Raw genomic sequence first — 72089 nt, 5'->3', positions numbered from 1 at the left:
TCATGTCACCACCTGCTCTCCTGTCAGCATTCTAACTTACAAACACAAACTGTAGGTTTAGCCATCATGTTCTTTCATAAACAGCCTGATTGGAAAGAAAACATTGCCACTGAGATGTCACAACAAGCACTTTTATTATTATTATTTAGTATTTATTATTGCTGTTATTATTACAGTGCACACACACATGGTTATTCAATTATTGCAATTTTTTTTTGTTTTTGTTTTTGGGCCCCTTGATGTCCCGGGCCCCGGGGCTTCAGCCCCGGTAAGCCCGTTGGTAAAATCGGCCCTGGCAGGACTCTGTGCTTATTCACATCCAGTGCAGGACTCTGTGTTTATTCACATCCAGTGCAGGACTCTGTGCTTATTCACATCCAGTGCAGGACTCTGTGCTTATTCACATCCAGTGCAGGACTCTGTGCCTATTCACATCCCATAAGTTCAGCCATCCATCTGACTCCCACTTTCCTGGCAGAATCAGATGCTTCACTGCGGCCTGAAATGGCTTTGCTGCATATGATGAGTTCATATCCAAACAGCGCATATCCATTTTGGAAAAGAAAACTAACTGCCTGAGATGAATCATTTGTCTCAACCCAGTTGCCATTGGCCGTTGGCATTTTACATGTCTCAAGATATAGGCCTATGTACAGTATCAAGGTCAGCAAAATACATTTTTAAAACGTGGCATTTTACGTCTACAATCTCAACATACATTTTAAACCAAAAACCTGTTAATTAGAAAACCTCGCTGCTTTGGTTATGTTTGGTTATGGTGTGGTCAGTAAAACAACGTTGGTTATATTTAGGCAACAAAACAACTTGGTTAGGTTTAGGCAACAAAGCAACTTGGTTAGGTTTAGGCAACAAAGCAACTTGGTTAGGTTTAGGTAACAAAGCAACTTGCACGACGTGCCTCGCTCGGGGGTCGAACATGACATCTTCGAGGTTTGAGGGACAGTTTGAGGGCGAATGGAGTTACGAGACTTAGTCACAAGATGGTTTTAATGCTTTTCCACTGGTTTCATAAAACCCACAGACAGACGTGAAGGCTGACCAATGGCATTGATTTATGACAAAAAATAAAAATGTGAAAGTGCTATCATGATTGCAATGGAGTTACCCTGCAATAAACCTCCTAACTGGTGGAGCGGTGGACATGGCCCAAAGCAAACAGCTGAATATTCCTGAAGCCAGCAGCCAAGAGAAGTTCAACAAGGTGTTATTTGTTACAGCGTCTTATCCGCTTTCTCTGGAGCACGCCGTTAGCCGTTAGCCGTTAGCCCTTAGCCCTCTGGCCAGTGTGTGGCTGCATTCATCCATCACAGGGCAGGTAGGGTGATAAAAAGGCTTAGCTCTAACCCACAGCAAGGGGCCAGCCGCCACGCATCAGCTGTCCTGTCAAACTGCAAGACTTATTGTACACGCTGGGGTTAAAGGTCACAGGGACCAGCAAACTCACAAGGTGTCAGTCCCCACACACACACACACACACACACACACACACACACACACACACACACACACACACACACACACAAACAGAGCTCAGTAGCCCAACGTTAAGAAACCAACTGCAATCCATCTACTCAACCATTAAATAAATGACTCAATTGGTTGAACATGTCATGTTTACAGCAAAGGCAGTGCAAAAAAATCTCTTAAGTCATTTTACAAGCCTTAAAATCTTAACGATCTTAAAATGAGTGAGGGGGGAAACATGACATGCCAATGGTGTTAGAATACGCTCGTATTTCTCGAATCACCTCCCTTTAGGCGGGACATCCGGGACGTCCCCCTATCATCGCTCATTCTTTTCCCTGAGTTTCCCTTTCTGTTTTGACCAAGTTTACACAGCTCCAATTACACAAGTTTGGCGGAAGCATTCGGGGAAAAAAATATATATATATATATATATATATATATATATATATATATATATATGATGGTACCAGTTGATGGAGGAGGTGAGGATGGACTCGACGATGGATTTCTTCAGCATGCCACAGGAAGTACATCAATACTCAATCAATTACTCAATATGTGTGAATTATCTGTCATGGGGGGAATTCCAATTCTGAAAAAGTTAGGCCACTGCGGAAGTGCCAAAAACTGCAATTCCTCGAATGGCCACTTGGGGCTGGCTGCAAAAAGGAGTCATTCCCCATAGTCCCCCATGTTCAAATGCCAGACTTTACAGCAGAAATAAACATGTTTACAGCCTAGTTGAGAAAACAGTTTTAGTCTCGTACAGGGGATGATTCTTTATATAACTAGTCTGTTCATACAGTCTACGGCTGCCAAAAGCAGTCCAATTGTAGAGACTTCTCACCTGATTTATGACCTCAATCAATTATGGTCTCAATCTCTAGTTTAAAGTCTATGGTGTTAATTTTCTTAATTATGGTCCCATTTAGAATAAAATAGACAATGAAGCAAACTATGTTTTGGGGCGTGATTGACAGGTTGCCTGTCCAGTGATCGCACAGCTCGCCAATCACGGACCAATAGCAGGCGGCGCTGCAGCTCTCTGGGAAAGCCCTGGTCTCACGCGAGCAGCACGAGACCAAGATGGCAGAAATAAGACTTCAAAACACAAAGACGTCACACTCACTACATCCACCATGTTATTTTACTATAGCAAGTTCAAAACTAATACGTCTATATGGCACTTTGTTTCAGAAAAGCGGCATGCAAATAGCTCGGTATCGTTTGTTTCCAGGGTATTATCTGTCCATTGTTGTTGCTTTCTACCTTAAAGAGGTATCACAACTTCAGACGAGAGCAGATCTTCCTGAAGTCTAATATGGTATTAAAAAAAAAAAAAAAATCTGTTTGGGCCGCCGACCTCCGCTGTGAAGCCAGACAGAGAGAGAGAGCTCTGTTCCTCCGCTGTGAAGCCAGACAGAGAGAGAGCTCTGTTGCACATGTGGTTTTCGGTGTTCTGCTTTTGAACACTGACAGTTAACAGGGAGAAAGTGGGAGGTAGGTAGGCGCTCAGGGACAAACAAAGCAAAGTCAAGCCTGCCTTTCAGTGCACAGAGCAGAAGGCAAACAGTCAAAGGGTGAGGGTGTGGGGGGGGGGGGGGGGGGGGTGAAACACAGTTCACATGGTGCTCAGGATATTTATAAAGCCCACCAGGCATCATGTCAGGAGGAGAAATCTCCTTCCCAGATGGACCGTCTCCGCCAGATTTATTTATTACTGGAGCTTCCTCGTAGCGTACGCAACAGTGTCGCCAGCAGCACCAGTGAACTCAGTGGCTGGGCGGCGTGTGCCTTGCTCAAGGTGCATCAGATGTGGGTCAGAGAGAGGGCAACCCTCCTCCCCGGGCGGCGCTCTCGTCTGAGGGGAAAGGAGCAGATCTAAACAAGGTTACGCACCCTCTTAAACACGCCTGCACTGCGCCCACCGTGACAAAGTGAGACATCAGATGGGCAGCTCACACAGACTCTTCGCCGTATTACTAAAACCGCAAAAAGGCCGATAAGACTGACAGGAGTGGAAACAGGTGAAATATCGAGTGGTATTTTCTTGGCGTATGTAAAAAGGCTGATAGTTGAGATGCTCTCTGGCACCGGGGAGCTCTCCATCTATCAAAAGGCAATACATAAACAAAAGGCCCCCGGAGCACTGCAGTCTGCATGCGGGTCACGTGATCAGAGCACACAGCCTGCATGCAAGTCACGTGATCAGAGTTGGCGGCCTCTGTGAACTACACCTGAACTTAGCTAAATGGAAACAGACCAAACACAGAGAGAGAGAGAGAGAGAGAGAGAGAGAGAGAGAGAGAGAGAGAGAGAGTGCGTCACGATGAAAGCATCCCTCCGGAGAGCCGTTACTGCGTGTTTTGAGGAGAGGATGTGGGTTATCAAGCCGCGCAGGAGAGCTGAATAGCACTTTCCGAAAACGAGCCACTCAGCATGTGGCTGGAGATCGAAGTCTGAGCAAAAAAAAGATCACACTCCAAACCTCACATCGCCAGAGTACAATTCTCACCTCATTGTTAGCTTTTAATAAAGTAGCTGCACTTTTGACACTGAACCTCCCACAGAGATAGCTCCTTCGTTACAGTCGGGATTACCTAGTTTCCGTACTTCAGCTGCAGAGACTGGAACAGCTGTGACAGCTCTCATGACCTGCATCCAGCACGGAGGAGGAAGAAGCAGAGGTCAAAGGAAAAGTGGAGCCACTTCTGCCAATGGATGAGTGAACATCAAACGTAGCAAACAATTGCGGTTTAATTCCCAGGATCCTGAATAGTTCAATGAACACGAACAAATCGCTCGCAAAGCTAGAAAGCAGACACACAATTCCAATCTGTTATGCCAATAAAACGCTAAACTTGGAGCATGCTCCACTGACAATACATTGACTTTCCACACGCAGAATGGTTGAACGTTTATATACCCAACTGAGCCTCGTTTCATTCTAGATCAGACACAGAAAATGCTTTTCCCAGTCAGGGTGTCCTCAAGGGTTCAATTCAATCACTTCATTCAATCAATTGTATCTAGGCTTCGCTCAAGGCTTGTCTTAGTCATCTTATGTCTGGCTTTGAGAGAGACCTTTTCATGGCCAAAGCAAGTCTGACTAACGTGTGAATTCTGTTTTCCGATGCATTTTTTCCCCGTTTGACGCTGTGTGAAAGAGCTGACATAAGACATTTTTTGGCATACTCAAATCTGTAAGGTAAAAGTCCAGGTAACAGAGAGGGTGAGGGTGGCAAAAAAACACAGCAGCCACGCAGGTCCTCCTACACATAACACACCACTACACCTGTAGTGTGCACGTTTCACCTGCAGTGTGCACGTTTCACCTGCAGTGTGCACGTTTCACCTGCAGTGTGCACGTTTCACTTGCAGTGTGCACGTTTCACCTGCAGTGTGCACCTTTCACCTTTAGTGTGCACGTTTCACTTGCAGTGTGCACGTTTCACCTTTAGTGTGCACGTTTCACCTGCAGTGTGCACCTTTCACCTTTAGTGTGCACGTTTCACTTGCAGTGTGCACGTTTCACCTGCAGTGTGCACGTTTCACCTGTAGCGTGCACATTTCACCTGCAGTGTGCAGGTTTCACCTGCAGTGTGCACGTTTCACCTGCAGCGTGCACGTTTCACCTGCAGCGTGCACGTTTCACCTGCAGCGTGTGCACGTTTCACCTGCAGCGTGCACATTTCACCTGCAGCGTGCACGTTTCACCTGCAGCGTGCACGTTTCACCTGCAGCGTGCACGTTTCACCTGCAGTGTGCACGTTTCACCTGCAGTGTGCACGTTTCACCTGCAGTGTGCACGTTTCACCTGTAGCGTGCACATTTCACCTGCAGCGTGCACGTTTCACCTGCAGTGTGCACGTTTCACCTGCAGTGTGCACGTTTCACCTGCAGTGTGCACGTTTCACCTGCAGCATGCACGTTTCACCTGCAGCGTGCACGTTTCACCTGCAGCGTGCACGTTTCACCTGCAGCGTGTGCACGTTTCACCTGCAGCGTGCACATTTCACCTGCAGCGTGTGCACGTTTGCGCGTTGATGTGCGCGTGCACGTGTGTGGTGAGTGCTGTGTACACTCCTGTGAGACAGAGAAGGAGAGACATGAGAGATGTAGAGGGGCTCAGGGCAATAGACAGTGTGTTGAGTTTCTGCCCTGCACACAGAAGCCAGGAAGAGTAATTGCCTGCTCAACACCTCTGAGGTGAAAGGTTAGCTGTGAAGGCAGGGGGGGTTAACAGAGTCTGCAGTAATTAGCCTGCAAAAGGACAAATGATTCTCCCACCAGATCGCTATAAGCATGTCAGATTTGGGCCCCCAAAGACCTTACAAGATCAGATCATGTCCTCCTGAAGGTCCTGATGATACGATAGAGCGCTCATCTAATGAGGGTGGGAAAGCAATGGGGATTGGAAAACGACGCACGGCTTCTTAGACTATATTTATATCTGCTGTTTCAGAGCGCGTGATTTACATAAGACGTTATCTAACCCACATAGACAAGTGACTCCATCTCTTCAGGCAGCAAAAGCAGTTCAAACAGTTTCAGCGTTCTCTTAACTCACACCGTCAAGTCAAACTAATCTAGATGGGGCTATTTCAATTGGAGGGAATTATACACACAGCAATGTGCTGTGCAATATAGCTGCTCTCATGAGATATGGGTCTGCTCCATTGTAAAGCATTTCATCAAAATGATGAAAACTACACAAGTGACCCGGTTCCAATTTTCACGCCGACCCAAAAGTGAGAGAGCGGCAATTTTTGCACGATTCCTCGATGAGGCCGTTCTACTGTATTATGGCACATGAGCAGGCTGAACTGTTAGCTCTCTGGCTCAATTAGGCCCGGTCTCAAATGACGGCTAGAACTGCTGCACCCCTCTGCCACTGCTCTGCTGCCGGGCTTTGGATGAGCCAGACTGGACTGAGATTGAACCGAGCCGAGGAATTCCAACATCTGGCTTGTATCTGCAGCTTACGGTCATTTGGATGCAGTTGATGGTTTCCAGTAGATCCACAAAGAGCGGATTGTTCTGGGGTTTGGGCCTTGTCTGCCTCGGACTCACAGGGCGCGGTGCTCTGGCGCCTGCCTGCCACAGCTGGGCCTGTCTGTCAAAGCCTGGTGTGACACACAAGACGGACTTCTCCCCAGCCTGAGAACAAGCAGGAGAGGGATGATGAGGGGGGGGGTGGTGGTGGTGGTGGTCACCACATGACCGGAGGGCTCCTCTGAAACTCGAGAACATTACATTAGCTTAATCGCCAGGTTAATTATATGAGAGAGGGGTTTGAGCTGGGAAATGCCGCTTCTTTTCACAGGATTTCGCTGTATTCGGCTAAGCTTCCACCACATGTGAAATCACTATGCACACCTCTTGATGACAAACACTTGCCTCAGTCAGTGGGCTAAACCGCACTCTGGTTGCCTCTCCTCCTCCCCCACCAAGGTCCCACACTGCACACTGCAACTTTGACAATTGGGTTCAACACCGGGTCAAGCTCTGGGTTTGACAATGGGCCAACCAGTCTTCAATGGGAGTAAAGCAGACAGCCTCCCCACAAAGAGCTCAGTCACACAGAGGGGACTCTGGCTTCATGGCCTCTCCTATTTAAACCATACTGACTGGAGAGAAAGAAAATGTTTCTCACAGGCGCTACGACGTCCCTGCTCTCATTGCCGGTTATGGACACTATCGGTTCCCATCTCGGCGGTTCACTGAATGCGTTCACCTCGAGAGGCAATGCCCTTTTACTTTCTCTATGCGTGTTTATTTTGCATGTCTCCCCGAGATATACACTCTGTACGCACTGATATGAAAACAATATGGCATGTTTGCATAGTGTGTGAGACTCTGGCTGTTGGCTCATACAGTATGTGCGGATACCCGCACACTCCAACGCTACGCCAACGCTATAACGAAACTGATTGTATTTTAAACATCCTGTACATTTGGCAAGTGCATCTGTGTTTGTCTGTTGTTGCGTTTGATCTGTTGTTTGTGTATCTGTGTGCGTGCGGTGCGTGTGTGTAACACGACACGCGTGTGCGTGAGTTTCTCCGTGCTGCTGCTGTGTGTGTGTGTAACACGACACGCGTGTGCGTGAGTTTCTCTGTGATGCTGTGTGTGTGTGTGTGTGTGTGTGTGTGTGCGGTCGGTGCGTGTGTGTAACACGACACGCGTGTGCGTGAGTTTCTCTGTGCTGCTGTGTGTGTGTGTGTGTGTGTGTGTGCTGGCTGTACGGTTGGCGAGTGTTGACTGAGGGACATGGATCTTGCACATTGAGTGTGTGAACTCTGGCTGAACCCCTGGGTGTACTGTTTCAGGCACGCTCTGACAACCTCGCCCCAATGACCCGGCTCGCGACTGCACAGTTCACGGGGAGGTCCTCTCCTCACGCACAGCACCCCCCCAATGCTCCCCTCACCCCCTCCTCCCACGCCACCCCCCCCCTGCACCCTCCTTCACCTCTCTATACTCTACCCTCCCTCTCCTCTGGGCTTTTCTCTCTCTCTCTCTCTCTCTCTCTCTCTCTCTCTCTCTCTCTCTCTCTCTCTCTCTCTCTCTCTCTCTCTCTCTCTCTCTCTCTCTCTCTCTCTCTCTCTCTCTCTCTCTCTCTCTCTCTCTCTCTCTCTCTCTCTCTCTCTCTCTCTCTCTCTCGACAGAGACTGTCTGCTGGCATCTTGGAAGACGGCTCCTATACAGACGCCTCAATGCAGACGAGCTGTAGATTTCACACGCAGTGGTGTAATGTAACAAAGTAATGATACTTAATTACAGCACTTAAGTATTTTTTTGTATCTGTACTTTACTCGAGTATTGATATTTCTGTCAACTTTCACTTTTACTTGCCCATATTTCCTGAATAAAGTGTATACTTTTACTCTAAGACATTTCCCCTAAGTGTCTTTGTAGCGTGTTACTAATAAAATCTGAAGAAATGTGGTAGCCTGCAAGCGAGCAGGTTTGGTGAATCAGAGCCTCTTTCTGCAGCGTGTCGGTGGACTGGCTGGAGTTCCTGCACGGTTCCAGCGCGGTGGGCTCCATCCAGGGGCGGAGCAACCCTATCAGCCCAGGGGGGGCAAAGCTCTTAGGGGGCCCCATCCCCAATTTTTTTTTTTTTTCCAATTAAGGCCGGCGGCAAAGAAAAATTTGCCTTTTTTGCATGTTTGAATCTGTTTTAGCCATATTTAGTGGAATAGCTCATTTTAAACACACCAATGTTATTGTCTATTGATTGAATTGCTCTCACACTCAGGCCTGGCCTGTTTTTGATGGGGCGCACCCTCTGCCCCGGTGTACGCTCCGCTACTGGCTCCACCCCGAACCCTAAGTCCTAACCCCTAACTCCAACCCTAACCCCTAACCCCAACCCCTAAATCCTAACCCCTAACCCTAAGTACTAACCCCAAACCTAACCCCTAACCCTAAATCCTAACCCCAACCCTAACCCATAACCCTAACCCCCAACCCCAACCCTAAATCCTAACCCCAACCCTAACCCATAACCCTAACCCCTAAGCCTAAGTCCTAACCCCAACCCTAACCCATAATCCTAACCCCTAACCCCAACCCTAACCCATAACCCTAACCCCTAACCCCAACCCTAACCCATAATCCTAACCCCTAACCCCAACCCTAACCCATAACCCTAACCCATAACCCTATCCCCTAACCCCAACCCCTAACCCTACCAGGCTGTCAGCATTGCGGGCTGTCGGCACTGCGGGTGGTCGCCATAGTGAGCGGAGCGGACCCCCTAGAAAAGCCTACCCATGTAGGCACTAGGCAGCCATCTTGCCTGCTCAGAATTCTTTCCCGGCAATGAAGATTGATTGACAGCTGTCATGTCCTGATTGGTTGGAATGGGGTAGAAATTTGATAGTACCTGACATGTTATGAATGAACTCTTGATAAATGAACTTTTGATGGGGGGAAAAGTGAAAAACAAAAGAAATTCAATGTTTTTTTACAGTGTTAAATAGGTGCACTGTATAACCAGGGATGTAATCTAAAATAGATTGTTTTTCCCCCCAGCTTGACTTTAAGAGTTTTTCTAATGACTCACTTCTACCAAAGTCATTTTCTGATAACATATCTCTACTTTTACTCAAGTGTATAGCTTTCAGGTATTCACACAGATTGGTAGGCTACAGTAAAAGTAAGAAAGCAAAGTGCTAAGAACAAATCGTGTGTCTTTTTAGTGCTTACGACTGTTATCATTGGTTGATGTAGGCCATGTGGGGGAGTGGTTTCATGCCCCAGGGTATCTGAATAGAGACACATTAGATAGATCCGAAATGGAGGGTGTTTTAAATGCTAGATTTTAATTCATCATTAAATAGCTTTATATTTTACGGTTGTGCTGCATGTGCCTTTACGGCACTTGGTGAAGTTTCCTTTGTTTGTGCTTTTACAAAAGTTTCATGTGGCATTTTATTCTAAGCAATTTGTGTTCAATTCATTCCAAATGAGAAAAGACAGAAAATGTCCTCATTAAAAATGTCCTCATCAGAATGACCAACTTTTAGTTGAGTTTAAGAAGGTAAGAAGAAGGATTGTTTGCTGTGTGTGTGTGTGTGTGTGTGTGTGTGTGTGTGTGTGTGTGTGTGTGTGTGTGTGTGTGTGTGTGTGTTTTCACTTTAGAGGAGGATTCTGTCACTCCTTACATTTTAGGCGAAACATTCTGTCCTAATATTCTTATCACATTGACTCGTACTGCCGTTGCAGCAAGTCATTTTCCACTCTTCTGTGCAGGGAGCAGACAGCCAGATTAAATGTGGCAAAATGCAGGATATTGCAGAACTGTTGAGAGTACTTTTCCCTTAGCTTAGCTATGGAAGATTTTCCAGGCATGATGCACTATTATAGGCTGGCTCCAGACCTTTGAAGCCACGCCCTCTCCACAGTTGTGAATTTGGCTCTTCTTGGTCTGGACTCGCCATGTGCAAACGCCTTTTCTCCGCTTGAAAATCCATTGACGGACGCTGATTGGCTAACGCTGTTGTCAGTCATCATGCACAACAGAAACAGCTGTGGCCAAAGCCAACGTGTCCTATAATGTGGATTCTAGGTTGATGTTGCCGCACGGACCGGTTTATGTGACGGACATGTAACTTCCTGGTCAGACGTAAAGTAAAGAGTTAAGCACGTTACTGATATTTTACTCTCCGTCTCATCATTATTATGTGATTAGAGGCATAAAGATTACACAACATAACGTAGCCAGCTTCTCCCCGTTTAAGCAGCCAACTTTGGCCGACTTTGTACTTTTCGTTTGAACGAACGTCTTATTTAAACGACAAGTACAAAGTCGGCCGACTTTGGCTGCTTAACGTGGAGAAGCTGGCTAGCATTAGCTAGCTATGTTAGCTTGTGCTTGTTGCGACTAGCAAGACCACTGAGCTAAATAAATAGACCAAGACTGCTGTGGCTGCCCTGCCAATGGGTTAGGGAAGACCGAAGCCGCGCCCCCTCATAGAAATGCTCTGAAGTGAGCCTAATCAACATGGACACTTACCCAATCAATGTGATTGTAGACATTTGGGTGAATTGCCTGCTCAATGTACTACTTTGACTAACGAACATTCTCATCGAATCTAATGAACATGTGAGAATGTCAACAAAATCATAATTAATTAGTCCCTTGTGGCTGCTTGCGGTAACAAACTGAAATGCTGGGTGAGAGAGAGAGAGCTTGAGCAGTGATTAGGGCAAGCGAGCAGTAATGGGCTGTTATTCAGATTCTCACAGGAGAGAACAGGAGTCGTGATGTTGAAGCTCTGGATAAGATTACAGTGTTTTTCCCTCCGTCCATGAGTCATAGGCAATTTCAACATAGCCCTCAGTGGTTTGGGTCATATAGCCGAGGAAATACGATGATTCAGTATTTGTTTCACTATTGTGCACGTAGTGACCTACGGCTTGTGAACTGTCGGTGCACCAGCGCTGTCGTTTTAAGTGACAGCTACAATTGAGGAGAGGGGAGAAATTTAGCAACCCAATCGCCAGAATAAAACGTCGACATTACACGCGTGAAAAGCAGAATACCTTTTACAATATCAATACAATATCAACGACAATTTGAAACCAAACACCGGTTCATTTGAAAACCTTGTTGCCTTTCCAATGTTAAATGCAACAACTTTGCTTATGTTTAGGCAAGATGGCTTCTCGTCCCTGGCGCCACAATGGTGGAACGAGCTCCCCCCTAAAAAGAGACAAAAAAACTCACCTTTTCAGGCTACACCTGGGCCCTTCTTGAACTAACATCTTTCTCCCTCTTCTAAAAATAAATAAAAATAAGATCCAACTAATGTTACTCAAACTACTTTCTAGTGCTACTCTATTCCTTCAAAAAGTCTTAGCTGTCATAGACTGCATGTGTTGCATCGTTGATTTCTCTATGGTCGACAGACAAAATTGTGATATTGTAAGTCGCTTTGGATAAAAGCGTCTGCTAAATGATGTAATGTAATGTAACGTAATTAAAGCTTGGTTAGGCAACAAAGCAACTTGGTTAGGTTTCGGCAACCAAAGCAACTTCGGGTTATGGTTTGGGTTGGGGTTAAAACCAAAAGTAAAAACACAGCGTGCGTCGCTTGGGAGTCGAACTTGCGCTCTCTCGCTTGTAAGATGGGGACTCCGACCGCACCCCTGCACCCTTAGCGTTTGTTCACACCAGGCACTTAACAGAAGCAGAGCACAAGCTAAAGCCACGCTGAAGCTGAGCTCACGCTGAACCGGTCACACAAGAAGCACTCTCTTTTCCTCAGCGCCTCGCTCGGCGCGCCTTGACCCCGCCCACAACTTCCATTGACTTCATGCCTGGCAGCTTCACGCTTGGAAAAGACAACTGAATCCTGGACGATTGCTTCGGCGCAGCACCGCGGGAAGTAGGGGTGCTGCAGGTGCTGCAGCACCCCCTACATTTTTCCCCCCAATTTTTTTTTTTTTTTTTTTTTTTTTTTTTTTTTTACAAATGTAATTAAAAATATTTTGCAGTGCACTGTTCCTTTCTTGTTTAAGAATGTTTCGGGAAATGAAAATGTAGCCTATTTAAATAGAATTATCAACAATAACAATCAAGGAAGTTACATGCTTGTAGGCTAGAGAAGAAGAAGAAGCGCGCATGCACGCACATGTTGTGTTGAACCAACCAACAACCAATACGAATTGTTTAATCTGGCAATAAAGAAATGTGAACTTGACATGCTATTTTAATAGCCTACTCAAAAATGCACCTCCCACTATACAGCAAAGAGAGGAGTCAATGTTTCTTGATATATGCCATTCAGATCAGAATAATTAGTCTAGTCATTAAGTTTGCTGATAATATTTCTATCATGTTAAGTCTGTGTCATGTTAACTGGTGTATTCAGAGCAAATAGGGAGATATAGAGCATTATCATCATGCTATATATCTCCCTCTTTGCTCTGAATGAGTGAGAAAAGGAGAAAATACTGAATAATTACATCACAACAGTATCCTAATGTTAATTTAAAATGAGATATTCCTCTACATATGGCAAAAAAATAAAAATAAAAACGTCCAATTTTTTTTTTGAGTCTTTGAGTCCCTCCCTCCCAGCACCCCCTGCTTAAAATGACTTCCAGCGGCCCTGCTTCGGCGCGGCTTGAGCGTGGCACGCGCGCATGTGAACGGCCTCGCCTGTTAACAAGGACGCCGAAATGAAACTTGTGGCTTCAGCGTAGCTTCAGTGTTGCTTGAGCGTCGCTTCGGTGTATGGTGTGAACGCCCTGTATAGGCACCAGCGACATACTGCAACATGAGACAGACGCTAGAATCTGAGGTGTATAACGTTAATGTTCACGTATCTAGAAACGTGATATTATGCAACGTGTTTTGGTTCAGACATTTCATAATGTTACATATCTGAGGATTCCAAAAACATACAATGCTGACATTTTATCCTGATGAATAAGCTGCAATTTAGAGGTAACATTGGAATTATGGGTAACACTTTAGATTAGGGCCGTGCTCTCAACCTTTTTGAGCCGCGACCCTGAAAAAGACTTTAGGTTGGGGTTTAGAGCCCCAATCTAAAGTGTTACCATAGTTACTGTAATATGCGTGCCCCAATCTAAAGTGTTACCATAGTTACTGTGCCCCAATCTAAAGTGTTACCATAGTTACTGTAATATGCGTGCCCCAATCTAAAGTGTTACCATAGTTACTGTAATATGCGTGCCCCAATCTAAAGTGTTACCATAGTTACTGTAATATGCATGCCCCAATCTAAAGTGTTACCATAGTTACTGTAATATGCGTGCCCCAATCTAAAGTGTTACCATAGTTACTGTAATATGCGTGCCCCAATCTAAAGTGTTACCATAGTTACTGTAATATGCGTGCCCCAATCTAAAGTGTTACCATAGTTACTGTAATATGCGTGCCCCAATCTAAATTGTTACCATAGTTACTGTAATATGCGTGCCCCAATCTAAAGTGTTACCATAGTTACTGTAATATGCGTGCCCCAATCTAAAGTGTTACCATAGTTACTGTAATATGCGTGCCCCAATCTAAAGTGTTACCAAAACAGGCTATTGTCTCAACATGCATGGTTTCCGGACTGAAAGCAGACTGTCAGGCTGGCGTCTGTCTTGTGTGTTTTCTTGGCCACCTAACGTGATCGCTGATAAACAAACACTTCATAAATCTCAAAGGTCTTCCGTCTGGATCAATATGTGTCTTGTGCTGCTGTGTCATAGGCCTTCAAACCTCCACCAGTCATCTCATTAACTCCCTGCCAACCTCTCGCTAACCCCCGCTGCAGCCTTCACTCCTGACATCACGGGAGGGACCACTTAACCACTCAAAGGACCCATGCTGAGCTGTCTGTGCAAACTGCCTGATTAGTTGGCCACCCCTGACATGCGGTTGGCTCTGCGAGTGTCAAATGATAGATTGTCGCTCATTTGTCTTTTTCAAAAGCCTCCGTAGACTCCTACTCCAGCTGTACGGTTTAGCACGTCCACCTGGCGCCTCTGTCGTTTCAATTTCATTCATGAACAGTCACTGTTTTCTCAAAAAGGGCTGGAATGAATGATAATGAATCGTGTTTTTCTTTTTATGGTAATTTCATGTTTCCAGAATAACAAACCACTTTCAGCTTCTCTCAGACTTCAGTTCACTTTTGAAATGGCAATAGATTTTCTCTGTAGCCTATAGTATCAATACAGTGAGACAGATACAACAGTATCGATACAGTGAGACGGATACAACAGTATCGATACAGTGAGACGGATACAACAGTATCGATACAGTGAGACGGATACAACAGTATCGATACAGTGAGACGGATACAACAGTATCGATACAGTGAGACGGATACAACAGTATCGATACCAGCAGTGCTTTCTAATGAAAAATGGAACTTCCCCTCTCTGGCATTGGTGGTTATCTGTTGCTTCAACAAGCTCAAAGTGTTCCGATAGGCTGATGACTAGAGTAGGGGTAATCTGCTGTGTTCTGATAGGCTGATGACTAAAGCAGGGGTAATCTGCTGTGTACGTTTTTTTAATGAGTTTTAGATTATGGAGAAGCATGCATCTGTCTGTCCATCTGTCTTTGTTTATTGTTATTTATTTTTATGCCTCTGTGTTGTCACCTCCCCCGGCCACCGGTATCGAAAATGGCATCGAGTAAGGCAGTATCAAAGTTAGAAATCCCAGTATCATGACAACCCATACCTCACAGTCAGTATCGTGACAACCCATACCTCACAGTATCGTGACAACCCATACCTCACAGTCAGTATCGTGACAACCCATACCTCACAGTCAGTATCGTGACAACCCATAGCTCACAGTCAGTATCGTGACAACCCATAGCTCACAGTATCGTGACAACCCATAGCTCACAGTCAGTATCGTGACAACCCATACCTCACAGTCAGTATCGTGACAACCCATACCTCACAGTATCATGACAACCCATAGCTCACAGTATCGTGACAACCCATACCTTACAGTCAGTATCGTGACAACCCATACCTCACAGTATCATGACAACCCATAGCTCACAGTCAGTATCGTGACAACCCATAGCTCACAGTCAGTATCGTGACAACCCATAGCTCACAGTATCGTGACAACCCATAGCTCAGTCAGTATCGTGACAACCCATACCTCACAGTCAGTATCGTGACAACCCATACCTCACAGTCAGTATCGTGACAACCCATAGCTCACAGTCAGTATCGTGACAACCCATAGCTCACAGTATCGTGACAACCCATAGCTCACAGTCAGTATCATGACAACCCATAGCTCACAGTCAGTATCGTGACAACCCATAGCTCACAGTATCATGACAACCCATACCTCACAGTCAGTATCGTGACAACCCATACCTCACAGTCAGTATCGTGACAACCCATACCTCACAGTATCGTGACAACCCATACCTCACAGTATCGTGACAACCCATACCTCACAGTCAGTATCGTGACAACCCATACCTCACAGTCAGTATCGTGACAACCCATACCTCACAGTCAGTATCGTGACAACCCATACCTCAGTCAGTATCGTGACAACCCATACCTCGCAGTCAGTATCATGACAACCCATAGCTCAGTCAGTATCGTGACAACCCATAGCTCACAGTATCGTGACAACCCATAGCTCACAGTCAGTATCGTGACAACCCATAGCTCACAGTCTTGTTTACAGATGTCAAGACTGCTCCACTGTCCAGTGAGAATAGACTGTCCCACTGTCCAGTTAGACTAGACTGCTTCACTGTCCAGTGAGAATAGACTGCTTCACTGTCCAGTGAGAATAGACTGTTCCACTGTCCAGTGAGAATAGACTGCTTCACTGTCCAGTGAGAATAGACTGTTCCACTGTCCAGTGAGAATAGACTGCTTCACTGTCCAGTGAGAATAGACCGCTTCACTGTCCAGTGAGAATAGACTGTTCCACTGTCCAGTGAGAATAGACTGCTTCACTGTCCAGTGAGAATAGACCGCTTCACTGTCCAGTGAGAATAGACTGCTTCACTGTCCAGTGAGAATAGACCGCTTCACTGTCCAGTGAGAATAGACTGCTTCACTGTCCAGTGAGAATAGTAACACGAGCCTTTACAAAGACACACAAGGATGAGAGCTTTAAAAACAAACCCTCATCTGTCCGTCAGGCAAAGATTTATTGGTGAAGGTGGCTCTCCCCACCCACCCTCCCTCCCTCCCTCCCTCCCACCCCCGGAATGACCTCCGTTTACCCAGGGCGAGCCCCCGTTCCCCTGCACAGAGCCCACAGAACTCCTGCTGGAAATGGGTTTGTGTTACAGGGCCCCTGGGGGGCTCGCAGCAGGGGCTGGAGGCCGTCAAGAGCAGGCCCCCTCAGCCATGGACAGCTCCTCCACTCTCGCAGAGTCAGCCAGGGAAAGACCTGAACTTGGGATGACCCCACCAAGCAAAGTCCCCGTTGGGTTCATCCACAGGCCACAGCTCCGGTTCCCCTCACCCCCACATTTCTCTCTTTTTTTTTTGGATCTGTTTTTCCAACTAGACCCATACATTTTCCAGAGCAGAATCACCACCTCTCCCTCCCCCTCCACCTCCCCCCCCCCTGTACCAAGTCACCTAGTTAACTCTGCGTACTCCTCTCAGGAAGAGGAGTGCTCTTTCAAGTTTATAGCCCCTGCAGGATGCTTCCTCCTCCTTACACCCAACAACCAGACCAATGTGTCGAGAGCCAGTGTGCGAGTGGTTAGGTGTGTGCTTGTAAGAGAGAAAGAAAGAGAGTGTGTGTGTGTCTGTGTGTGTGTGTGTGTGTGTGTGTGTGTGTGTGTGTGTGTGTGTGTGTGTTTAAAAAGCCAGGGGGTAAGACTTGGATGATGCAAGCGAGCGAGATACAGATGACTTGTAGGACGGCCTCAGCAGATTGCTGCTGTAATGATTAGCACATGCAGATAAAGCCAGCTGTTGCTTTATCTCCTGTGCGAGACACGTCTTTAACCACATCAAATGCACCTTAAACACCGCGGGGGGAATGTAACTAAGTACATTTACTCAAGTACTGTACTTAAAGGGCCACCTCAAACACCGCGGGTGGAATGTAACTAAGTACATTTACTCAAGTACTGTACTTAAAGAAAACACCGCTGGTGGAATGTAACTAAGTACATTTACTCAAGTACTGTACTTAAAGGGCCACTTTGCCCATTTTCGACCAACTTTGATATTGTTCTCAAATCAGTAGTATGCAAACAATGTTGAACTTCCCTCCGTCTTGCCTGGACCCAGAGCTCCTCCCCGTTCATTCACAGGAATGGATGACCAGGAATTCCTGGTCCAAATGATGTCATAATGATGTCATTTGGGACATCATTTGGACCAGGTCGTTCTGTGTATGAAGGTATAGAGAACACTAATGATAGTAATAGTGACAGTAATGGTAACACCATGGCAAAACCAACCTGTTCTCCCTCCTAACCCGTCAAAAACGGATGATCGGTGAGGAACCTTAGCAGTCAGTTGCAGAAGAGAATGGTAGCCCTTCCTCCCATCAGGGATCAACGGTGCGGACGAGGTGACCACACACACACGTTATATATATATATATATATATATAAGCTATGGCCTTGTCTACGTGGACTGACTGATCGCATGCACGGTGACTGCCATTTCATTTGGTGATTGTTTTATTTTATTTTTTATTTTAATTAAGAATTGATTGCAGAAGAGAATGGTAGCCCCTCCTCCCATCAGAGATCAACGGTGCGGACGAGGTGACCACACACACATTATATATATATATATATATATATATATATATATATATATATATATATATATATATATATATATACATACATATCATATAAATCATATAAATACATATCAAATGACGCGTGTCAAGTTTCGCTCCCTGTGCGTTTTGGGCTTAAGCCTTTGTTCACACCTGGCACTTAACATAAGCAGAAGTTGAAGTTGAGCTCACACTGAAGTCACACCAGAACAGGGCCACGGGAAGTAGGGGGGGCTGCAGCACCCCCTAGATCCCCCCCCCCCCCCCCCCCCAAAAAAAAAAACATTTTTACAAATGTAATTAAAAATATTTTGCAGTGCCCTATGTTCCTTTCTTGTTTAAGAATATTTCGGGAAAAGAAAATGTAGCCCATTTAAATAGAATTATCAACAATAACAATCAAGGAAGTTACATGCTTGTAGGCTAGAGAAGAAGAAGAAGCGCGCATGCACGCACATGTTGTGTTGAACCAACCAACAACCAATACGAATTGTTTAATCTGGCAATAAAGAAATGTGAACTTGACATGCTATTTTAATAGCGTACTCAAAAATGCACCTCCCACTATACAGCAAAGAGAGGAGTCAATGTTTCTTGATATATGCCATTCAGATCAGAATAATTAGTCTAGTCATTAGGTTTGCTGATAATATTTCTATCATGTTAAGTCTGTGTCATGTTAACTGGTGTATTCAGAGCAAATAGGGAGTTCTACAACGGCATGAGTGAATACTGGATTCTGATTGGCTAGCAACAGTGGTAAATACGCCAACAATCTACAGTTCGGCTCCAACCGCAGTATCACTCCGCTCCCTGATGCTGACTCCGTTCCCTGTGATGACTCCGCCCACTGTTAGCCTGTCAGTCTGCAAATCTTCAACAAGGAAATGGCCGATCTGTAACAAGGAAATGTCCGATTTCGTAGTAACGTTTGATTTACTGGGTGGATTGAGTTTTGAGCAGTGGTTAGATCAGTGTATCTTAAAGCGTGGGGCGCGCCCCACTTGTGGGGCGCAGTGGTATTACAGGTGGGGCGCGGGTGAAATCCGCGGAACCAATGTTTTAGCCCATTTTTAGGTCGGACTTCTTTTCCCCGTGAGGAAATAAACAAACCCCGCGCTTCCGTATTGACTTTCATCAGACAGACTGGAGGCTGTTTTAGTGTTTTAGATTAGTGCACAATGAAGAGACATTTGGCAGGGACAAACAAGGAGTCGGACGGCGGCAGTCAACAAAAACAACCGAGACGAAAATATGATGACGCCTATCTTGCTCTGGGATTCACAGTCAATGCGGTAGGAGACGAGGAGAGACCAGTCTGTGTTCTCTGTCTGAAAACTCTGGCAGCGGACAGCATGAAGCCTAACAAATTAAAAAGACACTTGGAGACAACACACCCCACTTTCGTCAAAGCCACTCGGGTTCTTTCAGAGGAAACTCGGTGAATACCGCAAGCAGGAAAATCGCTTTGTAAAAGTGGCATCAGTGAACAGCAAAGCACAACTAGCGTCATACAAGGTCGCATACAGAATTGCACAGTGCAAGAAGCCGCACACCATCGCTGAGGAGCTCATACTCCCAGCAGCTATCGATATGGTGTCAACTATGCTGGATGAGACCAGCGCTGCAAAATTGAAGACTATCCCGCTGTCCAATGACACAATTGCAAAACGTATATGTGACATTTCAAATGATCTCGAGGAACAACTCACAGAAAAACTGACAGACACACGTTTCGCCTTACAAGTGGACGAGGCTACGGACAGCAATAAAGACTGCTTGCTTATCGCCTATGTTCGCTTTGTCACGTCGGAGTCACTGAGTGAGGATTTGCTGTTTTGCAAGTACGTTACAAGCAGAGCAACAGCTGAAGAGCTATTTAAGCTTCTGGACAGTTACCTGACAGAACACGGGCTGAAATGGGAGAACTGTGTGGGTTTTTGCACAGATTATTATTATTATTTTCTGCACAGGTTGCACTTTATTATTCTTTTGAAAAGATTTGCAGTGGAAAACAGGCTCATTGCAGCCCTTAATACTGAGAAAACTTGAGTCCTCACAAATGTCTGCACTTATTATTTTCTGCAGGTTGCACCTTATTATTGTTTTGAAAAGATTTACAGTGGAAAACAGGCTCATTGCAGCCCTTAATACAGTGATAGTGACTTGAACTCACAATTAAGATATTTAAATTTAAATGTTTTGTAGAGGTTGCACTTTATTGTTATTGTTTTTGAAAATATGTGCAGTGCAAAACAGCCAGAATATAGAAATGAATGGTCATTATGTCAATAAAAGTTAAACTTGGACCGTTTTGTTTCAATTTTGTTGGAGCGGTGGGGCCCGAAAGATTTTCTTCCTCCAAAGTGGGGCCTGACAGAAAAAGTTTGAGAACCACTGGGTTAGATGAAGATGAAGGTGAAGTGAACAAAGAACGACATGGTGAAATTGGGGAGAGAGAACTGGCTGAGCTTGAGTTGTCACGAGTTCGGACTAGCGGGAGGTCGGACTAGCGGGAGGTCGGACTAGCGCCCGGACCCCGAACCTGGGACTGTCAAACAAACAAACGCCCTCTGCCGTCACCAGATATCAACACACCACCACCAAAACGGGCTGCTTTAGATAACTGTTTAAATAACTGTACTTTTACAGGCAATGTATCAATAACTGTGAATCCCGTTAAGGAATAGGTTAGTTGTTTTTTGGCTCAAAGGCAACTAAATGTTTAGTGCAATCATTGATCTTGTGTATGGAACTATATTCTGTGGCGGAAGGATAAATGTATTCTAAAACCAGTAAACAAATTTACCACTCGAGGTCGGGGGTTGTGGGCACATTTAACACTGGTACAGGGTTTATAGCACTCGGCTTCGCCTCGTGCCACAACCCTGTACCAGTGGTAAATGTGCCCACAACCCCTTCCTCTCGTGTTAAATTGGTTAAATATAGAGCATTATCATCATGCTATATATCTCACTCTTTGCTCTGAATGAGTGAGAAAAGGAGAAAATACTGAATAATTACATCACAACAGTATCCTAATGTTAATTTAAAATGAGATATTTCTCTAAATATGGCAAAAAAATGTAAAAAAAAAACGCACATTTTTTCTTTTGGAGTCCCTTCCTCCCAGCACCCCCTGCTTAAAGTGACTTCCAGCGGCCCTGCACCAGAAACACTCTCTTTTCCTCAGCGCCTCAAAATCCTGCACCACAAATTTCATTGACTTCATGCCTGGCAGCTTCAAGCTTGGAAAATAGGACTGAATCCTGAACGATCGCTTGAGCGTGGGTTGATCAAGGCACGTGCGCGGCTGGTGTGAACGGGTTTGCCTGTTAACAAGGACGCCGAAATGAAACTTGTGGGTTCAGCGTAGGTTGAGCTTAGGTTGAGCGTTGCTTCGGCGTATGGTGTAAACATGCCGTTAGGTGTGGTATAATGAGCATATACCATGGCCTGTCGTGATCTATTGCATAATTTTATATATGTGAGGCAGCCAGCTGCCTGGTCCTATGAATCCCACTCAATTGGGGGCAGAACACGTTGGATTCTACTCGATTTTGGCGGCAGAACACACTGGATCCCACTCGATTTGGGGGCAGAACACGCTGGATCCCACTCGATTTGGGGGCAGAACACGCCATACAAGTGCCAGGAGTGGCCAATGTCCACTCCACTTTCAACGTGCACTTTCCAACGGTCAAATCAAACTCCTCCACAGAGCAATGTTTGTTTTCAGTCGAATACGTCACACAGACCCATTTCATGTTTACTTTAAGATTTATGCCTTGTTTAAATGCAGTACTTTTACTTGTAATGGAGTCTCTTTACATTGTTGTATTGCTACGTTTACTTAAGCAAAATATCTGACTTCTTCCAGCACTGTAAAACATTGACTTCTATGTTTCTACTGCTGGAATAGGGACTGCAGCACATGTCCTCTTCCTTCACCCAGGGATCCTACTTCTCAGGCTTTGTGTGGTATTTACAAAACCCAGGAGAAACACACAGGAACAAAGCTACAGAAACCTGCAGTATGTGGGAGGATGACAGCTACAGTGTTGACAGCTATAGAATGTATTCTATACAATATGACAGTCATATATATATATATATATATGGTATGCACTGTTTGTGAGCTCCTGTTATCCTTATACTATTTTTGTCATTTCTAGGTGTTCCGTGAAACCGAACTGTCATTTTTGTCCCCACATCAATGTCACCAAGACAAAAAAAAATCTTGACGATTAAAGTCATTCTCTTCCGACTCGGAGCTATTCGGTGCTCCTCTAGGCACGATAAAAGCAGTGGACTTTTGCACTCAGCCTGAGCGTGTGCACTGAGCGTGTGCGAGCTGAGCGTGTGCACTGAGCGTGTGCGAGCTCAGAGCTGAGCGTGTGCGAGCTCAGAGCTGAGCGTGTGCACTGAGCGTGTGCGAGCTCAGAGCTGAGTGTGTGCACTGAGCGTGTGCGAGCTCAGAGCTGAGTGTGTGCACTGAGCGTGTGCGAGCTCAGAGCTGAGTGTGTGCACTGAGCGTGTGCGAGCTCAGAGCTGAGCGTGTGCACTGAGTGTGTGCGAGCTGAGAGCTGAGCGTGTGCCAGCTGAGAGCTGAGCGTGTGCACTGAGCGTGTGCGAGCTGAGAGCTGAGCGTGTGCACTGAGCGTGTGCGAGCTCAGAGCTGAGCGTGTGCGAGCTGAGAGCTGAGCGTGTGCACTGAGCGTGTGCGAGCTCAGAGCTGAGCGAGCTCAGAGCTGAGCGTGTGCGAGCTGAGAGCTGCGCTCCATCAGCAGAGCTGCTATAAAGGCCGGCTGAAAGACAGACAGGGCTCTGGAGGCATTGGCAAGCCTTGCCCCATGAATTTAACATAATAAAGTCCATAACACTCAATATCCTCACCTTAGACGCCCACCATTTATGATACCAACGAGGAGGCCCGATGGATTTATAGCTATTAAAATGTCCCCCTGAAAATTGGATTTCTATTAAATGCTATGGTAAGGAATTTTAACAAGGGAGACTAATTTGTTGGCAGGGACATTTTTCTTCCCCCCCCCCCCCCCCCCACACTGAGCAGGTCTGGGTGCCCAAGAGAAAGGATATTTGTACGGATCTCTTAGACTCTTTTGCCAGATTCATTGAATGCAAATGAGTGGGTGATTTACAGTCAGAACCTGATCATAGTTCAAAGGGAAGTCAACAAAGGCCTCTAAATGTAATCTTTAGACCGTAGAGAACAGCACGTCACACATGGAGCACTAACACGGCAGTGATGCATGGCACACACTCTGTAGCCTCTCTGGAAATAATGATGCCTTAGCACCCCCATGTGGCCTAATTATATTATTACACATTTACTAGAGGCTGAAAAGGCTTGGGGATTTAAGTGTGGTTTTCATGGTGGTTTTTCCTTGTTCTCATTAAGCGTCTAATGCTGGATGATGATGGTGACGTTTTCATTTATCGTTTCGTGATGTGGGCGATGTGGAGCCCTCTATGGGACTGGAACAGTGATCAAATTAACTCAACTTAAGCTATGTTACTGCAGCTATAGTGTCAGAATTAATAAAGGGAAAGACCACTCAATTTCAGAATTCATATAGCCTACCCAGTCCCCCAGGGTCAAGAGCGGTCCCACCAACGTTTGTGAACACGAGCCCCTAAAGAGACCATAAAACTTCAGGCCTGTGATTGAGATGTAGAACGGGGAGCTGACCCGGGGGGAGGCTGTTTTTATGGACTCACATAAGAGTATTGGAGTTTTGACATCCAAATGAAGTGTTGGTGCCAGTGAACAGGAAAATGTACCCGCACACCTTCCATTCAACTGCTTGTTTCAGTCCCATTCAGGGAGTTTTCTGCGTATACAGTACTACTCAGGCACTCTCATGCCTTCTGGTTCTGCCCTTCACTGTCCAGATTCTGGCCCAAAGTATTTGACTGGTACTCTAAGGCCTACAAATTAACCCTTCAGCCGGAGGCAGAACTCGCCATCTTCGGCTTCTCGGGAGTCCTCTCTGGACTTCCCTACAGCTGTGTAACAATCTCTGACACAGGGGACAATCGTTGCCAAGAAACTCATTCTGCAGGAATGGAAGTCCCCCTCTCCACCCTCTTTTCAGCTGTGGTTGGCGGACATGATCTCTGTTATACAGATGGAGAGACTCAGGTTCCTGCGACCAACTCACTTAAGCTGCGTTCACACCGACCTATTAAAGTTTATCGCTGGCATCGAGTTTACATACAAAGTCAATGCAAACAAACAATTGAGCGTATATTCGCCCGGGAGAAAAATCGCTGGGCGTCCGGGCGACAGCGACAGAGCGATAGGGCGAAAATTCGCTCGTCGCCCGAGATGAAATATCCCAACTCGAGCGAAATTTCGCTGGCAACAGTCGCTCGCCGCTCAACGCTGATTGGCTGCCGTAACCCCGGAGTATTTATTCATTCTTGCATCGGGGGGAAACACAGTTGTGTTGTTTGCGTTTTCATCCTGTCTAACATTAGAGCTGTGTGCTGCTTGTTTCTTGACAGTGAAGATCTCTCTCGTTTCTCAAGCTCGCTGCACCCCGCCCACATCTATCAGGCCGACACAGGTGCTGCCAATTGTGCACAAATAGTCTCTCCCTCTCTCCGAGCTCTGAGTATGAACACCTCAGCCTGAGTGCGCTCCCAGTTTGTGGAGCGATTTAAACACAGCGACAGAGCGATTCCAAAGGGTTGAATCGAGCGACAGGGAGAAAAATAAATATCTTGGTATGAACACATCTTTAAGAGATTTCTAACTATTTGGGACCTGTTTCTGGCCTACCTTGATGAGGTTATGGGTGATGGGTGATTCGCCCAGCTGGTCCCCCATGCACTCCCTTGTGTAGGACCCTATGCATAACATTTTTTACTAGCACATAAGTTCGGTAAGTTCTTTATGCAGCTGGTAGCACCACGTTGTAATATTAGAGTGTATGTATGTTTTTTGTCTTTCTAATCTTGTCTTTTCCTGTATCTGAGTTTGTTCGTATTTGTGTGTTGGTGTTCTGAAAATTGAAATTGCAAAATAAAATATTGGGGGGGGGGGGGGGGGGGGGTAGCAAATAAGCACCTTATGTGGCTGGTAGCACCACGTTACAATGCTAAATGTCAAAGATGTATGTATATCCTTTTCCTGTGTCTGAGCCTGTTTGTTTGTCTTGTTTATTGTTCTATAAAAAATTTAAAATAAAATATTGGAAAAAAAAAATATATATATTGACTGAACCGCCCCGGACTATGGGAATCTTACTAGTGCATCAGTGTCACGGCAGATCCAAGCCCTGGGCATAATCTATTAAAGTTCCCATTTAGTGTCAAAACAAGATTTCATTGCTTCTTTGATGAACTTGACTTGGCCATGCTATATAAACATCATGGAAGTCTCAAAACACGTGCTCCCTAGATAAAGCCACACCAGCCATGTCTGGAAGAAATGCCTCCAAACAAGCTCTTTTGACTTCAGTGACATTGTGACATCACAACGTAGCACTCATCTCATTTGCCCGCTTACAGCGACGCCCCCGCCAACTGAGTGTGGGAGACAAACCTTGTTGTCTGTAGCAGCATAGAATGCGTAGAATGGAAAGAGTTCCAGAAAACAATCACCTGCACCCAAGATGGGTCTATCTATCCTAACAGATCATCTTATCAGAGGCTCCGCCCCCTCAAAACCGTGCATAGTTAATGAGGGGAGAGACAGAGTAGAGAAGTCCCACAGAGGCTGGGTTTTATTATTAGGGGTTCAAAGCCCTATTGTAATTGCTGTTTATTCATCTTCTTCTTCTTCTGTAAAACAGTATGCATGTCAGAAACCATAAAGATACCACAGCAGCCAAACTTTGCACATAGGTTGGAAATGTCACCCACTACTCAGAAACAAAAAAATACACCAACCTACCAAATGTTGGCGCTATAACAGCGATATTTTACGTTTTTAGGCCTCTGTAGGCCATTTTAGGGCATTGTGACATCATCACCATCACCATCCCTTCCCTGTTTTTCTGTCGCGATGCAAATTCCTGTGAGTTGGTACATCGCGGAGACCTGACATTTGGCCCAATGACAGATATTGGTGATTACTAGATGCCCTAGAAATATTCTTTTTTCATTTTGATACTTCTTAAGCCGTGCAGCCGCTTCTACGCGTGACTTTGCAACTACTGACCTGTGACCTGGAGGTCAGTAGTTGACCTGGGCGAATCCATCTTGTGTAAAATTGTGTATTCACCTGTAGGTCAATTTGTGACAGAAGTTGGGCAGGTGTGTAGGTGTGTGTGTGTGTGTGTGTGTGTGTGTGTGTGTGTGTTTGAGCATTTGCAATTGCTCCACTGTGATGTCACACACATAATACATTCCACATCCAAAAAGTGCTTTTCTTCTTTCTTAAGCATTTGTTCAAGGCTTGAACCCCTGGTATTGCTGCTTGCGGCTATATTCATTCTTATTTTTTGCAACAGAATTCAATAAGCTTCTTCTAAAGACCCATGAGACATGTTTTAAACAGCTAGAAACAGCATGAAATGCGACCTTAAAGGCTTTAGGGCTTCCAGTGGCCTTATCTGACCGCCATGAACATATTTAGAAAAGAAAATGGAAATTCAGATAGAGTAAAGTGAGTGTGTGAGCCCACCTGTTAGGAGGCCATCATCCTAGCTTCTCTGACGCCCACCAACCACGCATCTTCACCCAGCACATTCCTCTGGGATCCACTGCCACTTTACTCCTGGGTGTCGTTTGGTAGTTCAGTCAACATAAGACAGACACAACTCCAAACAAAATGCCATTAAAGAAAAGGGGAAACTTGCATTCCATTGTCCATATCACAGAATTTAACCAGACTCCTTCTTGCAGAGAGACCGAGACCACTGTCTTCTTCAGTCACAAAATGGCTCCCTGTGACCTCACAAGAGTTTACCAGGAAGTTCTTCTTCTAGACTTCCTCAATGACATAACCCTGTAAGCTCCACCCCCTCTGTCTGAAAACAAATCAGAAAGCCACGAGGGCGGATCTTGTGGTTTCAGGATAATCAGTCATCTTAATACAAAAAATATGGCGTAGGTACTTTAAGACCTAAACTAAGATATTATATACTCTTTGCAAGAAAATAGCAATTTGGATTGCTAGGCCATTTACTGTGGTAGTATAGTTTCTAATAGAATTTCTAATCTCATAATTTCACATCTTGAAATAAAGGTAATAGTGGCAATAGCCAGGTGATAGCACTATTCACATTAGGCCTACTAATTTGGAATAATTGATCAGCTAATTGCATGTACTATCGATGTCAATCCAGATTGATCCCGATACACTACCGAGTTTGAGTACTCAGGGAATTAGGTTATTGATTGACATGTTGAGGGCAAGAACCAACATAGTTTCATATATATATATATATATATATATATATATATATATATATATATATATATTTGATTGATTGATTGATTGATTTTCTTTATTTAAGTGTCATGCTTCGAATGAAGCCGCCCACATGGGCTTACAGGACACTTTTACTGTTCATCATTTAAACAAACAATGATCAAAACATAAAACCAACAGAAAACACCCAAAATACATACAGTAAAGTTGTACAGCATGAAAACCACCACCTGAACCTACTTAAAGAGCTGTGCTTGCCTTCTATTCCAGGCCCTATATATATATATGTATATATATATATATATATATATGTGTGTGTGTGTGTGTGTGTGTGTGTGTGTGTGTGTGTGTGTGTGTGTGTGTGTGTGTGTGTGTGTGTGTGTGTGTGTGAGTTGCTGGAAGGAATAATAAGGCTACTTTAATCTGAGCTGGATGTGAGCAAAGTTAAAGGGCACCTTGAAGAAAGGAAAGGATTATCTTCTGATGAGGGCATACAGGCCAGAAAAACAATGCTGAAGTATTTCATGTCCAAAATCTTTGTCTTCTTGGTTGAGGTCACGACCTATGTTTCACGCGCTGTGCTCAGACACACTTGGATCGGTGCTTTATGCTCTCTGTCAAAGAGCCTCTTCAAAGGAAATCTTTCTGCTTTTGATGTTACTCAGTCTTCCCAGTCTGACCCATCTGAAGCCAGGACGTCCACGGGATGAAACGCTTGATTTGAAAAGTTTTTGATGGTTTAAACTTGGTCAAATGTACATGTATATGAAATAAGAATATTAAACCACAAAAACATTTCATTTTAAACAACACATACATCGGCCATTTACATCCTCAGTGTCACATTGATTTTTTTCTGCTTTGTAAGTAAATAAATGTTTTATTTGTATAGCGCTTTTCTAATTACTCAACATACATGTACGTCCTGTAGATGTTTAGCATAAGGAGGACCTTAAAGAGGACATGAAACATTTGATCATATGACTACCGTAAATTCCGGACTATAAGCCGCGGCTTTTTTCCCGTTTTTTGGCCTTTTTTGGCCCCTGCGGCTTATATAACGGTGCGGCTTATCTATGGATTTTTTCAGGAAAAAAAAAAAAAAAAAACGGAATTCTCTCTTCTTTAGCACTCTTTCTAACTATAAATCCACTTCTGTTTTAATTTCCTCTCTTGCCCTCTTTTCACCACACTGTATGACACTGTATGACACATGTGTGCACTGTAAAAAAGAAACACAGGTGGTGTTGTGTTATGTTGTTTTGTTGAAATGTTAATAAATGGGAGCTTCCTCAAACAGCCCTCTCTTTCCCGACAATCCCCTCTGTGCATGAACCCTTACATATGGTAATTAAACATTAAAACACAATAATAATAAAAAAAAAAATACCATTAAAACACCCGCGGCTTATAGTCCGGTGCGGCTTATATATGTAAAAAAACAGTCAACTTTGCAGGTGCGGCTTATACACCGGTGCGGCTTATAGTCCGGAATTTACGGTAGTTCATTTGCATTTCACCTCAGACAAGACAGGACACGGCTTTCAAGTCTGAAATTTAGCTTTGCTAGAAAGATGAACAACATTTCAGTTTTTCGTTAACTAGTGTGCTGCTTGATGACATCACTACGGGTGGCTGTACAGTCAGTAGTAAGGATTTTGAATGTTTTGATGAATCAAAACAACCACAATCCAAGTCAGAAACACAACAGCATAATGCTGTGAGCCTGTTATAATTCAAACTACTTAATACCAACACTTAACTAGCCTGTACTTCACTGTACTGTACTGTACTGTACTGTACTGTACTGTACTGTACTGTACAGCCATCCTAGTGATGTCATTGCTTCTTTGATTATAAATGACTTGGACACATGCATTCATGTTTTAAACAGGTAAAAATTGCATGAAATGGGACCTTTAAGCAGCGCCCCAGTTGGCGAAAAGGTGAAATGTTGTTAATCTTTCTAGCAAATCTAGGTACATTTCTGTCTTGAACGTATTTTTTAGGTGAAATGCAAATGAACTCATGAGGCATAGGATTAAATGTTTCATGTCTTCTTTAAGTGCTGAATGTGAATGAACACTATGTCCACCTTTCCTAAACCTTCCTTACAGGAGCATTAAGTAAGTTATGACCTCTACTGGTCTCTACATGTATCAGCGACCTCTAGGAATTACTGACCTCTACTGGCCTCTACATGTATCAGCGACCTCTAGGAATTACTGACCTCTACTGGCCTCTACATGTATCAGCGACCTCTAGGAATTACTGGACAGAACTAGTCTCCTCCTATACAGGTCTCTGGCCCAGCGAGCCCTCCTGTCCCGCTGGATTACAACAGAGATTGAACAGAAATGGCTTTTTAACTGTTGTAGCTGAAATGTATTGTGACATGTGTGTGTGTGTGTGTGTGTGTGTGTGTGTGTGTGTGTGTGTGTGTGTGTGTGTGTGTGGAAAGGGGGGGGGGGGAGAAGGATGGGGGGCTTATCCAAAAGAGAGCACAGAGTTTTTATGGATTTTGAAAGCCAGAAATCTGACATTATCAACAACACCTATGGTCACTTTATGCAATAAGAATCATACTTACCTTGCATTTAATTAACTTTTGCACGAAAGCAAAATACAGGTTAAATAAGGGTTGGGGAACCACTTCTAATGGAAAGAGAAGAAGCAGAAGCAGAAGAAGAAGAAGAAGAAGAAGAAGAAGAAGAAGAAGAAGAAGAAGAAGCAGAAGAAGAAGAAGAAGAAGAAGAAGAAGAAGAAGAAGAAGAAGCAGAAGAAGAAGAAGAAGAAGAAGAAGAAGAAGAAGAGCTACATGACTGAAGAGAAAGCACCATACAGTATTAAGCAAACAATAAGGTGCTTGGATATGAGAGATGATGCAGATCGGTGCACAAACACTGGCATACCACTAGATGGCAATCCTTGACTGACTGACTAGAACAATGTTAACTAACATCATTTTGAGAAATGAAACTACTTTTATTGTATGGAAAAACATCCAGCATGCACGTGTGTATGTACGTGTTCTGTCAGAGCATCCATGATCAAAACACTGAATCCCTACCTGCTCCTTCATGTATGAAATAAGTATCAATGTCATTTAAATGCCTATCAACTTTCAAAGAAAATCAACAATATTCCCATGGTATTTGATTGTGGTATGTGAGTGTGCTTTCTGACAAGGTTTATTATGTTATACTCTTAACGTTATTGTTAAGAAGAGTAAAGTGAAATTAATAATAATGCATTTGGAAGTTAAGTAAAGTGGCATGCGTTCTTTCTAAAACGAGAATCACATGGTTTCATCATTTGCTGCAGATAAGCCAAAAAGTTGGGTAACAAAAAGACAACATTCCTAAGGTGCCTGTCCTTCAATGTAAGTTATATCTGTAATGTTTGCATGCTGACATAATGCATCATCATTATATATTGTGCAGTATATATAGTAATATATATTGTACTCACAGAAAGTGTACTCAAAGCTTATGTAAGATTGGTTAGCCAACTAAACCTAACCTAACCCTAACCAACAACCTGTTGAGGAATTCAAATGACGTCTCCCATTAAACATACAAATGGCACATTCTTGCCACAGTCGCAGCAGATATGAGGGAAAACTCATTCCAACTTTAAAATTGAATTTCATATTGGTCCTGCAGACCTTTCGCACAGAAATATGCTATGCAATTTCAGTCCATAAATGTATAATGATGCTGTTATGCGGAGGCTGATTTTTAATTCATGAATGGGCCGTGAATCATGTCATTTCACTGTTATGAGGGTGCTGGTGTAGGAATCTCTCGCAGGATACTGTGGGAGTTACAGTATTTCTATGGCTGATGGAGCAAACCGATCAGTTCTCACTCCCAACTCACCAAATAGTGACGTTGGGTCAGGAAGCCTTGAGAAAGCTAACCCTAACCCATAGGTGGATTATGAAATGACGGGCCCCTGGGTCTGGATGCATAATGGGCCCCTCTCACAGCGCACATAGACACAATTAAGGCCAGAATAATAACTAAGACAGACACTCACCTGTATCTAACACAGGCTTTACAGTGCAGGTATACTCAATTAAAGCCAAAAGCACAATAACCCTCTAATTGTCCATAAACTTATGGAACATTTTGTCAAAAATATAGGGTTGGGGCCCTAAATACTTTAACATCCCCACACATCCCCCCAGCAGTTGAAAAAACTGGTGCTGGGCTAAAAGAGACTCAAGGTAAAGAAAGGAATGTCCGCATCAGTATATTGAATAATTAAGTAGCCTATTTAATATTTCATGGCCTGTGTTCCCGAAAAATACAGTTTCTCAGTAGTAAGGCACTCGTGAGAAATACACCAATGAGTGAAAGGTGTGACCACATGCCCTGCTCTCCCCCACATAAAGCAATCTTATTTAACCATTCGACTTCCTGTGTGATTCCTTGTCACTACTGTATACAAGGTGACCATTAACCCATTCATACCTGATGCAGCATTTGCGTGTATATCCCTCATTTGTGTATGTATCTCTTTAATCCCTTTAAGGGATCAGTTCATCCCATGGCTGGGCTGTGAAGAGGCTCTGGGTAGAACAATATACGAACAAGACAATCAAGCTCAGACACAGGAAAAGAAAGAAAGAAAGAAAGAAAGAAAGAAAGAAAGAAAGAAAGAAAGAAAGAAAGAGAAAAAACAAAACAAAACAAAACAAACAAAAAAGAAAACATACATCATCAACATTCAACATTACAACATGGTGCTATCAGTGCAATAAGATGCGTATGTGTTTGTAAGAGATTATGTGAATGGGATCCCACACAAGGGGTCCATGAGAAACCAGCTGGGCGAGCCATCCGTCACCTCTAACCTCAGTCACTGGTCATTCTTAACCTCATCAAAGTAGCCAAAAACAGGTCCCAGATAGTTGAGAACCTTCTAAGCGAGTCGGTTCTCAGGAACCTGAGTCTCTCCATCTGTATAACAGAGATCATGTCCATCAGCCACACCTGAGAAGAAGGTGAAGAGGAGGACTTCCATTCCTTCAGAATGAGTCTTTTGGCGACAGTTGTCCCCAGTGTCAGAGATTGTTGCACAGATGTAGGGAAGTTCAGAGAGGACTCCGAGCAGCCGAAGATGGCGAGTTCTGCCTCCGGTTGTAGGGTTATTTTGTGTAGGCCTTAGAGTACCAATCAAATATTTTTGTCCCAAAATCCCGTTAATGAAGGGCAGGACCAGAAGGCATGAGACAGCGTGCCCTCTGACTCCTGTCACACAGTGGCGAGACAGAAGGGAAGATCCTGTGTAATTTATGCTTGGAGTAGTGAAGATGGTGAGCGACTTTAAATTGGATCAGCTGGTGTCTGCTATTAACTGAGCAGAGTTGTATACAGACAGACTCCTTTCCCATATAATCTCAGATAAATCAACACCAAGTTCCCCCTGCCATGCTTCTCTAGTCCTCTCAGTAGAGGCAGTGTTGCAGTTATCAAACCGACATACACATCTAGAGATAGGTGCTTGGAGAGGGCTCAGCAATACATCGAAAAAAGCATGTTAATTTGGGAGCTCTTCAAAGGTGTGAATCTTGGATCGAACATAATTTCTGATTTGCAGAAATCTGAGCCAGTTCGTGCCGGGCAACTCAAACTTCCTCTTCAGTAAATCAAAGGATGCAAAATGACCATCTATGTATAGGTCTTTGATGGAAACCAGCCCCTTGTCACTCCAGGCATGGTAGTTTTTGTCTGACGATGGAGCAAAAAAAAAGTGATTGAAACAAATTGGCATGTGGACAGAAACATCTGGTAGACTCAAAACACTCCTAACTTGGTTTAAAAGAGTTTTTCACAATGGATTTTGTAAAGACCCAGCCCTCTCTAGCTTAGAAAATAACATGGCTGGAAGGGAGGAGTTTGCAGTAGAGCTGGCCCCCATTTTGAGCCACAGGGGGGCTCCGGGAGGTAAATTTCAAAACCCCTTTTTTTGACAGGTTGCGTGTGAGAGTGTGTTGACCAAACGTGTACAGTATGAGGTGTGCGGTGATGAGTGATGCTTGACCTTCAGCAGCTGTTATATGTTATTGGATATTTAATAAACAGCCCAACCTGTAACCTTTCAGCAAGACACTGACTTTGTCTGCTGTTGATTTTCCAATCTGGACATGTAGTTATTAGCCCATCCCTTCCACACGCTCTCTGTAGAGCACATCCTCGTGCGGAGGACATACCATGTCTCAGTGTCAAACGAGTGTGTTTTTCCGACCTTTATTTATACAGGGGCGACGCCCTTGAGAACATGCTCTCATTTTCAAGGGTGCCTCGCTGTTACAATCAAACATTTATAAGAGTGACACTGTTACAAACAGACAAATACAGACAAGCAATCCAAACAGGATGATCAAAGCAGATCAAGAAAAACAAGAGCACTCCCCGTGCACGGTATCCTCAAGTAGCACTCTAAACCACTCTAAAGAGACCAATCACTCACATTTTACAGTGTTCTGGAGCCTGTTACATTGATCAGGGGCGTCAAATAAAAAAGCAGTCTTTCCCAGTTCACTCTTCACACGTGGAATAAACAGTCTGATGTGACCGCGAGGGTGTTCAATAACTTTTGTGTCATTGAAATTGAGAAGCAAGGACAGATATAAAGGAAGCTTGCCAGTTAGGGCTTCATAAATGAGTAAGAGAGAGTGTTGCTCTCTTCGAACCGTCAGGGACAGCCAGCTCACATTTTCATATGAAATACAGCGGCGTGTAAGAGATCCATCACCCGTTACAAAACGCAGAGCGCCGTGATGCACCACATCAAGCAGCTTCAAGATGGTGGGTGAAGCGTGCATATACACGACATCACCGTCATCAAACACAGACACTATTAGTGACTGTACAATGGATTTTCTAGTGTAGAATGAAAAGCAAGAATTCTTCTCCTCAGCTTCTTGATAAGGTGTTCCACATGGGCCTGGAAAGAAAGCTTAGTGTGCAGCCAAATGCCAAGATATTTATAAGAGTATTATTAGCATTTGTTGTGTTGAAACGGAACACAAGCAATGTGTTCCAGACTAGATGTGCAGACTAGATATGCTGAAAAGGACAAATCATATTTAAGAGTGCACCTCTACTCACATTTATAACTTTGCTTTAACAGCCTACATTCAAAGGGCCTTTCTGTGTGGAGTTTGCATGTTCTCCCCATGCCCCCTGGGGGTTTCCTTCATATAGGAACCCCTCACCAAAACATGCAATATCCTGGTTGCTAATGTGGTTCCTCCTCTGGTCGTTCGGGGCGCCTGTTCGGAGGGAGGGGAACTCGTTGGAATAGCGTGATCCTCCCACGTGCTACAGTATGTCCTACCGGTGAAGCTTCCCCTGTCAGGTGAAAAGAAGCGCCTGGCTACTGCCCATGTCTCAGAGGAAGCATGGAGCCAGTTTCGGCTCTCCCCAGATCGGCAGAGGGTGGAGGAGCAACCAGGATAAATACATTAAAATTAGCACTAATGGGGGGTAAAAATTGGATAACAAAAAACTATACAATCAATACAGTGAGCTTTAGTGATGCATAACGATCTAATATCAAATGAATGCTCAAAAATGGCTGACATTGAAATATATTAAAACAAAGTGCTGTCTTATAGGGCTAAACTGTCTTTGCTTGGCCGGCCGCAGACGCAGTTTTATAATTTGTCAGATGATAATTATGATGTGATTTGACAGCCACCTCAGTTGAGTCAGTGGCTGTCCAATGCTGCGATCCTGCAGCACAGCCTTTAGATTTAACAACTTCTGACAAAGACTGTTCCCTCTGAACTGAACACCACAGAAGTGTTCCCAAAAGGCTCCAGACCTCCATCTCAGCCAAAACAGTTGGGACTAGACTTCAATGAAGAAAAATCTGTTGTTTGATGTCTGTTTTGTCCAAGTTAGTCACGCATACACATTTCATGGGTTGATTGAATTTGAGCAAGTCAGCACTGACAGAACATCACACCGAGCTGATTCGGTCACAAAAGGGTCCTATGTGTTTACACATGTGTTTACATGTCATCTGGGGTGACATTGAACGCCTCTCTTGCATTGTGTCAAAATGTCCAGTGTCTGTCTGCATGCAACTGTGTTGGTGTCTGACTGATGTGTTCACAGGGATATGAACTGTGTTGGTGTCTGACTGATGTGTTCACAGGGATATGAACTGTGTTGGTGTCTGACTGATGTGTTCACAGGGATATGAACTGTGTTGGTGTCTGACTGATGTGTTCATAGGGATATGAACTGTGTTGGTGTCTGACTGATGTGTTCACAGGGATATGAACTGTGTTGGTGTCTGACTGATGTGTTCACAGGGATATGAACTGTGTTGGTGTCTGACTGATGTGTTCACAGGGATATGGCATTCCAAGCCAGTTGCCAGAATAAAACATTGGCATTTTACGTGTCTGCAAAACCAAACCATGCATAATATGTAGAACATCAACGACAACGTGAATTTTAATACAATTTCTGCAAAATATGTTTCCAAAGTGTGGCATTTTACATCTACAATCTCAATGTACATTTGAAACAAAACGGTGGTTATTTTGAAAACCTAATTAAATTAAATGCAAATAAAACAACGTTGGTTATGTTTAGGTAAGTAAAAAAAAAAGTTTACCCAAGTAAAAAAAAACTTGCTTAAGATTGGGATTTAGGTTAAGGCATAAATATCAACAAAAACATTAAATACTACATGACTCACACACGTGCAGATACTCTGTGACTGATTAGCGCGGTCCTGCAGTCGGCAAACCCTTTGATGTTTAACTACTGATAAAGTTGTTACAATCGGTCCAAACCCGGATATTTCACAATCATAGTGTTCCTTGCAACACAGAGAGCATAAAACACCGTGCATATACCGTCAAAACATGTTACAGACAATGTTCTTAACTTCTTACCTGTAGAGGGGCGGATAAACGAGAAGGAAATGGAAGCAGTGTTGCGTCTCATGCGGTCTCAGTTTAATGACTGAGCAGCGCGAGACTCCCCCCCTATAGGCAGAATCAAGCAAGACCAAAGCAATTGACCCCCATCTTTAGATGAGAGTTATAAGTAATAATCAAACTTTAGTAAATAAAGTACCATTGACCAATGCTATTTCAAATGAATTGTCTTCACACATTAAAGAAAGCAAGTTACAATGTATTTGACACATAGGCTATAGTAGGCCACTGTTACATTTTACCTGAACGGCCAGAGAGCATGAAAAACCAAAGCAATGGATTACAGATAAACTAATAACTGATAAGTGCACTGTTACACAGAGTATTCATCCTTCTTGAAGCTATTGCACATGAACCATATTAGAGTGAATAAACCCATGTATTTACCTTTTTAATCCACTTTACATATTTATCTTTTTTAGATGCATGTTAACACATTCATATAACTAGATCCATTTTAAACATATTTATCTTTTTAGATGCATGTTGACATAATCATAATCATATACCTATTACACACTCCCCTTCAAAGCAGATGTCGTCCCGACATCAGAAGTAACAGAACAGTAACAGAATTTTCACGATTACTAGGTCACCAACGTGTGCAAACAGCTACCCGGTGCATACAACGCTATTGGCTCGGCCTTGCGACAGTCCATGTATGCAATCTATACATATACACAATCACTCTGCTATTTCAAAAGTCCATGAGCGTGTGTATACGTTAGCACTCGGCTTTCTCGAAAGTCCAAGAGTGTACGGAATGTGTGAATGTTAGCACTCGGCTCGTTCAAAAGTCCAGGAGTGAATGAAATGTGTGTATGTGTGCACTCTGCTTGTTCAAAAGTCCAAGAGCGAATGAAATGTATGAATGTTAGCACTCGGCTTGTTCAAAAGTCCCAGAGTGAATGAAATGTGTGAATGTATGCACTCGGCTTGTTCAGAAGTCCCAGAGTGAATGAAATGTGTGTGTGTGTATGTCACCATAATAATCCTTTAGGTCTTCTCCATTCAGTACCCGGGTACAACAAGCTGGTAGTTGAAGGGTTGTACCGGGGTCATCCATGCATTCGTTGCTGACCTTGCTCCATACGACACTGGCGGGTACCAGCACATATTGCTCGGGGGTCCAGTGCTGTAACAAGCGGGAGTGCCCAGCTGGTCATATGTGAAATACCTCGGAGCTCGTCTCTCTCTCACTGGTCGCTGGTATCCTTGTTCTGTTTCACTTTGGTTTTCACTGAGCACAGGTGGCAGTGGTGCTGGCATTCTCTCTTGCAAGACAACTTCCTCTTGAACCAGCATCTCCTCTTCACCTGATGTCTCCTCTTCCCGCAGCATGTCTCCTCCGTCCCGAGTCTCTCGTGGCTGAAGTATGTCCTGTTGCTGAGGCTCTTCATCCTGTGAGGGTACTGTGAGTTCCCTGTCAGTGTTCTCAGTGTCCCCGTTTGCTTGGGGCTGTGTCACAGGCAGAGGCTGATCCCTGGGCCTAAGATAGTACCCATACTCCTCTTCATCACTCTCATCATCATTGTCCTCTTGGTGTGATTCTTCCTTGTCTCTACCGGGCCGTGCTGTGATTTGGCTCTTTAATTTGGCAGGTTTTAGCTGGATCTCTAAAGGCAAATGGTCACATGGCAACAGCATATTACGGTGCAGAATTCTACTTCCTCTTCCTTTACCTTGCTCCGGCATGACTTCATATATCGGCATATCTTTTCCGACCTGACGGATGACTTTGTGAATGCAATCTTCCCAGTGGTTCCGCAGCTTTCCTGTCCCCCCTCTGGGCGTCATATTCCTAACGAGGACTCGGTCACCTTCCTGCAACACAGAACTTCTGACTTTGTTGTCGTGATTTCTCTTACTCCTCTCAGCACATTTCTTAGCATTCTCTGTTGTGATCTCATATGCCTCTTGCATTTGTTGTTTCCACTTTCTCATGTATTCTTGATGATCAGTAGTCCCTGTTTCAGAAGTCAAGCCAAACAGCAAATCAACAGGTAGCCTTGGTGACCTCCCAAAAAGAAGATAGAAGGGAGAGAAGCCTGTGACTTCACATCGAGTGCTGTTGTATGCATACATGAGTTTAGGCAACGATTCTTTCCAATTTGACTTTTGCCTCTCAGTGAGCGTTTTCAGCATTTGCAGTAATGTCCTGTTTAGCCGCTCAACCTGCCCGTTACCTTGTGGGTGATACGGTGTTGTTCTCGAGCCCATCACGCCACAGTTCTTTTTCAGCTGCGCAAACAATTGGTTTTCGAATTCCCCTCCCTGGTCATGATGGATTCTCTGGGGGAAACCAAATTTCATTGCATAATCATTAAATATCTTATCAGCAACAGTTTTAGCAGTTTTAGATGTTGTGGCATAGGCCTGTGAAAAGCGTGTGTAATGATCGACTATCACCAAAATATATTCATATCCCCCTTTACACTTGTCTAAATGCAAAAAGTCAATGGATACTAGTTCAAATGGTTGGGTTGTGACAATGGAGGTGAGAGGAGCTCTTGTTTCTCTACTGGGCTTTTTCTGTTTTAAGCAGGCACAGGCTTGAGACACGTAGTGCTCTATCTCTCTCTGCATGTGCGGCCAGAAGAATCGATCTCGAACGAGTGATGTTGTGCGTTCCACACCTTGATGTCCCATTTCGTCATGGAGTTGTTTCAAGACTGTTGTCTTATACTGCTCTGGCAGCACAAGTTGTGTTCTCATAGAAGTCTTTCTGTGAAGTATCCCATCTCCATCCAAGTTGAGCTTTTCCCAGTCACGGAGTAAACACTTGCTCTGTGCACTGAATGCTTTCAGCTGCTGTCCCACAGGTCTTTTATCTGACTGTTTGCAGTCGATGACAGGGCCAATGATCTGATCATCTCTCTGAGCTTGAGATATAGCTGCTTTTGAAAAGGATGTAAATGTCTCGTCTGTCTCAGCACATCCTACAGCCATAACACACAATGCAGTGTTAAAGTCTTTTGTTTCTATAGCTTGTACTGTGGCTTGCACTGAAGGAGAGGACATTTCCTCGGTGCATTCTTCCATCATTGCTTCCATGTCACATGGCATCCTTGAAAGGCCGTCAGCGTCACAGTTCTCTTTGCCCGGGCGATATCTGATTGTTAGGTGGAAGTCTGCTAACTCAGCAACCCATCTACACCCCGTGGCGTTGAGTTTGGCTGTTGACAACACGTAGGTGAGCGGATTGTTATCCGTGTACACGGTGCAAGAGGAACTCATCAAATAATCACGAAACCGCTCAGTAACGGCCCACTTCAGAGCTAGGAATTCGAGTTTCCCTGAATGGAGATGATAATTTTTCTCTGCTTTGGTTAGTGTGCGGGATGCATAAGCGATGACACGTAGCTTTCCCTCTTGCTCTTGACACAACACGGCACCTAGGCCTTGATTTGAGGCATCTGTGTGAAGGATGAACGATTTGTTGAAGTCTGGGAATCCGAGTATAGGGGGCTCAACCAGGCAATCAATCAATTTCTCCAGTACCTGTTGATGTTTGTCACTCCATATAATTTGCTTATTTGAAGGTGTGCCTTTGTTCTTCCTTAATTTCCTCATCCGTATGTTACTGTCCTGTTTACTAGCTCCAGGATCCGCTTCGAGCAGGGCATATAGAGGTCCAGCTATTCGGGAGAAGTCTCTAATGTACTGTCGGTAGTAGCTCAGTAGTCCCATGACTGCCCTCAGCTCTCCCACAGTTTTTGGTGTCTTCTCCTTTAAAGCTCTCACTGCAAAAGTATCAGCAGGGTCCATTTTACTGCCCTCAGCAGATATGATTCGTCCTAGGTAGCGGACTTCACGCCGGAACACTTCACATTTACTAGGCTTCAGCTTTATTCCGTGCCGCCGCAGCCGCTGTAACACTGCTCTCACATCCTCTACGTGATCCTCGAATGATCTACTGAAGACCAGGGTGTCATCTAAATATGGAATACAAATCTCATCCCTTAATCCTTCTAAGCATTCCTCCATACAGCGCTGGAAGGCAGCTGGAGCGTTCATTAGGCCGAATGGGATTCTAATCCATTCATACAGACCCCATGGGGTCACGAAAGCGGTCATGGGTCTGCTCTCTTTTGACATGAAGCCCTGATGATATGCTTTGCCTTGATCTAAGAGTGAGAACCAGGAGTTTCCTCCTAGCCCATCCATGATGTCCTGCACTCTTGGAATGGGCTGGCGGTCGGGGAGAGTTTTTCTATTCACTTCACGAAAATCAATACACAGTCGTAGACTGCCGTCTTTTTTCCTAACGCAAACGACTGGTGAAGCATACGGGGAATTAGACTTCTCTACCCAGCCCTGTGTGATGAGGTCACGCAGGTAGTCCTTCATTTCTCTGTATAAGGGCTTGGGGACAGAGAGATATGTTTTTGCGACTGGCTCAATGTCTTTCAATGTTATGCTAAGTTGCAGTTTTTCTATGCAGCCAATATCGTCATCTGTTTTTGAAAAGGAAGCTGACTCCTCTCTCAACATCTTGAAAACTATTTCTCTCTCTGGCTCACTGAGGTGGTTAATATCTACAGGCGGATCCCAGGCATTATCAGTTGTTTGATTATTTTCTATTTTGATGTGATTCATCCTAGCTAGAGGTGGAGGGCGAGACCCCTCTAATATGGAGGCCGGGTACGCTGCCTGAATATACTGAACAGTCCCGATCACAGTTCTCCCTGCTAACACTATGTCATGGTCTGTAGGGTTCTGCACGCTTACAGTTATAGAGGGCTTTTTATCGTTAATCACTTCTACGAGCGTGTCACAGAATTCAAGTCCCTCTGTCCAGCGGGGGTTCACATCAGGCTCAAAGATCAATGGGCTATCTTTATGTGGTGACTGCATATGCACGTAGCACTCAACTTTAACAGACATGTGTTTGGGTATGTCTATTCTATCCTTCTTCGTCTGAACAACATACTCATTTAGTGTCTGCTCAGCACTAACGTGTTCTACAAAGGCTTGTACTAGACCCGGCTCTAAATTAGGGAGTACAGCCCTCACTGCATCACTTAGACGTTCCCTGTCAGCAGTGTTAGACTGTTTCATTTCACTGTCAATAATGAGCCCAATGACGTTAGAACCAATAATTGGTTGAGCCAGAGTGTTACCCACCATTACAAGTGTGGGGACGATAACTTCTGTGGTGGGTGCCCCCCCCGTAGCTAATCTAAATGTTACCTCCACCCAACCTGCATATGGCATTTTCTCCCCATTTGCTGCTACTATGTCTAGAGTGTTTGCTGTGTCCAGAATTTCAGAAATGTCTCTTAATCTTATGTCTGGTAAGTGCACGTCTTTCCATAGCTCATCAATTATCGTCACTTGGGAGCCTGAGTCCCACAACGCCTGAATATTTTCACCTTGCATGACACAGTCGATCACATATTTTTTTCCTACCAGTGGAGCTGTTTTAGCTTGTTTTCCTCTTTTTCGGGTAGTTTTCAGAGTCATACATGAGGGCGGTGGACATTCTTTTCTATGTTCAATCCAATTATCAATTTGACACGGTCTTGAACAATAGAAAACGTTCTTACATGATGCACATTGCTTAAGTCTTACCCCCTCGCCCTTCTGACCACAGTGTGCACAGTGCTGGGACCCTGCTGTGTGACTGGTCACTCCCTGTCCCGTGCGAGCAACCTGTCCCCGTTTAAATGATCCCCTTCAAACTGTCTCTGTCCTCTCACCCGACAACCAGCCAGAAAGTGCTCGCTGCTACCACACCTGTAACAGTGTGTGCAGTAGTCCTCAGCTCCACGCTGTTGGCAGCCAAAACATCTCCTCACACGCCCACGGTTTGGGGGAAAGCTGCGCTGTGGAGCAAACCGCTGCTGATACTGGGCGGTCCCTCCTCTCTGTCCGGGGCCAGGATTGAACCAGTACCCCTGTTGTGGGTCCTGCATTTGCTGACTTGGGAACTGCGGGGTTGATGTGCCATCCGGCCCCACTGGTGGGTGCGGTCTGAGTGTGTACTGGGGCTGTTGCATAGACTCCCTCATTTGAGACACTTCAGCTTTAAGATCTTTCAGTGATGCCATTTCTAACCTCATCGCTTCAAGCTGGGAGAGGACCATAGGGTGAATTTTACCAGAGTTTTGTTGAGTGGGCGGTTTTTCATTTTTTTCAACAGGAAAGTCACTGGACTGAGCTGAGTGGACAGTCGCGGGGCGTTGTTGTCCCAAAGCTTTTCTCTTATTCTGCCTCTCTGCCTCATACGCACATGCTATGTTCATTCGCTCAAGTAACAGTTCATCAGAGATGTCGGTTTGCTCCAAATATGGCTGAAGATCACGCTTGATGTTGTCATTCTGCAGGCCAGTTAACACTGTATGGAGAAACATATTTTGCACTAGCCCTGGGTCATATTTGAGGCCCGACTCAGCTTCCTGCGAAGCGAATAAAATCTTTTGTCTCAGGTCGAATGCACGGATAAGAAAAGTCTGTGGGGTTTCTTTGATGCCCTGAACCTCAGAGGTCAGCTGCTTATAGAGGTCAGTTGCACTTTTCTCCTGATAATGAGAACGAAGTATTCGTCTTAATGTTGGTAAAGTCAGGTTAGCTTTGCCCTCTAGATAGCTACGGAGTTGCATGCCGGGAATGATTGCTTTTATCACCGCATCTACAATCTCGAGTTGTGGAAACCCCTTACTTAGTCCATGTTCGATTTGACGAGCCAGGCTTGAAAAAGTAAGCCGGTCTTTCTGCCCGGGCTCACCGATTTGGCCAGCGATTTTAAAGTCTCTATGCCACGAGGGAGCTACGTGGGTGTGGGCTATGCTCGGTGTTGCCTTCATGCTGGCAACCATGTTTTTAATTCCTCTGTTCTCCTGCTTGTGTTTCTCACTCTGTTCCTGTTTTGTAGCCAACTTGAGTTGCAAAACCTCAATTTCTTTTAATATATTTTCCTCCTCTTGGTCTTGTCCTTCCTGTTCATCATACACCCGTGATTCCTCTTTTCTGACCATGCTCTTTTGACGAGCTACCTGGAGCTCAGAGATTTTGTCTTGAAGAGTGAGCAGGTGAGACATTCCTCTGTCCTCAAGCTGTTCTAGCTCCTCCCTCTGGATATGATTTGAAATTAGCATGATGAGAGCTGTTCGACTCTTACCAGTGACATGCTCATACTCTGTTCCTGCAATTGTTAGAAAGTCACACAGTTCCTCCAAATTATCTTTGGGCAGTAGACACAACTCCCTGATTACTGCCACCTGTATAGTTGCTCCAACTCTGATGAATCCATCTTCTTTACAGCGTGTGGGTATTAACGGTGTGAAGTGGTACCTTTGAATCTTTGTGGCGTGGTAGCTGCCCTCCTAGTATGCAAGGATACCTCAGATTGCATACACTCCGCTCTCAGACTGTCAGGATCCCACTGTAGCCGGTTCACCACCTGCTGCCTGGGTTGTTTAAAAGAGCTGTGTGACGGCTGGGGACATCTGTCTCATCATGTAGACGTGGACCCACGCTGCACACATCTCAGCGGTGCCTCCAAATGTTACGCCCCCTGTAGAGGGGCGGATAAACGAGAAGGAAATGGAAGCAGTGTTGCGTCTCATGCGGTCTCAGTTTAATGAATGAATAAACAATTAAAACAGTAAAGTTATCACAATCAATAACATTTTCCTTTTGAAAGTAAAGTACAAGAAAATGATATATATATCTCTTATCAAAACACATAGTTAAATATATCTTTTATCAAAACACACTTATGTCAATATGTACTGTATCTTCAAGAAACGACATCCTTTTAGCCTTTTAGACAAATAGTAGATCCTATGTAATGTCTTTCTAAGAAACCACAGAAATACCTGCATTGCACCTTTAACGTAAACCAACAACATAAATGAAATTATCAATGGCACTGTCCTTCACTCAGACTAAAGTACAATTATTCTTATTCTTTAAATGTATCATACATATACAGCAGTAGCTATACACAGACATGAAACAAACACTGTATCGATTGACCTGAAACACCTTGACATCACTGCTGTATTTTAATCATACACAATAAATACTGTCACGTGAGTCACAATCTACGTTACTGCTGCATAGCGATAATCACGTACCGTCTCTATCACGTTGTATCTGTGACCCAAACTAACGCGAATACTACATGACTCACACACGTGCAGATACTCTGTGACTGATTAGCGCGGTCCTGCAGTCGGCAAACCCTTTGATGTTTAACTACTGATAAAGTTGTTACAATCGGTCCAAACCCGGATATTTCACAATCATAGTGTTCCTTGCAACACAGAGAGCATAAAACACCGTGCATATACCGTCAAAACATGTTACAGACAATGTTCTTAACTTCTTACCTGTAGAGGGGTAGTCTCTTAGAACAGACGAGTTGGCTTCCGCAATTTTCAAATGCTCTCGCCATACCGTCTGTACGTTAGACCCCCAGAACATGCACAAGGAAGTAGTGAAAAAAACCTTCAGACCGGAAAGAAGTTCGACGGAATCTGACCAATCACGACACGCGTGTCCACGAAAAATATGTTCCCCCCGGAAACTTAAACCGATGCAGGTTGCTAATGCTAGCAGTGCTTTAGAATTACCATGGAAGCTACGCCGACGAAACCGGTGAAAGAAGACCCTGATAGACGTAAACGATGTATCCGCGGCTTGGAGGAACCTCGTGCAAGACGTGCACTTATTCCAGAGTTAAACGAAAGTGATGAGGTAAGTTGCTAACGTTACTGAGCTTATCGTTTGTCTTACTAATCAGCGTTAGCTAACGATAGCTACAGCAGTATACAGCTAGTTAGCTAATGTTAAATTCTGATTGGACGAATGAGCGGAAGTCCCGCCTTTCAACTTCCTCTTCCGTTTGGTGCATGATTCTCCCACACGAAGTACAGACTGTATATAGCTCCATCCACCGGATGTAGATAAGACAGTCTGTTTTAAGAGACTAGTAGAGGGGCGGATAAACGAGAAGGAAATGGAAGCAGTGTTGCGTCTCATGCTAGTCTCTTAAAACAGACTGTCTTATCTACATCCGGCAGATGCAGCTATATACAGTCTGTACTTCGTGGGGGAGAATCATGCACCAAACGGAAGAGGAAGTTGAAAGGCGGGACTTCCGCTCATTCGTCCAATCAGAATTTAACATTAGCTAACTAGCTGTATACTGCTGTAGCTATCGTTAGCTAACGCTGATTAGTAAGACGAACGATAAGCTCAGTAACGTTAGCAACTTACCTCATCACTTTCGTTTAACTCTGGAATAAGTGCACGTCTTGCACGAGGTTCCTCCAAGCCGCGGATACATCGTTTACGTCTATCAGGGTCTTATTTCACCGGTTTCGTCGGCGTAGCTTCCATGGTAATTCTAAAGCACTGCTAGCATTAGCAACCTGCATCGGTTTAAGTTTCCGGGGGGAACATATTTTTCGTGGACACGCGTGTCGTGATTGGTCAGATTCCGTCGAACTTCCTTCCGGTCTGAAGGTTTTTTTCACTACTTCCTTGTGCATGTTCTGGGGGTCTGACGTACAGACGGTATGGCGAGAGCATTTGAAAATTGCGGAAGCCAACTCGTCTGTTCTAAGAGACTAGTCTCATGCGGTCTCAGTTTAATGACTGAGCAGCGCGAGACTCCCCCCCTATAGGCAGAATCAAGCAAGACCAAAGCAATTGACCCCCATCTTTAGATGAGAGTTATAAGTAATAATCAAACTTTAGTAAATAAAGTACCATTGACCAATGCTATTTCAAATGAATTGTCTTCACACATTAAAGAAAGCAAGTTACAATGTATTTGACACATAGGCTATAGTAGGCCACTGTTACATTTTACCTGAACGGCCAGAGAGCATGAAAAACCAAAGCAATGGATTACAGATAAACTAATAACTGATAAGTGCACTGTTACACAGAGTATTCATCCTTCTTGAAGCTATTGCACATGAACCATATTAGAGTGAATAAACCCATGTATTTACCTTTTTAATCCACTTTACATATTTATCTTTTTTAGATGCATGTTAACACATTCATATAACTAGATCCATTTTAAACATATTTATCTTTTTAGATGCATGTTGACATAATCATAATCATATACCTATTACATTCACAGGGATATGAACTGTGTTGGTGTCTGACTGATGTGTTCACAGGGATATGAACTGTGTTGGTGTCTGACTGATGTGTTCACAGGGATATGGCATTCCAAGCCAGTTGCCAGAATAAAACATTGGCATTTTACGTGTCTGCAAAACCAAACCATGCATAATATGTAGAACATCAACGACAACGTGAATTTTAATACAATTTCTGCAAAATATGTTTCCAAAGTGTGGCATTTTACATCTACAATCTCAATGTACATTTGAAACAAAACGGTGGTTATTTTGAAAACCTAATTAAATTAAATGCAAATAAAACAACGTTGGTTATGTTTAGGTAAGTAAAAAAAAAAGTTTACCCAAGTAAAAAAAAACTTGCTTAAGATTGGGATTTAGGTTAAGGCATAAATATCAACAAAAACATTAAATGTGAAATGTCGACTTTGGAAACGTTGTGACCATGACTGGGAATTGTTTACACCCTCCATCCACAACACCCTTACTGCACCGCGCTCTTTCACTCGTTATGACGATGACTCACTATGACGTGTGTGACGATAATATTCACGTATCTAGAAATGTGATATGCGACGTATTTTGGTTCAGAAATATCCATGTGCTACAGTAGCATATCGACATTTCTGAACCAAAATATGTTGCATATTTTCCAGATAATGTGTGTACTGCAGAAACGTACGGGGACATGTTCTTATTGTGAGCAGGCTGCTAATTAGCAGAGATGAATGTGTTGCTGAGGGCCAGGGCTCGGCTGTGTGCTTATGTGTGAAGCCGACAATACAGCAGGTGAATAAATGATGAAGTAAGCATGTAAACAAGGGAGGAGCAGGCGGAGGAGGATAGGCTTAGAGACTTTCTGTAAGGGCAGCCTGACAGCCTGTACTTAGGCAGAGGGATGCAGAGAGTGGGTGTGTATGTTGCAGTGCAAGCTGGTGCATACGAGGATACATTGTTTTCTGTGATTTCCACACGTTCCATTCTGATTGGACAATATTTAAATCTAGATTTATACACAAATTTGGCCATGTTCACATTACAGGCAAATCCGATTTGCTGCTAAAGTCATCATCAATATCTTGATTGGTTTCCCAAATCTGATTTGGGAGTGTGTCCGCAGTGCCACAAATCTGATTTGGGCAAGTGTTCAAGTCGGATCTGTGTGTCCAGACCTCCATATGTGGTTTGGGACAAGTGACACAAATCGGACTTGGAGCATCCAGACTCATAAAACCAATCTGGAAAGAATCAGTCATTAAAGTTCACAAATCAGATTGGGCCTCCTAGTTTGAACATGGCCTAGTTACCGTCAAGGATGACTCGTCCACTGTCGTTCAAACGTCTCTCCTTGCGAAGTGCTGGAAAACTGTTATGATAACAGTGCCAACATTAACAAATGGTGAGCAATATCAATTCCAGTCTCATTAGCAAAACTCTTAGTGCTTAGTGACAACCTGTCTGCTTCTGGAGGGCATCATGGCCTGTCTGCTTAAGGACGAACTGGCACTGACCGCTGAGCAAGCTGCACTATCTCATACTAACGAGTTACAATTAGCTTCACAATTTGCCCCCGAGCTGAAATTGTCCCTTAAAGTAAAGGGTTGAATGAGAAATGGTATGCTGGAAGTGACCATCTGACACAGCACGTTTCCTTTTGTCTGGCCAAATGAGTCTGTATCATAGACCGTATATAATATGGATGTAGCTATTACCACCACGCTTATTTTTTCTGGCCAAGTGTAGTCTCGCTTGCCAGACTCTCCCAGCCTCTGGCTGGGGAAGGCTTTCACTGTTGACTAGAGGGGAAAAAGGCTGTTTACAGCCATTCACCAAACGTACCATGCAGGCTGCTTCATAGCATAATCCACATCAATCGTTTTCAGCATGTAGCAACGAGCTAGTGACTAGCGCTGCTGTTGTTATTGTTTCAAAGGCAGCAGCCCCCCCGCCATAAAACTGTAACTCATATCTAAATTTAATGCCTGTTTAACTGGGACTGTAAATTCATGTAAATTCCCTGCACATTTAACTTAGCCTGTAAATTTCATGTACATTCAATGTAAACTATTATTTAACTCCGACTGTAAATTCATGTAAATCCACTGCCTATACGTCTATTTAACTCAGTCTGTAAATCTCATGTAAATTCAACGTAAATTCATATTTATTATCCACAGAACACTTCTCAGAACACTCCTCTTTTCTATTTTTACAAATGATATGCCATATGCAATCAAAAATGCAAATTTAACAATGTATGCAGACGACTCTACTCTTTATTATGCGGCACCCTCATGCACTGAAGTTAACCAGGTTCTGTCTAGTGAGCTAAACATTATATTCAACTGGATAAAAGGAAATAAACTTATACTCAACATATCAAAAACTATGTGCATAATTTTTGGCTCGAATTATAGATTATCACAGAATCTGAAAATCAATTTACTGATAGATGGACAAATTATAAAGCAAGTAAAAACAGTAAAACTTCTAGGACTTTGGCTCGACTGCACATTGTCATGGTCGGATCACATCAATAAGGTGGTTGCGAAAATGGGAAGAGCTGTTGCCATCACAAGGAAATGTGCTTCATTTGTAACATCATCGGCACTTCGCCAAATTGTCTCCTCATTAGTTTTGTGTCATCTTGACTACTGCTCTGTGGTGTGGTCATCTGCAGCTAAAGGTCTTATTGATAAATTACAAGTTGCACAAAACAAGGCAGCTAGGCTGGTCCTTGGGTGTTCCCCTAGGTCTAGCATAGCTGACATGCATACACGTCTCATATGGCTCACAGTGGAGCAGAGACTATCATCCATGCTACTTTTGCATTTTCACAAAGTTATTCATACACAAATTCCTGGTTTCCTTTTCAGCAGCATTTTTTATAGCTCAAGTACTCACACACACTCCACTAGAGGGGCTAGTAGGGGACAAATGAATTTGCCTAGACCCAAAACCAACTATATGAAGAAGACTGTAATATACAGATCTATAAAGGCCTGGAATTGTCTACCAGGAAATATTTCCTCCATTCATGGGAGGGTTGGTTTTAAAAGGAAGTTAAAGGAGAATTTCGGTTTTTTACACCACGGTCCTCATTTCCAGTTTAGAATATGATGTTTTACTCACCGAAATAGTTTCGCGTCATTCGGATGCCCAGGGAAGATTTTGAGCTCCGAGTACACTCTTCAAACAGGCTAGAACCGCTAGAACGGGAGCCCACGGGGCATTCTGCACGGCAGTGCACGCGCTCTCTAAATGACACTTTTTCTGTCAGATCACGGTTCATTATGGTTGTAAATATAATTATTTAGGTAACAGCTAGAAGCTAGGCTAACAACAACACCGGAGTCAGCGTTGATCTGACCCGGATGGGGTTACAGTGCCCATCTCCCCCCTCTGTGAAACCACTTCTTCAGAGAAACCACAGAAGGGGGACGATACGCACCGTAACCCCATCCGGGTCAGATCAACGCTGACTCCGGTGTTGTTGTTAGCCTAGCTTCTAGCTGTTACCTAAATAATTATATTTACCAACCATAATGAACCGTGATCTGACAGAAAAAGTGTCATTTAGAGAGCGCGTGCACTGCCGTGCAGAATGCCCCGTGGGCTCCCGTTCTAGCGGTTCTAGCCTGTTTGAAGAGTGTACTCGGAGCTCAAAATCTTCCCTGGGCATCCGAATGACGCGAAACTATTTCGGTGAGTAAAACATCATATTCTAAACTGGAAATGAGGACCGTGGTGTAAAAAACCGAAATTCTCCTTTAAGATCCCAGCTGCACTCTCAAACACCAGCAAACACACACTGATGCTCAGGACTACACTTTAACACTACTTGGAATTTTATGTTTTGAATAGTAGTGTCTTTTAGATAAATTGTGTGCGCAATAGGCCAGCTATAGAATTAGCTGACCAAACTATTGTTGTTTTTCTATTCTACTTTGTATCGATTTTTACTATGTTTTTCTGTGATTTTCCCTGTATTGTAATGCATTTAATATTTTACTACTGCACTTTACTGTCTACTGTTTACAATTGCTTGTGTATTGTGTTTGGACCCCAGGAAGACTAGCGGTCGTTTCGGCGGCGGCTAATGGGGATCCTTTTTAAATAAACAAATAAAATAAACAAATAAACTTCACCACTCATGTACATATTGTATATATTTACTTGATTTGATTGCACTTGCAACTTTGTGATTGTCTTTATCTTCCTACTTCTTATCTCTGTATATTGATGTGACCGCTACGCTGTATACAGACACTAAGACAAATTCCTCATATGTAACTTGCATACTGTGGCAATAAAAGTGATTCTGATTCTGATTCTGATTCTGATACAGATTCCACACGGGGGGCATGGAAAGGAAATCCAAATATGGTCACAGCCACAGTCAGAGCGGGTCGGAGCCAATTGCAGAGCTTGCAGGGAGCGGAATGGGATTTCCATCCGGCACCGACTGAAATGGTCGGCACCAATGAGAGAGCTAAGTCCACCATGCTGCTTCCACCCAGTCAGACTAGGCCAAATGAGTCAGTATCATAGACCGTATAATATGGATGTAGCTACAACATCCGTTGGTTTGTTTTGAAGCCTCGATGTTGACATTTTCACCGTCGCCATCTTGGCTATTTGGAGCCAGAAGTGACATGAATTTGGTCAAGAAGAGCTGCAGAGCGGCCTGCTATTGGTCAGTGAGCTGCACGATCACTGAACAGGCCACCTGTCAATCACGCCCCCAAACCATAGTCTACTTTATCGTCTATTTTACTCAAAATGGGACCATAATTTACAAAATGAACATCATGCCGTATTGAAGAAGACTTGAAACTAATGATTGAGGCATAAACTCATTAGGAAAGTGTTTAGTGGGGTCATAAGTCAGGTGAGAATTAGGGTAATTTTCCCATTGACTTCCATACAATCAGACTTATTTTTCAGCCTGTGGAGTTGCCCCCTGCAGGCCATTAGAAATAATGCAGGTTTAAGGCACTTCCGCATCGGCTTCATTTCATTGAACAGAGCTACCCCCTTCTGGTCATGTATGAGTCATAAAAGTTCGCTATCTCTGGCTTTGTGTTCAGCATCACTGCCAGGACATTTATAACAAATCTGGATTTCGACGGCTTCCGATTCAGCGAGTAAGAAGTGTATAAATAACAACAACAATGCAGGTTCAACTCCAAGACCTTTGTGTTAGATTTGAGCTACAGTCGGCTACATTGTGTTCATAGTGTAAATCATCTGCTGTTTTTGGTTGATCTGGATATCTTGGGCTCTGTCCTGGGAGAGATGCATGCTCTCCCCTGCGGTCCTCCCAGCTTGGATAATCCAAACAGATGTGGACTTCCCCCAATGGCCCGTATCAGCCCTGCAGTGCCCCCTCTCACGTCACTAATCGGAGCCATGCCGTGTGATGGCAGCCTGTACCATCTGCTCTGCCACAGCCCTCTTTGAGATGGCCACACCTCCACATCTGGCCCCCCTGCCCGCCCCTCCCCCTACGCCATGTTTTTTATCCCCTCTGTGTGCTGTCTCTATCACGCGCAGGGGAGATTTAACAGCACATCAAGCTTTATGCTCGGAATATATCAGACGCCATCGGGGATGTAGTGGAGGGTAAAGTCGCCTAAACTAAAGCACTCCACTTTGATATTTTTATTTTTATGTGTGGAACACTGAAGTACATCTTTATGATGTATAGTCCCAGAAAGAACTATTAGACCGATGTTACTTACATATTTTATATATACAGGTTTTTTTGGGGGGGATCATCTCCCATTTTCTCCTCAATTGTAATTGGCCAATTACAGCGAGGAGTTTCACTGGCAGGATGTAGCGCGTATAGGAGGATCACGCTATCCCCCCCCCCCCAGTTCCCCTCCCCCTGATCAGGCTTGATGTTCTCTGAAATTAGGAGGGGGGAAAGTGGGGGGGGTACGGTGGTGCAGTGGTAAGCGCTGTCGCCTCACAGCTTGAAGGTCCTGGGTTCGATTCCCACCTGGGACGCTGTGAACGCTGAAGGAATGCGTGCCTGTCCGCATGTCCTCGAGTGCCCGAGAGTGGGTGGAGTCGTCAAAAAAAGGGCCTTTCTGTGTGGAGTTTGCATGTTCTCCCCGTGCCTCCCGGGGGTTTCCTTCATATAGGAACCCCCTTCACCAAAACATGCAATATCCTGGTTGCTAATGTGGTTCCTCCTCTGGTCGTTAAGGGCGCCTGTTCAGAGGGAGGGGAACTGGTTGGAATAGCGTGAACCTCCCATGTGCTAGGTCCTACTGGTGAAGCTTCCCCTGTCAGGTGAAAAGAAGCGGCTGGCTAACTGCCCATGTCTCGGAGGAAGCATGGAGCCAATTTCGGCTCTCCCCAGATCGGCAGAGGGTGGAGCAGCAACCAGGATAAATAATTAATTAGCACTAATGGGGGATAAAAATGGGGGAAAAAATCGGGGGCGGGGAAAGGAGGGGAAAAAGTGCGGGCAGATATCGGCAATCGACCAAAAGAGTTGAAAAAGACAGTATCAGCAGACTAGATATCAGCAAAAACAATCCAATATTGTGCATCCCTAGTATAAATTGCCTATTGATTGTTGATGCTGTGGGGAAGATATTGCAGGATGGTGTTGAGTCAGTTATTGACAAAGCTATTTCACCGGTTTCGTCACCTCTATTTGCACACCGCGGCTCGGACTCACACCACAGGAAACTCTGGAGGTCCAAACGGCCGTCCTTGGATCCATCTTCTTGCGCCTCTCTGTCAGCCACCCGCACTCGGCCTCCCTTTGCCAAGGCAGGAGGCATTAATTGTTCCAGACATGAGGACTCGGTGAAATAGAACAAACAAGGCTGACCTTTTCCAGGTGACTACGTCTAACCGTTTTCCTCTCCCCCCTAACTGCATTGTGCACGAGCCCTGGGGCCAGCTGGCTTTCCATTTGAACTTTCAAGAGTGACGTCGGCTTTTGTCTTCTTATCAATCAGCAACAATTCATCCCGTGATAAAGTTTTTTTTGTTCAAGTTGTGCCTCTCATATTGGACGTATGGAAAATGCTGTATGTGTGGAGCACAGTCTCAGTCGAGGCTTTACCTTGACATTCACGTCACTGTGAGGGGAAAGTGTAAACACACCGCGGATGTTTCAGTGAGTGGAGAGACAACTAGAACAAACACGGCCCGCTCCGATCTGTCTTTTGTTCTGTTCACTTTCCACCTTTTTAGCGTCGCCTCAACCCAACCCATCTTCAAACTGTAACTAGGCCATATGGAAGCCTATACTTATTTATAGAGGGTCAGCAAAATAAGGTGTTCTGTCTTTGATATCATATTTCATGGTGTACTATATGTGTTCGGCTACTCTTATTTTCCTTCCAGTTCTCCGAGTGAAATCCACTTTGATGCAATCAGCAGTGTTGTTGGGGAAAGTTACTTTTGGAACCAACTACTTTACTTTGTTTCTTGCCCTAAATAGTAACTAGCTGGACTTAACGGCATGCATGTAGTGCTTTTTCTTTTTTTACATTTAAAGGATGGGTTTTCCGTGGGGAATATGAATATATATTAAATCTCACGCCCCTAAGGTTTTCGAATCCGTTGAAATTTTTGAAATTGGATATTCACTGCCAGAGATATCAAGCATCTCTCACATATTTTTTGGGCCAGCCGACGCGTTTCGCGTCATCTGGCCTAAGTCCGCCTTGCGGAAGTCGTGCACCTATGAACTACAACTGTTGTTGGCCATGGTCCCGCCTCTAGAGGTCCTCCACGCCCCTTCAGAGGCCTTGACCAAAACAAAAACGCAGCCATCTTTTCAACCGCCTAGCCTGCTGTAGCTAATATTAGCTTCCCATAGTTCCTTGCAAAGAGACCATTATCTCGGGAACGGAAGCACTAATCGACACGGGACTGGCGGCATTGGAAAGCTCGTCAAATTTTACATCTAGTAGTAGGTGGGTTGAAGTAACGAAATCAACGCTGAGCAATGTACCCGTTTTTACACATTTTTACAGAAAATAGTTACAACATCAGATGCGCGTAACTCCTACGAAAATGCCTTAAAATGCATGAATTTTTTTTTATGAAGACATCTCCCGACATATATACTACCGTTTACATTTGGTGCAATTTGGAGGCAATTTTATTTTCGATTTATTTCTTGTTCTTTGTATATTTTATTGTCGAAGCCTTCTTCTTCTTCTTCTTTGAGTTTTATGGCGGTTGGCAAACATATATGTGCATTACCGCCACCTACTGGAGTTTGATATCAGCCAAATGCCTGAGGGGTGGGCATAAAAACGAAGGCCACGCGAGCCCAGTGCATTGTGGGAAATGTAGTATTTCGAGTCCCCGCACCCGCACCTCCCCCCCACCACCCCCCCCCCACACACAGAGTGGATTTCGGTTGATATCTCTGTGAGTAAACCTCCAATTTCAAAAATTTCAACGGATTCGAAAACCTTAGGGGCGTGAGATTTAATATATATTCATATTCCCCACGGAAAACCCATCCTTTAAGCATTAGAAAGAAAACTAAAAGCCGCAAAATGCAAGTTTGAGAACATAACTAATAACAAATGTAACACTCGTCATCACTCAAGTAGCCTATAGGCCTAAGGCTGGAAATCAGTCAATGGATGAATTTGGTGAGGGGACAAGGTTCATCCAAATGTTACATTTCACGTTCTCCTCACTGTTAACAGTTGATGCCATAATGTAAAGTAACTGGGGGTAACTTTTGGGTTGCTTCAAATAGCAGTGAGAGGTAAGTAACTGAACTTCAATACCCAGAAATCACGTGCCATGATGTCACAGCACACAGCATGATCATGTTTACAAACTACTTAAAGGAAACCAAAGAATCAAGAAAGGCAAAAGATCTAAAGTTGCTCTCGCTCAAATCCTGTTTAGAAGAGTTTGTATTTCACTCTTAAGTTTTGATTTGTTACTTCCTGTGGGCAGAGAAGTAAACAAACCTGATGTCGTTACTTCCTGTGCGGAGAAGTAAACAAACCTGATTTCGTTACTTCCTGTGGGCAGAGAAGTAAACAAACCTGATGTCGTTACTTCCTGTGCGGAGAAGTAAACAAACCTGATGTCGTTACTTCCTGTGGGCAGAGAAGTAAACAACCTGATGTTGTTACTTCCTGTGGGCAGAGAAGTAAACAAACCTGATGTCGTTACTTCCTGTGGGCAGAGAAGTAAACAAACCTGATGTTGTTACTTCCTGTGGGCAGAGAAGTAAACAAACCTGATGTCGTTACTTCCTGTGGGCAGAGAAGTAAACAACCTGATGTTGTTACTTCCTGTGGGCAGAGAAGTAAACAAACCTGATGTTGTTACTTCCTGTGGGCAGAGAAGTAAACAAACCTGATGTTGTTACTTCCTGTGGGCAGAGAAGTAAACAAACCTGATGTCGTTACTTCCTGTGGGCAGAGAAGTAAACAAACCTGATGTTGTTACTTCCTGTGGGCAGAGAAGAAAACAAACCTGATGTCGTTACTTCCTGTGGGCAGAGAAGTAAACAACCTGATGTTGTTACTTCCTGTGCGGAGAAGTAAACAACCTGATGTTGTTACTTCCTGTGGGCAGAGAAGTAAACAACCTGATGTTGTTACTTCCTGTGGGCAGAGAAGTAAACAAACCTGATGTCGTTACTTCCTGTGGGCAGAGAAGTAAACAAACCTGATGTTGTTACTTCCTGTGGGCAGAGAAGTAAACAAACCTGATGTTGTTACTTCCTGTGGGCAGAGAAGTAAACAAACCTGATGTTGTTACTTCCTGTGGGCAGAGAAGTAAACAAACCTGATGTTGTTACTTCCTGTGGGCAGAGAAGTAAACAAACCTGATGTCGTTACTTCCTGTGCGGAGAAGTAAACAACCTGATGTTGTTACTTCCTGTGGGCAGAGAAGTAAACAAACCTGATGTTGTTACTTCCTGTGGGCAGAGAAGTAAACAAACCTGATGTTGTTACTTCCTGTGGGCAGAGAAGTAAACAAACCTGATGTTGTTACTTCCTGTGGGCAGAGAAGTAAACAAACCTGATGTTGTTACTTCCTGTGGGCAGAGAAGTAAACAAACCTGATGTCGTTACTTCCTGTGGGCAGAGAAGTAAACAAACCTGATGTTGTTACTTCCTGTGGGCAGAGAAGTAAACAACCTGATGTTGTTACTTCCTGTGCGGAGAAGTAAACAACCTGATGTTGTTACTTCCTGTGGGCAGAGAAGTAAACAACCTGATGTTGTTACTTCCTGTGGGCAGAGAAGTAAACAAACCTGATGTTGTTACTTCCTGTGGGCAGAGAAGTAAACAACCTGATGTTGTTACTTCCTGTGCGGAGAAGTAAACAACCTGATGTTGTTACTTCCTGTGGGCAGAGAAGTAAACAAACCTGATGTTGTTACTTCCTGTGGGCAGAGAAGTAAACAAACCTGATGTCGTTACTTCCTGTGGGCAGAGAAGTAAACAAACCTGATGTTGTTACTTCCTGTGGGCAGAGAAGTAAACAAACCTGATGTCGTTACTTCCTGTGGGCAGAGAAGTAAACAAACCTGATGTTGTTACTTCCTGTGGGCAGAGAAGTAAACAAACCTGATGTTGTTACTTCCTGTGGGCAGAGAAGTAAACAAACCTGATGTTGTTACTTCCTGTGCTGAGAAGTAAACAAACCTGATGTTGTTACTTCCTGTGCGGAGAAGTAAACAAACCTGACGTCGTTACTTCCTGTGCGGAGAAGTAAACAAACCTGATGTTGTTACTTCCTGTGCGGAGAAGTAAAACAAACCTGACACCGGATTTTCATCTGGGCAAATGGGTGGAATCTACAGGGATGCAATTAGTGTGATGGAATGAACGCTGAACCTCCACTTTGTGAATCAGGCTGATAAGACAGGTGTATTTATACATTCAACAACATTCTCTGGTACAGCAGTAGCTTTAACTGTAGCATGTAATACATATGTAATACATGTATAATACATGTGTAATACATGTATTATGGTGTTACCTCTTGGTGTTTAATGCACAAGTGTTATGTGTTTGTATGCTATCACTTTCAAACTGGATAAGGGCTAAACAGAATGGTATTGAACATATCAAAAACAACATGTATTGTATTTGGTTCGCAGCATATGCAAGTTAAATCTATTACTGAATGGCAGTGAAATTGAACAGGTCAGTGAAACAAAGCTACTCGCTGTAACAATGGACAGTCATCTATCGTGGTCATCGCATAGAGACAAAATATCTAAGACAATGGGTAGGGGGCTGCCGCTAATCAGAAGATCTGCTGAGTACTTAACATCTGCTTCAGTGGTCCAGGTCATCCAGGCACTGCTCTTGTCTCACCTTGGCTATTGTCCTTCTGTCCTGCTGTGTGGTGCAGTGAAAAGGAACTAAGGAAACTTCAAATTGGCCAAAACAAAGCAGCTCGTATTGGCCTTAAATGTAGCTACAGGTCAAGCGTAGTACACATGCATAAAAGCCTATCATGGCTGATGGTGGAACAAAGACTGCTTTTGAGTTTAATTTAGTTTTTCAGAAACATCTGCGTTCACAGGAAACCGGATTGTTTATTTAATTTAATTCACTATACTAGTAACAGACACAGGCATTCTACCAGACAGGTACATGTAGCTATGGAGCGTTTTATATTACGCTACGCTAGGCCAAGAACAAATGCAATGAAGACATCTGTAATGTAGAGAGCTATGTCGGAATGGAATTATTTACCTGCTGCGATGATCAAAAGAGAAAGTTGATACAGGCTTAAAAGGCAGCTCAAAGTACATCTTCTATTTCATACCAAGACTAGTCTGTTACTTGTGCGTCGACTAATGGGGATCCACAATTATCAATAAACAATATCGATATCAATCAATAAACAATAAACTAGTTAATTGTAGGTCAATGAATGGAACTCGTATTAATTACAATGGACTATGTACCTCCTGGTTATTTTATAGAGAGACCTAGTATTTTATTATGGTATTTATGATGTTGATTATTATAGTGTTTATAGGAGAGTGATTAGAGATGATGTTGGCTAAGCTGACTATTAGTAACTGATATTAACTAATGTAGTATAGGTAGATGGTAGATGCATTTTAGTATTATTAGTATTATGTATTATATGTGCTTTGTATTATATTTGCTAGATAGATAAATGTATTATAGGTAGATTGATAAATGGTAATGTATATGTATTATAGGTAGATATATTATACTAGGTATATATTAATGGTAGTAATGATGATGTAGGTAGCACAGTTGTGTGTATGTTTGGATGGATATACAACACGTGTACATATTTGTATGTATGTATATGTGGGTGTGCATCTATTCCTATGTGTAAGTATGTACTGTTCTTAATATGGATGTTTGCACATTGCTGGGGTTTGAGTTTTTCTTTTCTTTATGATTTTAAATGGTCTTGTGGTATTTGTATTATTTTTTATCTTGATTTATTGTATCTGTATTGTTTGTATGTCTTTGATGTGGACGCCAGAAAGAGTCGCTGTGTAATGGCTAATGGGGATCCTAATACAATCAAATCAAATCAAATAAACTATGTGTCTTATGCAAAATGCTAGAGTATTGTGCTGAGGATTTGATGGATGGTTTTATATTGACCTCATTAAGAGTCCAATGTGTCTGTATGAATGATTCCTGCTGTCACTCCCTGGCTGCTAACAGCTCTCTCTCTCATTCATTCATCTTTAATGGGTTTGCTGCTGGATTAATTTCTCCACATCATCAAACATAAATCACAGCATGATATGACTCCCCACTGCGTGATTATATTCAACACTTTCTTTATAGTTACACTGTAACTAAACCCTAAAATCACTTTTTCCAGCTGAAAACCAATGTGGCAGTTGAGTAGTGTTGTTGATGGATTCAATATATATTGCAATATAGCGCAAAAATATTTGAAATGTACATTCATTTATTATGTTTAGAGACTGCCCTCTACTGGGTGAAACCCGCTTTTTAAATGGAATTCTCCTAACGGCGGATCTTGGTCAAGGCGATGTCAACAAGTCAAGGTCACGTGACCCTTACTGGCCACCACACTCTTTCAAAATCAGACTCTATGACTTATATAACATTCACGCATCTAGAAACATGATGATATACGCATAGTATTTTGCCTCAGAAATGTTGATATTCTAGATATCCGTGGATTGCAGAAACATATGATGCAACTTTTCACTCTGGCGGCTGTGCTGTGAATTTGGCCAGAGCTGAAGTGCTAACAGTGCTAACAGTGAAGATTGGCTTGTCAGCCAGGGAGACGAAGGGAAGCATCAGGTGTGGGTCCGTTTGCACTCTGAAACCGGAGCCCTGCCCTGCCCTGCCCTCTCCTCTCCTCCGCGGGCCCTCGGCACCACTCTGAGCCGCCGGGCCATTATTCATTCAACACTTCCTCTCTGAGTGTTGCCTTACTTCCTGTCACTGCTTGCAGGTCAGCAGCACGCAGACGTAAACAAGTCATTAGAGACGGTTCGTAAAGAAACTGAATAAACCAGGAGTTTTATTCGGAAACAAAATACAACCATTTTGTGTTGGAAAATATCAATGTTCATCATTCACGTGTAAAATATAACGATTCACTCTTTAAGAAAGGCTTTATTTTGCCATCAAAAGAGTCCAGTTACAGCTAAATTACTGTCTAAGTGACAGTCATGAGCAAAGGCTGAGCTTTCTAGAACAGAGTTTGTCTGTCTGTCTGTCCCCGCATGATATAGACTGCCTTTTTAGTGCCATGATATAGACTGTCTTTTTAGTGCCATGATATAGACTGCCTTTTTAGTGCATGATATAGACTGTCTTTTTAGTGCCATGATATAGACTGTCTTTTTAGTGCCATGATATAGACTGCCTTTTTAGTGCCATGATATAGACTGCCTTTTTAGTGCCATGATATAGACTGTCTTTTTAGTGCCATGATATAGACTGCCTTTTTAGTGCCATGATATAGACTGCCTTTTTAGTGCCATGATATAGACTGCCTTTTTAGTGCCATGATATAGACTGTCTTTTTAGTGCCATGATATAGACTGCCTTTTAGTGCCATGCTATAGACTGCCTTTTTTGTGCCATGATATAGACTTCCTTTTTAGTGCCATGATATAGACTGCCTTTTTAGTGCCATGATATAGACTGCCTTTTTAGTGCCATGATATAGACTGCCTTTTTAGTGCCATGATATAGACTGCCTTTTTAGTGCCATGATATAGACTGTCTTTTTAGTGCCATGATATAGACTGTCTTTTAGTGCCATGATATAGACTGCCTTTTTAGTGCCATGATATAGACTGCCTTTTTAGTGCCATGATATAGACTGCCTTTTTAGTGCCATGATATAGACTGCCTTTTAGCACCATGATATAGACTATCTTTTTGTGCCATGATATAGACTTCCTTTTTAGTGCCATGATATAGACTGCCTTTTTAGTGCCATGATATAGACTGCCTTTTTAGTGCCATGATATAGACTGCCTTTTTAGTGCCATGATATAGACTGCCTTTTTAGTGCCATGATATAGACTTCCTTTTAGTGCCATGATATAGACTGTCTTTTTAGTGCCATGATATAGACTTCCTTTTTAGTGCCATGATATAGACTGTCTTTTTAGTGCCATGATATAGACTGCCTTTTTAGTGCCATGATATAGACTGCCTTTTTAGTGCCATGATATAGACTGCCTTTTTAGTGCCATGATATAGACTGACTTTTTAGTGCCATGATATAGACTGCCTTTTTAGTGCCATGATATAGACTGTCTTTTTAGTGCCATGATATAGACTGCCTTTTTAGTGCCATGATATAGACTGTCTTTTTAGTGCCATGATATAGACTGCCTTTTTAGTGCCATGATATAGACTGTCTTTTTAGTGCCATGATATAGTCTGCCTTTTTAGTGCCATGATATAGACTGCCTTTTTAGTGCCATGATATAGACTGTCTTTTTAGTGCCATGATATAGACTGCCTTTTTAGTGCCATGATATAGACTGTCTTTTTAGTGCCACAATATAGACTGCCTTTTTAGTGCCATGATATAGACTGCCTTTTTAGTGCCACGATATAGACTGTCTTTTTAGTGACATGATATAGACTGCCTTTTTAGTGCCATGATATAGACTGTCTTTTTAGTGCCATGATATAGACTTCCTTTTTAGTGCCATGATATAGACTGCCTTTTTAGTGCCATGATATAGACTGCCTTTTTAGTGCCATGATATAGACTGCATTTTTAGTGCCATGGTATAGACTGCCTTTTTAGTGCCACGATATAGACTGTCTTTTTAGTGCCATGATATAGACTGCCTTTTTAGTGCCATGATATAGACTGTCTTTTTAGTGCCATGATATAGACTTCCTTTTTAGTGCCATGATATAGACTTCCTTTTTAGTGCCATGATATAGACCGCCTTTTTAGTGCCATGATATAGACTGTCTTTTTAGTGCCATGATATAGACTTCCTTTTTAGTGCCATGATATAGACTGCCTTTTTAGTGCCATGATATAGACTGCCTTTTTAGTGCCATGATATAGACTGCCTTTTTAGTGCCATGATATAGACTGCCTTTTTAGTGCCATGATATAGACTGCCTTTTTAGTGCCATGATATAGACGGCCTTTTTAGTGCCACGATATAGACTGTCTTTTTAGTGCCATGATATAGACTTCCTTTTTAGTGCCATGATATAGACTGCCTTTTTAGTGCCATGATATAGCTGTCTTTTTAGTGCCATGATATAGACTTCCTTTTTAGTGCCATGATATAGACTGCCTTTTTAGTGCCATGATATAGACTGTCTTTTTAGTGCCATGATATAGACTGCCTTTTTAGTGCCATGATATAGACTGCTTTTTTAGTGCCATGATATAGACTGTCTTTTTAGTGCCATGATATAGACTGCCTTTTTAGTGCCACGATATAGACTGCCTTTTTAGTGACATGATATAGACTGCCTTTTTAGTGCCACAATATAGACTGTCTTTTTAGTGCCATGATATAGACTGCCTTTTTAGTGCCATGATATAGACTGTCTTTTTAGTGCCATGATATAGACTTCCTTTTTAGTGCCATGATATAGACTGCCTTTTTAGTGCCATGATATAGACTGTCTTTTTAGTGCCATGATATAGACTGCCTTTTTAGTGCCATGATATAGACTGCCCTTTTAGTGCCATGATATAGACTGCCTTTTTAGTGCCATGATATAGACTGCCTTTTTAGTGCCATGATATAGACCGCCTTTTTAGTGCCATGATATAGACCGCCTTTTTAGTGCCATGATATAGACGGCCTCTGCGGATGAGATGAATGATAACCTCAGCTGACCTATCACAATGCGTGTTGCAGATGGAATGAGAGGGGGAGGATAGATTGGTTCTAAGGGCAGGGCAGGCGCTGTAGCGTGGGACCTTCAGGTCCAGTTAGTGGAGACATGGCAGCAGAGGCCACGCTGCCCAGCATCCCGCCTCGGCTTCCAACAGCTCGGGCCCGGGGCTGTGTCGCCATGACAACCAAATGAGGTAAACGGTTGCAGGAGAATCCTCAGCACCCTCACAGGCCTCTCTTCAGCAGCTCGCAGCGTGCTTGTACAGTATGTACTTCTTGCAAACTACTTTCCGTCCAAAGTAGCCTAATTGCAAATTTACCCGTAAAATGTTTTTTTTGCTCATTAAGACTCTTCTCTGGTGTCTGCTGTTTTATATATCACACAATCTGCCTGCAGGGTGAGGACTGTTTTGATTCAGCTCAGCTGTTTACCACTATTCTTCATCTTCAGACTTCTCTCAGAAAACCATGTCATTGTTGCACTGTAAATATAAACCGTGTCATTGTTGCACTGTAAATATAAACCGTGTCATTGTTGCACTGTAAATATAAACCGTGTCATTGTTGAACTGTAAATACGCACAATAGGACCATGACAAAAAGCAACCCAGTCACCAGGATAAAACGTTTTTATGTGTCTGAAAACCAGTTATGTAGAATATCAACGTCACTTTGAAACAAACCGTTGGCAAAATTAATTTCTAAAATGTGTGTGACATCAGACATGTGACATGTGACAAACTGAAGTTTAGGGTACAGCTGTTATGTCACTTCCTGCCTTTTAGACACAAAATGGCCGAGATGAAAAAGGCGGATGGAGTGAATTCCTCATTCATGCTGAACTTGAGATTGTACTCTGTACATGCTGTAAAAAGAAGGGGCTGGGTGCAGACAGGCAGAGTAGTGTGTATACACAGTGAGGATACTGGGTGCAGACAGGCAGAGTAGTGTGTATACACAGTGAGGATACTGGGTGCAGACAGGCAGAGTAGTGTGTATACACAGTGAGGATACTGGGTGCAGACAGGCAGAGTAGTGTGTATACACAGTGAGGATACTGGGTGCAGGCAGGCAGAGTAGTGTGTATACACAGTGAGGTGCAGACAGGCAGAGTAGTGTGTATACACAGTGAGGATACTGGGTGCAGACAGGCAGAGTAGTGTGTATACACAGTGAGGATACTGGGTGCAGACAGGCAGAGTAGTGTGTATACACAGTGAGGATACTGGGTGCAGACAGGCAGAGTAGTGTGTATATGCAGTGAGGATACTGGGTGCAGGCAGAGTAGTGTGTATACACAGTGAGGATACTGGGTGCAGACAGGCAGAGTAGTGTGTATACACAGTGAGGATACTGGGTGCAGGCAGGCAGAGTAGTGTGTATACACAGTGAGGATACTGGGTGCAGACAGGCAGAGTAGTGTGTATATGCAGTGAGGATACTGGGTGCAGACAGGCAGAGTAGTGTGTATACACAGTAAGGATACTGGGTGCAGACAGGCAGAGTAGTGTGTATACACAGTGAGGATACTGGGTGCAGACAGGCAGAGTAGTGTGTATACACAGTGAGGATACTGGGTGCAGACAGGCAGAGTAGTGTGTATACACAGTGAGGATACTGGGTGCAGACAGGCAGAGTAGTGTGTATACACAGTGAGGATACTGGGTGCAGACAGGCAGAGTAGTGTGTATACACAGTGAGGATACTGGGTGCAGGCAGGCAGAGTAGTGTGTATACGCAGTGAGGATACTGGGTGCAGACAGGCAGAGTAGTGTGTATATACAGTGAGGATACTGGGTGCAGGCAGGCAGAGTACGGTAGTGTGTATACACAGTGAGGATACTGGGTGCAGACAGGCAGAGTAGTGTGTATACACAGTGAGGATACTGGGTGCAGACAGGCAGAGTAGTGTGTATATACAGTGAGGATACTGGGTGCAGACAGGCAGAGTAGTGTGTATACACAGTGAGGATACTGGGTGCAGACAGGCAGAGTAGTGTGTATACACAGTGAGGATCAGTGGCGTGCCGTCCATTAGGCGAACTAGGCAAATGCTAGGGGCGCTTGAGCCGTTAGGGGCGCCAGAGAGGCCAAAATGTTTTTTTTTGTTTTTTGTTTTTTTACAAATACCTTTTCATGCCTACTATTATTTTACAATAGTAGACCAAAAATAAGCAGAACAACGTCTTAAGTCTTTAAATAATAGTGAAATCATTTTTCTAATTCTGGCTTTCTGGCTGCCTGGGCTGTAGCACTTTCACCATGGTCCCTAATCCATACCACCCCACCCCCTGCGCGGCCGCGCCCCCTTCTACCTGCTCTGAGCTTTTTCCCACAGTGGGAGAAGGGAGCTGGAAGGTGGGTGCTGAGGGTGCTGCAGCACCCCCTGGTGGCAAGAAATGGGATTTTCGAAATTGTTGGATTTGGCTGTCTTGGGTTTATACCACCAACAAGATGCATTAAAAAACAGTTTGTGCTTCCCAGCTCTAATGTTATTTCATACGCTCTCTCTTCAAAAGTGTTTGATTTTCATCATAATCTGGTTTTCCATAATAATAATAATAAGTTCAGTGTTTATGCCTGTGTTGCTGTCTGTTGTAGTGTAAAATTACTAAAGGGAGAGCAGGTGCTTACATGAAAGTGAGTGAGAAAAGGAGAAGATACTGAATAATGACATCAGAACAGTATAATCCTAATGTTAATTTAAAATTAAATATTCTTCTAAATATGGATGAAAGTCCAAAAAACGTCAAATTTTCTTCCTTACAGCACCCCGTACCTAAAAGTACTTCCAGCGCCACTGGGGAAGGGCCATTCTGAGCCTGCACTGCAGTGGTGGAATTAGCTGCGATATAATTTTGATTATATTTTCTTTAGGGGAGGGGGGAGAGGGGGGGCACCAGCAAAAATCTTGCCTATAGGGCACCAACTTGGTCAGGCACGCCACTGGTGAGGATACTGGGTGCACAGTGCATGTCAGTTCATTTCCCCCTGACTTGGTTGTCCTTTCGTCACGCTGTGCACAGAAATGCACAGAGCTCTGGGCCAAAGCGCTCGCTCGTAAAACAGTCCGGATGCTTGCCCTGCAACTGGATGCTGTTAGCATTGTTAAAAAGTCTCTAATTTCTCCAACACCCTGTCTAAAAATAGTCCAGGCATTTGCATACCTGTGGCGTGCTAGATAACACACTGCGCGCCGGTGTTTACACATCAACCTTTCTCACTTGCTGCTGGATTCACAGCACACAATCGATCGTCTTGAATCACCTGGAAAATGAGCGGGAGAAATTCAGACACACATGGCAAATCGTTCTTATAAGAGTATGAACACTTGGTAGTATCTTATGTAATGCTTCCCTAACACATTTGCACTTTTCTCACATTTTCTGCATGTAGGGCCGCATTGGATAAAGGGAGACACCACTTTCAGCCTTTAAAATGTTATGACTTGTCGTATGATACGTTACGTTTGAGCTATACACATAACACAGGTGCATGTGTTCAGAAATATGCATGCAACATGTTCATGTATTATTAGGAAATGTTCCTATAGCTAAAGTCAGTGCAAGAGTTGTTCATCGTGCCCCCTGGTCCCTGAGCACCACACTGACACACAGATTAAGAAATACGGACCAGAAGGCAGGGGGAAAAAATGTTTTATTTATTTTTGTACTAAACATCAATATACAGATACACATGTTTGACGGTGCTTTTGTGACATTTTGAATTGCATTCAGCTCAACAGCATTGACACCGTTACACTCTCCTCTCTCTGCCACATAGATTCCAGCCATTCTGACATTTTTCTGACAAAACAGGACGTGGATTTTGGTATTTTAAGCTATGCTAAGAAAAACATACGTGGGAAAGCAGCCACCGATGTCTCTGCTTTCCAGGGTTCTGATGGAGAAAAACATACGTGGGAAAGCAGCCACCGATGTCTCTGCTTTCCAGGGTTCTGATGGCAGAGACTGCTCGGGGACCAGCAGAGTAAATAAACGATTCATTCTAAAGGCTTTAATAGAAAAATAGACATGATTCTGAATTATATAATAACCTCAACATCGCATGCTCTAATGTGCTGATATTTCTTACTTAATAAAATCAGTAAAAGAAAGGAATTTGTCATGCTAACATGAATCAAGCTACATGTAACAACTAAGCTAATATATTTTGTAATGTAAATATACAATAACTACACAGTAGTTGAAATGATATGTATAAAAAGTATTTCTCTGCCTCCTTGACCACGGTCTTAGCATTCTGTTATGTTAAGAAAGTAATTATTACGTTAAAGGGGAAAACCACCCAATTTAATGAATTCATTTATGCTACTCTTATGGCATTGAGCAGTTTGATCAATATTTGTGAACACAAATAACTCACAAAAAATAGACTCTTTTTCGATATAGGGTTGATGTATACTATAAACTGATCTTGCTCTTCTTGTGCCAATAAACGGAAAACTCTCTTTTCTGACTTCTACAAAATCAAATGAGTTCTACATTTTTTTGCTGGGGCTTCAGTTCCTGATCAGAAAAAAGCCCATAACATAAATTATACACACAGATTATAGATTGTGGACACTTTGCCTCTGGTTATGAGGGACATTAATTAGATAGTGTTCACTATTATAGACCAAATTGCCATAGGGAATTGGATTGGCATATGAAATGAAATTCAGTGGTATTCCCATTTAAGATAAGTAATCTGATGTAAGCATTGGCTGTTGGGCATGTGTCCCACATGAACAAATTTGAATCCTATAAACAACATGCAAGAACAACTTACACTACTGATAAGGTGTGATCTGCTCGGCACAAGATACGTTAAGAAAAACATATATTGTGACAATACAAGTTGGTACAGTATGAACACACGGTGTGACACATCCTTTAAGAGTGATGCACGATGATATCGTCACGTCATCGTTATAATATAGACCAATAAATGCTTTCAAATGAAAATATCGCCATCTGCCCGAAAACAAACATTTCTGCTGATAACGACAGGCCGGTAGAACGACGCTTTAATTACGCCCAAATGCTCGATGCCGCGGCAATCAGCCAAAAGAGTTGGAAAATATCGGCATACCGGATATCATCTAAATTCCAATGTGGTGCAATAATGCATCCCCGACGCAGGACAGTATTAACCTGACTCTGCCATACCGCCCCCATCTGGCAGAGTCAGGTTAGGACAGGATTAGCTTCATGTGAAGTCCTTGTGCTTTGCCTTTTACTGATGCTGATGCACATGGAAAATTACAAAATGAACAATACAGTAAGGCCACATTTGTTTGTTGTCTTTTCTCCAAAACTTGCCGTGAAACGCTGCCTGCCTGCGCTGATATGATGTGGAACAGAAGACGCTGCCTGCACTGATATGACGTGGAACAGAAGATGCTGCCTGCACTGATATGACGTGGAACAGAAGATGCTGCCTGCACTGATATGACGTGGAACAGAAGACGCTGCCTGCACTGATATGACGTGGAACAGAAGATGCTGCCTGCACTGATATGACGTGGAACAGAAGATGCTGCCTGCCTGCACTCATATGACGTGGAACAGAAGATGCTGCCTGCCTGCGCTGATATGACGTGGAACAGAAGATGCTGCCTGCCTGCACTGATATGACGTGGAACAGAAGATGCTGCCTGCCTTGATATGACGTGGAACAGAAGATGCTGCCTGCACTGATATGACGTGGAACAGAAGATGCTGTCTGCCTGCACTGATATGACGTGGAACAGAAGACGCTGCCTGCCTGCACTGATATGACGTGGAACAGAAGATGCTGCCTGCTGATATGACGTGGAACAGAAGACGCTGCCTGCCTGCACTGATATGACGTGGAACAGAAGATGCTGCCTGCCTGCCTTGATATGACGTGGAACAGAAGATGCTGCCTGCCTGCACTGATATGACGTGGAACAGAAGATGCTGCCTGCCTGCACTCATATGACGTGGAACAGAAGATGCTGCCTGCCTGCTGATATGACGTGGAACAGAAGATGCTGCCTGCCTGCACTCATATGACGTGGAACAGAAGATGCTGCCTGCCCGCTGATATGACGTGGAACAGAAGATGCTGCCTGCACTGATATGACGTGGAACAGAAGATGCTGCCTGCCTGCACTGATATGACGCGGAACAGAAGATGCTGCCTGCACTGATATGACGTGGAACAGAAGATGCTGCCTGCCTGCGCTGATATGACGTGGAACAGAAGACGCTGCCTGCCTGCGCTGATATGACGTGGAACAGAAGACGCTGCCTGCTGATATGACGTGGAACAGAAGACGCTGCCTGCTGATATGACGTGGAACAGAAGACGCTGCCTGCTGATATGACGTGGGAACAGAAGACGCTGCCTGCCTGCCTGCCTGCTGATATGACGTGGAACAGAAGACGCTGCCTGCTGATATGACGTGGGAACAGAAGACGCTGCCTGCCTGCGCTGCTATGACGTGGAACAGAAGATGCTGCCTGCCTGCTGATATGACGTGGAACAGAAGACGCTGCCTGCTGATATGACGTGGAACAGAAGACGCTGCCTGCTGATATGACGTGGGAACAGAAGACGCTGCCTGCCTTGATATGACGTGGGAACAGAAGACGCAGCCTGCTGATATGACGTGGAACAGAAGACGCTGCCTGCTGATATGACGTGGAACAGAAGACGCTGCCTGCTGATATGACGTGGAACAGAAGATGCTGCCTGCCTGCTGATATGACGTGGAACAGAAGACGCTGCCTGCTGATATGACGTGGAACAGAAGACGCTGCCTGCCTGCCTTGATATGACGTGGAACAGAAGACGCTGCCTGCACTGATATGACGTGGAACAGAAGATGCTGCCTGCGCTGATATGACGTGGGAACAGAAGACGCTGCCTGCCTGCACTGATATGACGTGGAACAGAAGATGCTGCCTGCCTGCACTGATATGACGTGGAACAGAAGATGCTGCCTGCCTTGATATGACGTGGAACAGAAGATGCTGCCTGCCTTGATATGACGTGGGAACAGAAGACGCTGCCTGCCTTGATATGACGTGGGAACAGAAGACGCTGCCTGCCTTGATATGACGTGGAACAGAAGACGCTGCCTGCCTGCCTTGATATGACGTGGAACAGAAGATGCTGCCTGCACTGATATGACGTGGGAACAGAAACATTGGAAATGTGTATATTTTCTCTTTTGTTAACCACAGAAAAAGGAATGAGTCTATTTGTTCACTTTCATTCTTCCCTTGGCGTGTTTGCATTTAGAGGGTTGACATTCTTACTGCTTCATATTGTATCTCAATTTTGCTGAATTATTCGTGCCAAGTTACATATTTGTTCAGGGGTGGAAAAAAGATTCAAAACATCCAGTCTTGTGCATTCCAGATCTTAATTAAACATAATAGAATGCACAAAAAAACAAAACAAATAAAAAGCCGTCAAATTCAGCGCAGTGGTTTATGTCCCTGCCTTAGCTGTACCAATACGAGGGTGGCAGGCTCGAGCCCCCCTGTTACCTCTGCTCTGGCTCGAGCCCCCCTGTTACCTCTGCTCTGGCTCGAGCCCCCCTGTTACCTCTGCTCTGGCTTGGCCGGACGTCCATACAGGCACAATTGGCCATGTCTCCCATTTGGGAAGCTGGTGGTCGCTGCACTAGTGCCTCATCTGGTCGCTCGCTGTCAGGTGAATAGAAGCGGCTGGCGACTGCACATGTATCGGAGGAAGCATGTGCTAGCTAGTCGACAACTCTCCCCAGATCAGCAGAGCGGGTGGAGCAATGACCAGGGCAGCAGGGGGAGGCCAAGTACAATTGGGGAGAAAATGGGAGAAAATAAACTTGGTCAAAAAATAAAATAAATAATAATAATATGATGATGTTTTTATTAATGTATTATTACACATCTGTCGTGGAGGAGACACATCTGTGATGAATATGTCAGACTGTCATGTACGAAATCATGTAAAAGAGGTTGTTTTCATCACGTCAGCTACCCAGGTTTTGCAATTTTTGTGAAAATTTAAACATGTGGTGGAGACTGTTTCACCAAGTACAATACTGTACGTGTACACAGAGTGTGATTTGGCTATATTGCTGCCTTCTTTAAGGAGCTGTACTTGCTGCCTTCTTTAAAGAGCTGTACTGTACTACACAACATATCCACATGAAAGTCCCTATTATGCACCTTTTAATTGAGCTAAACCTAATCTTCGGCAGATCAGATGAAGACAAAACCGGTTCACCTATAGTGTAATTAGGAGCTTGCCAAAACAGGGACAAAGTTCACCATTTAAAGTGCGTTATTTGACACGATAGATCTACAGTACATAGACTATATGCCAATATTTGCCATAATTTTCAAGATTATAGATATTCTATTGATATCATTCTACACAGTTCACAGTCATCGATCTAAGGAACATAATATCCCCTTGAAGATGTATATGGTTGCCTAACATCTCTCTGACTGTACATTGTTTTATTTGGTATATAAATGTGTGATTATATAATGAATATACTGTTGAAACAACGCCCACTGGAAACTCTACCTTTCTATGCAAGACGTGTAACATGTTTCCTCATTATCCCAACCGCTCTTGCTAGACGGAGACCTCAGATCTGTCACACTGTCATCTCACATGCAGCAGGAACAACAGGACCTGCCAGTGCCGGTGCTGGTGGAGCCGTTTTGAATGCTAATATGCGAGGCTGTCCTAAAAAAGACGTTGTAAGTGGAAATGGCAGGATATGCTCGTGCGGTCAGTATGACATCCTTTTTTAAACGAGATCGAACATTCTTCCCGACACCGACAGACAAAGCTTCGATGACAATCCTTCACGCTCCGTGAGCCTGCGGACGTCTAAAGGTCACGATAACTTTGAATGATGTCATTTGATGGTTTAATTCAGACTCCAACGCTGTAGGCTACGTCTAATGTGATCTGATGTCGGAACTGTAACAA

This window comes from Poromitra crassiceps, assembly GCF_964638095.1.
Source record: "Poromitra crassiceps genome assembly, chromosome: 27".
Classification (NCBI taxonomy): Eukaryota; Metazoa; Chordata; class Actinopteri; order Beryciformes; family Melamphaidae; genus Poromitra; species Poromitra crassiceps.
Note: the sequence above shows the minus strand (reverse complement) of the source record.